Genomic DNA, 72089 nt, shown 5'->3' on the forward strand with positions numbered 1-72089 from the left:
TGGGAGACTCCGAGGTCTGCTACTGAGATACGCAGTTTTCTGGGGTTATCTGGTTATTATCGCAGATTTATTGAGGGCTTCTCTAAGTTGGCATTGCCGTTGACGCAGTTGACTAAGAAGGGTCAAGTGTATGTGTGGGATGCAGCTTGTGAAGCGAGTTTTGTTGAGTTGAAGAGGCGGTTGACCAGTGCTCCAGTGTTGATCTTGCCTAATCCTGGTGAGTCCTTCGTTGTTTATTGTGATGCTTCTTTGATGGGTCTTGGTGGTGTTTTGATGCAGAATGGTAAAGTTGTAGCTTATGCTTCTAGACAGTTGAAAGTTCATGAGAGGAATTATCCTACGCATGATCTAGAACTTGCAGCTGTTGTATTTGTGTTGAAAATGTGGAGGCATTATCTGTATGGTTCCAGATTCGAAGTGTTCAGTGATCACAAGAGTCTGAAGTATCTGTTTGATCAGAAAGAGTTAAATATGAGGCAGAGAAGGTGGTTAGAATTACTGAAGGATTTTGACTTTGAATTGAGTTATCATCCCGGTAAGGCTAATGTAGTTGCAGATGCGCTGAGTAGAAAGTCTCTACATATGTCTATGATGATGGTTCGGGAGCTTGAGTTAATTGAACAGTTCCGTGATATGAGTTTGGGTTGTGAAGTTTCCGCTGATAGTGTAAAGTTGGGTATGCTGAAGTTGACTAGTGGAATTCTGGAAGATATTCGGAATGGTCAGCAAGTTGATGTCGCTCTAGTTGATCATATTACTATGGTTAACCAGGGTAATGGTGGTAATTTTGAGATTGATGAGAATGGCATCCTGCGATTTAAAGGTAGAGTTTGTGTTCCTGAGGTGTCTGAATTGAAAAAGAGTATTCTTGAAGAGGGCCATAGGAGTGGATTGAGTATCCATCCAGGTGCAACTAAAATGTATCAAGATTTGAAGAAGTTGTTTTGGTGGGCTGGTATGAAAAGAGATGTTGCTAAGTTTGTGTATGCCTGTTTGACTTGTCAGAAGTCAAAGATTGAACATCAGAAACCGGCAGGTATGATGCAACCTTTGAAGATTCCTGAATGGAAGTGGGATAGCATTTCCATGGATTTTGTGACGGGATTGCCGAGGACGGTGAAAGGTAATGATTCTATTTGGGTGATTGTGGATCGATTGACTAAGTCGGCGCATTTCTTGCCGATGAAGATTAATCACTCTTTAGAGAAGTTGGCAGAGTTGTATATTGAGGAGATAGTGAGGCTACATGGTATTCCATCCAGTATTGTGTCTGATAGAGATCCCAGATTTACTTCTAGATTTTGGGAAAGTTTGCAGAAAGCGTTGGGGACTAAGTTGAGGTTGAGTTCAGCTTATCATCCTCAGACTGATGGTCAGACTGAAAGAACTATCCAATCCTTGGAGGATTTGTTGAGAGCTTGTGTGTTGGAGCAGAGTGGTTCTTGGGATAGTTATTTGCCGTTGGTGGAGTTTACTTATAATAATAGTTTTCATGCTAGTATCGGTATGGCTCCATATGAAGCATTGTATGGGAGGAGGTGTAGAACTCCATTGTGTTGGTATGAATCAGGTGAGAGTGTTGTACTCGGACCTGAGATTGTGCAGCAGACGACTGAAAGGGTTAGGATGATTCAGGAGAAAATGAAGATTTCTCAGAGTCGTCAGAAGAGTTATCATGATAAGAGGAGAAAGGCACTTGAGTTCCAAGAGGGAGATCATGTGTTCTTGAGAGTTACTCCGACGACAGGTGTGGGTAGAGCTTTAAAGTCTAAAAAGCTTACTCCGAGGTTTGTGGGTCCGTATCAGATTTTGAAGAGGGTTGGGGAAGTGGCGTATCGGATAGCTTTACCGCCGTCGCTTTCTAATCTGCATGATGTGTTTCATATATCTCAGTTGAGAAAATATATTGCGGATCCTTCGCATGTTGTTCAGTTGGATGATATCCAGGTGAGGGATAATTTGACCGTTGAGGTGTTGCCAATTCGGATAGATGACCGAGAAGAGAAGACCCTGAGAGGTAAGAAGATTGCTCTAGTGAAAGTTGTTTGGGGAGGTCCAGCTGGTGAGAGCTTGACTTGGGAGCGTGAAGATCAGATGAAGGAGTCGTATCCGGCTCTATTTGCTTGAGGTATGTTTTCGAGGACGAAAACTTCTAAAGTGGGGGAGAGTTGTAACACCCCGAATATTGTTAGAGTAATTTAAATATTATTTTAATATGATTAGTTGAAGGTAAAAAGAATTATTAAATAATATTGGGAATTATTATTATTATTATAGATGTTATTTATTTTAATAATAATTAAATAAATAAAATAAATGGAATATGAAGAGTGGAAGGGTAAAAGTGGAATTGGATAAAAGAGGCCAAAGTGAGAACTCAGAGTTTTTCACGTGTTTTTGCCTCAGAGTCAGAGAAAGGGAGAAACGCTGAAGAGAAAGAGAAGGAAGAGGAAAAGGCCAAAAATTGCTCAGAACTTCCTTCAATCCAAAGAGGTAAGGGGTCTGAACCTTATTAAACGATAATATGCGAGCAATTTCATGATATATATTGGATTGTTGATGAATTTTGGGGATTTTAGGGAGATTGGGAAAGTTGGGGTTTTGATGGAAATTCTCCGATCTGTGAGTTTTGTTGAGTTATATGCATTGTAATCGAAGTATGTTGTGTATATATGACTGTTAAGTGTTGATATTGGGTTGTTAGCTGTGGGGTATGAGTTATGGCGAGTAGAGAAGCAAAGCTGCGCTGGTTCCGTAGCAGATGGCTTCTGTTCGCGCGCGATTCGCGGCGCGAAGCCCAGTTCGCGGCGCGAACTGGGCAGGATTCAGAGGAGTTCTGTAACGCATCGTTCGCGGCGCGAACCCTGCTGCGCGGCGCGAACTGAAGCGAATTAATTGTTCGCGACGCGATCCTTCGTTCGCGGCGCGTCCTGGAGAAATTGAGGAGTTCGCGGCGCGTCCCTATGTTGGCGGCGCGAACTGTGCTGTGAAGCTAGTGTTGGTGAGTTTTTGAGTACGTTGAGTTGCGAGACTCTTAGTAAGTCGCTGTAATTGTATTATAAACAATTAACAGTGGTTATATGATTGTTGTTGATGATGATGAGATGTTGAATTTACGTGTTTAGTTATAAATGTGTTATGTAACGATGTGACATCGTTGCAATGTTGTTGTTGTTTTGTTGAGTTGTATGTCATGCTATTAATGATGATGATAACATGACTATATGATGCTGTTGTTGCTATGTTGATTATGATGCATGTTTGGTGTGCATGCATTCATGAAAGGCCGATGCCTAGTGATGAACGGACTGAGTTCCAGTGATGTTGTTGACTCCGGGCTTGTTGAGAGGCTTGGTTCCTTGCGGGGAACTCGGATTCTATGGTGATGAATCTGGGAGTGGTGATCCTGTAGTTGGTCACAAAATGGGTATACCGAGTCGTGTTGAGTCATGCATGGGTGTGTGCATTGCATTTGATATGTGGTTTTGTTGATGTTCATAAGTATGTTGATTATGATGATTATGATGAGCTGTGTTGGCATATGTGAAATATATTTATGTTTATATTTCTGTCGTTATATTATTATTTAATAATGTAATTCTCACCCCTTCTGCATGTGTTTATGTTCATCTATGATGAGCAATGTGCAGATAAAGAGGAGTAGCTATTGTTGAGGTTTGAAGAATAAGTGTAGAGTTATTCTACAGAGTCGAGTCAAATGCTCTGGTCATGTGACACCGGGGTTATGGGATTCGATAGATAATTGATTATTATTTACGTTGTTTATGATGACTAATATGTTGAGATGTTTTGTTGAGATAATGTTGAAACATTATTATGAATTGTTATATGATGAATGATAATATTTGTGTCGTTGTCCGCTGCGAAGTTTTAATAAAATAAATAATATGTTTTATGTTGTGATGCGATAAGTGTTATGTTGTAAGAAATGTAAACTCTTCTACATGTGGTACTCTGATAATCTATTTAAATATGTCGTTTGGGTAGAAGGGTGTTACAATGTTTGCCACTGTAAAATACTGGAGCTTTTCGCTGGGCTCTCGCTGGACGCTCGCCTAGCGAGTCCTTCGCCACAGCCCTCGCCTAGCGAGCAAGCTGATGAATGCTTGTTTTATTTGATCCCTTTGCCAAATTTCTTGTGTCTTCATTTTCTATTATTTCATGTCTACTTCCTGCACAATAACACACAAATCAAAGGTACCAAGATCGTTTATCATTGTATTGCACTTCATCTAAAACAAAGGTGGTTTCGAACACTTTAGCAAGGAAATAGAGTGAAAGATACCCATATTTGATAGCTCAAATAAGCACTTTTGGGTATCTAACAACTCTCCCCAACTAGATTCTTGCTTGTCCTCAAGCAAAGTATGCCTCTTGAAGGACAAGAGGATTTGCTTTAAGAAAAAGGTTTCTCCGAAGTTGGATAAAACGGCTCAAACACAAGCGAATCAGCAGATACAAATTTCCAACGGTTAGAATAAAATAATACACAAGAACTAAGACTTAGTAGCAATGCGAAATATGTATCTATCTACAACAATATTATCTTGAATGAATCACCCTATCTCTCCTCTTCGAATAAGGATTGAAGAAATTATGCGTTTGCAACCGCGGGAATAATCTCACTCTCTAACAAACAATGAAGAAATCAATTCGATTCATACAATGTCTAACAATTATAAATGGTAATGTGGAAGCACGAAGATCACTAAGGGCTTTTCGGTTGAAGCTTGGTTAGGTTATCAAACAAGGGTCATTTCTAAGGCCATTGAAAACTAAATTGCCGATGCAAAAGAGACATTCACTGTACATTATTCACACATCTCAACTTCGTTCCATTTATTTCTCATTTGAAACCTTCACAACTCTTATTTCACAACTCAATTTTTTTTTCACTATTTTTCTTCCAAGCAAGCATTCATTTTTATTTTCTCTATTTTTTTCTTTTTTTTTTCACATCATATTTACAAAACAGATGTTTCTCTTTTCTATGTTATATATATATATATATATATATATATATATATATATATATATATATTTGTTTTTTATGCTTGCTCGGTTTTTCAAGAGTTGTGGCACTTACCGATTCTCATTTTCGTTCTCCCCAACTTATTTCTTACTCACCCTAAGTGAATGCTCTTGACTTTTTTACGGCAAAAGAACAATTATCAAAATTTTCCGGGTTTCAAGAAAAAGATTTTTGAAATCTCGCTTTATTTCAAGCTAAGATTCAACTGTTTAAGCTCAAAGGGGTTAACGAATACTCTCTCTGCTCACAGGTAAGTTGTATTTGGAATTGGTTGTGCTCGATAGAAAACAAGTGCCTTGATCATTTCTAATTGCTTCCACATATTCACAATAATAAAAGACAAAGCATGAATCAAATGAATCAACAAAGCTTATTAGAATCCGGCATTTAAGTGTAAAATGGAGGTTTCCTCACAATTTGTGGTTTTAAGTCCTAGATGAAACGTTCATTCAATTATGTTGCAAAAAGACAATACTCAATTACAAAAAAGAGTAAAGTTCTTAGTGCATTCTAAAATTCTAGCCGGAGGTAACCATGTACCTTAGCATTATTCACTTGTTTATTCTTATCATTACCATCCAAGCTCGGATGCACCTTCATTGGATACTTCTTTGAGGAGCAACCAATCTAGAAGGTTTGCCACTCAACCAACCAAAAATTTATTAAAACAAACAAAATTTAAAACATAAATAATAACATTAACTTCAAAATTTAAAATTGTTCATGGGGGACAAAACACCCCAAAAGTACATAGCCAAAATCAAAATACATAATTCTGAAAATACAATAGAAATAAAACATAACATGAAAAATACAATAACTTAGCCCTCCAAGGACTCAGAACCCTCATCACTACCGGCTTCAGAACCGGTAGCCTCATCATCATCATCATCTCCATCAGCAGCACCAGAAGAAGCACCAGCACCCGCCCCCTCTCCAAACACAGGCATGTCCACAGGCCAGTTAGCGTTAAGCAGAAACTGCTCACGCGTCATCAATGAGTGATCACCGGTGGGGTCACGTCCCTGCAGTTGTAACAGCTGCATAGAATCGTGCATATCGAGCATGGCACGCTGAGTTGCCGCCATCCAATCCCAGTTGTAGTTGCAGATCGCCTGCTGCAAAGGATCGGATCCTAGAGTAGAAGTACCAGGACCATCAGAAGCCCCGGTAACCTCAGCAGCTGAACTACCCCATACATTCTTCGCCCTGCAATACTTGGCCACGTAACGGTCATCAATGGGTGGCGGGTGTAGCACCTCAAATTTGCACCTACCATTGTACATACATTTTCATTTTTAGGTCATTAGCATAAAAAAGTCCATTGCATAGCATTGCATAGCCATTTGCCCAAGTGCAAGTCCAGCTGACAAATTAGGTCAAACTGGTCAGGAGATCAGGTCAAACAAGCAAGCATGTGCCATTTCCATTGAGACAAAGCCCTAGGGTTGATTTATCAAGTTCATATGGTCTAAGAATCATTTTGAAGTGATTTGGCCAAAGATTGGATGCTCAGAAGTCATCAGTCAAGCTGAATTTCAGCTGAAACCCCAGAAAGTCAACTGTGGTCAACTGTGCTTGATTTTATGGATTGGAAGGTGGGAGATGGTTTGAAAGGCTTCATTCATGTCCATACAAGTCTCATTTGACATATCAAAGATCAAGGTTGAAGAAAATAAAGTCAGACAAGAAGTTTCCTAAAATGGCAGGTGACCTGTAATTTCAACTGCCCAAAATGGAAAGTTTTGCTCCTCAAAATTACTTCATCATACAAGCTTCAAATGGAATTTTGTCCAACATGAAAGTTGAATATCTTGATCTCACCATTCCAAAAAGTCCAAGAACTTGAAATTCCCATGTGTGGTTGGCAAGATATGGTCCAATCATTTTCAGAAAATGCCTAAATTCAAAGTGCCATAACTTTCACATGGAAAGGCCAAATTGGTTGATTTTTCTTTGAGCAAACCACATTTCATATGAACTTTCATGGTGCATCATTGCATTTCATCAAAAATTATCATAGAAAAATGGCATTTTTTAAGTGAACTATTTAGCATTTTTGGTGTGAAATAGTGATTTTGTGAATTACATGGAATTTGCACATGGGACCCTTTCATACACATCCAAAATGACATTTAGAACTTGCTTGAACTGTTTTTTGACTGATACCTTGGCTGAACATGGAAAGGGTATTTTGGCCAAAATCATGAAAAATGCACATTACACTAATTACTCCAAGTTGCTTAATTGAGATTAAATTTTGGATTAGCAGGAGGTATAAAGGTTCTAATCATAACAGAATGCTTAATCACAATCACTTTTTCAGATCCAATCCAAAATCTCACAAATTCTCTCACTTTTCTCCATTTTCACATAAACTCTTTTTCATCAATTCATCAAGAATTCACCCATTTCGTTGCTAGTGCTTTGTTGAATCATCATTGGCAGGTCTTTTTGGAGTTCTGTTGAAGCAATTGAGGGAGAAAACCGTGCCAATTCTCACTGTGCAACCTTGAGTTCATCAATGGCAGCTGCAAGATTCTTCATGTCCAAGCATCGTTGAGCTGAGAAATCATCACCATACACCTTCTTGAGCACTAAAAGCCATCTGTTTTCGTCAATTGAAGCAAAACAAGCGCGGATTCCTCACTGCATAATCACAAGGTAAATTTTCGAAATCTTCGATTCTTGAAATCAGCATGTGGTTTAGATAGATCTTGCGACATAGAATAGACTGCAATTTGAATCGTGCTGAATCATTGAGTATTAGTGAAGATATCTTGATTTGAACATTTGAATGCAAAACTGTTTTGGCTCGATCTCGTTAGCATGAGTGAAATTAATTGAAATGCTTGCTAGATTCATGATCCTGATCGAATGCCGGTTCTAACCATATGCGGTTTGTGCAATTTCGTGCCAATTTGTTCATCACGATTTCTGGTGATGAAGAACGATGAAGAACACGTGAGAATTCTGGAAAAATACGCGTTTGATCTTGTGTTCCTGCGTTTCCGTTTGAATTGCTGTTTACCGCCGGATCCAGCCAATAGCGTGGCGCCATGCAGTTTATTTAAACGCGGCGTTTTAGTCCCTGATTCAAGTAATTACAAAATTGCCATTCGTGTTAATTAATTCATTTAGAAACTTAAATAATTATTTCATTATTTCATAAAACTTCAAAAAATCCTAATTAATTCATCCCTAATCCAAATTGAGTGGGAGTTTTTTTGATGATCTCCAAATTTTGTCTAGTTTTTTTTAGGCATGATAATGGAAGTTGTGCCTGGTGATTTTTTTTGTTTTGCCTAGTGATCTTTGACACGTATGCTATGTACATATGTTTTGCCATATTGATCATGAAATCTTGATGCATTATCCAAAATGAATGAAATTTTATGGGCATGTTCTTGACTCTTTCCTGGTGATTTTGATGTATAGTTTGATAATTTTGAGTTCCTGGTTAGAGATATATGATGTGTTCAAGTTGAGTGTGACAATGTGTGTCACACTATGTTATGCTGTGTTCATGATTTTTGTGTCCATGCCTGTGCTTTGCCAATTTCTCTCAAATTTTGCATATGATATCTTGTATATGTCTAGTTTTGCCATGATTTTTTGTAGGAATTGTTGAGCCATTTCCTATTTGATTGGGATTTTTGCTTGCTGTTTAGACATTTTAAGGGTTTTCTTGAGTGATCAACTTACATAGCTTGTGAAATTCTCATACCTTACCATATGAAGATGAAATTTGATGGAGTGATTCCTAACATGTTTGAGTTCACTTTGGCTTTGGTCCCATTCATTTCTCATTTGTTGTCACTGTTTTACATTTGCTTGAAGTTGACACATGCTTTGTGACCTAGTTTGGATTGATTTTTGCATGTCCTAACTTGTTGAATTTAATTTCCCTACTTCCTCTGGTCCAAATAGCATGAAATTTGATATGATGCTCATTGAATGTGCTCTGTTTAGACTTGAATTTTTGTGGAATATATTGAGCTGTTTTGGTATTTGTTTGATTGTGATCATGCTGTTTGCTCATATGTGGTTCACACTTGCCTAGTTTGACTTAAATTGTGCATGAAATGAATTTGGTGCATAGTTTAGATGTGAGACCAATTAGATTCTCTACTTAATTGATTTATCTTGGTTTTGATCATTTTTCACTTGCTGTTTTGGGTTTTTCATCTCCTTTTGGCCCTAGTCTTGGACTAGTGGCTTGTGATCTCACTTTTGAGTTGTGTTTCAGGTTAATGGCACAAAGGGCCTTTGCTTGATGGTGTGCTCCCATTGGACTTGATTTGTGACTTGTGTATAGCTAATTTTGACTTTGTTTTGCAGGGATTGATACTTGAGTTTGAGCCTTAATGGCTTGCACCTTGGTGCATTGGCTTGTGTTTGTCTGTATACAGTTAATTGTGAACCATTTGCTGTTTAGTTCTGTGATTGGTATACTGATTGTATTTGATTGATTTCAGGTACATTAGTTGCTAAGATTGCTTTGCTTTGCTTGATAAGCAATTTGCATTGAGGTATAACATTCTTGTCTCCATGTAGTCTGGAAGACCTGGCCTGTTACTTGGCCAGGCACCTGTCCGAAGTCCTCCTTAAGAGGCAATGTTTGTGATTGTTTACTTTTGTCCCCAAGCAGGTAAAGACCTCTATGAGGCAATTGGCGGATAAGAGAGATATGCAATCTATCTCCCGCTCTTCTGTTGAGTCATCCCTCTGCTCACACCAAGGTGTTGATGCATTGGGATACAAACCCAAGATCTTGTACAATGTACAGTTGTGTCAGTGTCTTAAAGTGTAGAAGGGTTCCCACTTTCTGGACCCACACTTCTTTGTCTAAAGCTCTCCCTGGCCAGGGATAAGAGCTGTGAAGTCCTATCTTCACTCACCTTTCATCTGCTTCACCTTAGCCCCTCAATGGCAAGGTTAAGAGCACCATTAACCCTGTACAGTTGGCTTGCTCTTGCAGTCTTACCCTTTGATTGAGCCCCATTTGTGTGCATATAGCGTGTGCTACTTGTGAATGCTTGATTTACTGCTTGTGTTGAATAGGATAGGCTTGCTTCCTGTGCAAGTTAGCTAGAAACCTTGACTTAGGGATGATTTTGCATGATAACATCTAGGCTCGAGTCGTAGTCTCCCTAGTTGTGTCTCCCTCTGTTATCTGGTTAGGCTAGTCCTGTGTCCCTTCGTAGGGGAACTACGTCGCCCTGATCCTCATACCAGATGAGGTACGTAGGCAGGAGATGAGCAGATCTCTCCGGGCGCCTGTGTCTTTGTTTTGTCTTGTTGAATGCTTGGAAGCTGATGTAAGTCCATCGAGTGGCATTCGGGTTCCAGTGTGCGTGTGTTTTGGTTCGGATGCTGATGTAAGTCCAGTGATTGGCATTTGGGCTCCATGTTAAGCCTTTGCCTGTGTTTGTTTGTGTGCGTGTCAGCGGAGCTACGAATGCTCTGATTCTCCTTCGTCCAAGGAGATACGTATGCATAGGATGCGATATCCTAGCGAGCATGTGTCGTTTCCCCAGTCCGAACTACTTAGACTCTGATGTCTATGCTAGATAGACTAAGTAGGCCCAGGATGCGATATCCTGCCGAGTCAGTCTTGTTTGTTTTCTTGTGTCTCTTCCAGCCAGTGTGTGTGTGTTTTAGCAGTGTTTTAGCAACCATTTTCCTTCCTATTGTGCGTGGATCCCGTCGAGTACGACGAATGCGTAGGGGTGCTAATACCTTCCCTTCGCATAACTGACTCCCGATCCCATTCTCTTTGGTCGCGAGACCATGTCTTTTCCAGGTTTACTTCGAGCGTTTCCTTTCCCTCTTTTAGGATAAATAACGCACGGTGGCGACTCTGTTGTTCTTGTTTTCCCGCCGGTTTTTTCGCGTAATGCGACAGCTGGCGACTCCACTGGGGACTAGAGAAGTTGACCTCTTGCTGGTCCATCTTCCCTAAGCGAGTCTCTCCTAGCGCTCTCTAGGTTAGGGCTTCGGTTGCTTTTTGCTGTTATTTATTGCATTCATTTCATTTATTGTTTGCATTTATCGTTTGCATTAATGTTTGCATTCATTCATATTCATCTGCTGGCTGTGTTTCTCTGTTTGGGGGTGGGAGTTCTATGAGGTAAAAGGCCTAATACCCAGGCTATGAGTGCAATCTAGGAAACCTAGGAATAGAGTGATTCATGGGAAGCGGGTGGTGTACGCCACTTAGCGGAACATTGATATCACGAGCAGTTCAGACTCTGATGGGGTATTATCGGTGCATACATCTGGTGTGCACAGGATGATATTCTTGAAAGGGTTGTTTATCATGCGTTTCTCTCGACCTTACCCTGGCCTAGATGACACCCGTGAGTGGGGAGGGAATGATCATTTTAACAGGTACAGATGGTGACTGTTGGTGACTGATGGTGACTTGATGGTGACTCAGGGTTCTGTTGGTGACTCAGTTTCTCAGATTGGGTTCAGATGACAGTTGATCAGTTGACTTTGGGTTTCAGATGATTGTGATCAGAGTTCAAGCCGAAGCTTCGATCCTGTGTTCAGAGATGCACAGTTCGCCAGTCGTGTCTGCATCATGTGCATCATAGCATGTTTATTTTTCAAAAGAAATGCAATAAAAAATTGAAAAAAAAAGAAAAAAACTAATCCCTGCATGCATATCATTTCTCAGGTACATTCCAGAGCTTGATTCACTGATAGAGATGGCAACAGTCCCAGAGCCGAAGCGGAAGACTTGTTCCTACATTTTCCACCGTGAGCCTTCGACATCTCTGATTGAGTTGAGTAGCCTTGTGACCAGGGATCATCAGAAGGGGTTCAGTGACCAGTATGGGGATCTGTTGACTTTGTTGAAGATGGTAGTCGACCCGGTGCCGTTGCAGACTCTCCTACAGTTCTATGACCCGGAGCTTAGATGTTTCACTTTCCAGGACTATCAGTTGGCGCCTACTCTCGAGGAGTACTCCATTCTGTTGTGCGTCCCTATTCAGCATCAGATTCCTTTCTTGGACGTACCAAAGGAAGTTGACTTCAGGGTTATTGCTAAGGCTTTGCATCTGAGTATTAGAGAGATCAGTGGTAGTTGGAAGACCAGTGGGGATACAGTTGGGTTGCCTTTGAAGTTTCTGCTGAGAGTTGCTAGAGGAGAAGCAGAGAAGGGGAATTGGGAAGCTTTTTATGCCCAGCTTGCTGTTATGATCTATGGGATCGTCCTGTTTCCGAGTATGCCCAACTTTGTTGACTATGCTGCAGTCTGCATCTTCATTGGAGGGAATCCGGTTCCTACTCTGTTAGCTGACACTTACTATGCTATCCACAGTAGGCATGGTAAGGGTGGAGCTATCAGATGCTGTCTCCCACTTTTGCTCAGATGGTTCATGTCTCTTCTGCCAGTCAGCGGACCGTTTGTTGATGCTCAGAGCACTTATAGATGGACTCAGAGGGTGATGTCTCTCACTTCGTATGATATTAGATGGCAGTCTTACCGGATGGACGTTCGAGATGTTATTATGAGATGTGGAGAATTCCGGAACGTGCCACTCGTAGGGACTAGGGGTTGCATCAATTACAACCCAGTTCTTTCTCTTCGCCAGTTAGGGTTCGTGATGAGTGGAAGACCACTTGAAGCTGAGATAGCTGAGAGTGTGTATTTTGAGAAGTGTGCTGACCCTGTTAGATTGGAGCGGATTGGGAAAGCTTGGAAGTCTATTGGTGTTAGAGATGGATCTGTCTTAGGGAAGAAGTTTGCCATTGCTATGCCTGATTACACTGATTGGGTAAAGAAGAGAGTGGAAACTTTGTTGTTGCCCTATGATAGGATGAATCCGTTGCAAGTGCAACCACCCTTGATTCTTGCTGATACTGTGCCTTCTGAGCAGTACAAGAAAGCCCTGATGGAGAATCGTCGCCTGAAGGAGAAAGAGCAAGATGCCCAGATGGAATTGTATCAAGCCAAAGCTGACAGGCTAAGTTTGACTCATCAGCTCAGAGATGTCCAGATTGCAGATGTTGGTGGGGTAAGGAGCAAGAAGAGATCTTATGCAGAGATGGAGACCTTGCTAGATGCAGAGCACAGAGAGTGTTTGAGATTGCAGAGAGCTGAAGCCAGTTATCTGAAGAAGATCAGAGACTTGGAGAAGCAACTCAGAGACAAAGATATCCAGTTGAAGAAGGAAGTCAGCCAGAGACTTGCATCAGAGACCCAGCTTGGGTCCGAAGTTGTCGAGCTTAGAAGACAGTTGAAGGAGAAGATTACTCCCTTGCCAGAATGTTCAGAGTGTGAACTGTTGATAGACCAGTGTCACTACTTGAAGACGCTCATTCCTGGAAGTCATTTGTCTTAGCTTGTGCTTTTCTGATGTTTATCATTTGAATCACCCCTAGGCTTGTTGGGTGGGATTCTTTGTTGTACTTTGTTGGATATTTGGATCTTTGTTGTATGATCCAGTTGCTCATTTATAGATGAGATTGTTGTTTCACTATGTACTCACTGCTCTGTCGTATGCTGTTTCTGTATCTCCCTGTTGCTTTGTGTTGTTGCAGGTTGTCATTTCTTGAGAGGGATCAGGCTCTTTGAATGCCTGAGAAATGATCATTATCATTGGCATCATATGCATTAGCATCATACTCATAACATTTGCATAACAGGTGTTCTTGTGCCGACTTCTCACTTTGGTTCCTGTGTCAGACAGGATAGCTGATCAGCGACCGCACCGGTATTCTACCAGACTCAATCAGCGCAGAAGCATGGATCAGGTTCAGAACGAATTGGCTGAGATGAGGGCGAACATGGCCCAATTTATGACGATGATGCAAGGGGTTGCTCAGGGTCAGGAGGAGCTCCGTGCTTTGGTTCAGAGACAAGAAACGATTATTCAGGCGTCTAACCGTGGTTCACCTGTTGCTCCACCTGTTCATGAGACTGTTAATGTTGCTGTTGCTCCCGCTTATGGCTATGCTGTGGGAGATGAGCTCAGGGGTATAAGAGTGGATGGACAGCCTCTTGCTGCAGAGGTCAATGTCAGAGCCACCCAGGTTCCGGTGCGTCATCCAGCTCCTATTGTCGACAGACAAGAGGACATGTTCACAATGCTGAGTGAAGATGATGGTGATGTTGTCAGAAGGGAGGATAGGGATCGTAAGGTTGATGCCCTGACTGAAAAAATAAGAGCGATGGAATGCCATAACTCTCTTGGGTTTGATGTCACAAATCTGGGGTTGGTGGAAGGTCTGAGAATTCCCCATAAATTCAAAGCGCCCACCTTTGACAAGTACAACGGTACTTCTTGCCCTCGCACTCATGTGCAGGCATATTATCGGAAGATCTCGGCATATACAGATGACGAGAAGATGTGGATGTACTTTTTCCAAGATAGTCTATCTGGGGCATCTTTGGATTGGTACATGGAGCTCAAACGAGACTCTATCCGATGTTGGAGGGATCTGGGAGAAGCTTTTCTCAGACAATACAAGCACAACATGGATATGGCACCGAGCCGGACTCAGCTGCAGAGTCTGTGCCAGAAGAACAATGAAAGCTTCAAGGAATACGCCCAGAGGTGGCGTGAGCTTGCTGCAAGAGTTCAACCCCCTATGCTGGAAAGGGAGTTGACTGATATGTTCATCAGCACACTTCAGGGAGTGTTCATGGACCGAATGGGAAGTTGCCCATTCCGAAGCTTTTCTGATGTGGTAATCTGTGGTGAAAGAACCGAGAGTTTGATTAAGGCTGGGAAGATCAATGATGTGGGTTCCTCTTCATCCAAGAAACCTTTCTCTGGGGCACCTCGCCGTAGAGAAGGTGAAACCAACGCTGTTCAGCACCGCCGAGGGCCGAGTAGAAATCAGAATCAGTATAGACAGGTTGCTGCAGTGACCATTCCTGCACCTCAACAACGTCAACCTCCTCAACATCCGAGACAACAGCAACAACAACAACAGCAGCAACGTCCTTATCAGTCGAGGCAGAGGCTGCATCCTGACAGACGGTTTGATCCCTTGCCCATGACCTATGCTGAGCTACTGCCTGAGTTGCTCAGATTAGGTTTTGTGGAATTGAGAATGATGGCTCCACCAACTATTTTGCCACCTGGGTACGATGCTAATGTCCGGTGCGATTTCCATTCTGGAGCACCAGGACATCATATTGAGAAGTGTCGGGCTTTTCAGCACAAAGTCCAGGATTTGATCGATTCCAAGGCGATCAATTTCTCTCCAGTGCCCAATGTTGTGAATAATCCTATGCCCGCGCATGGTGCTCATAGGGTGAACTGTGTTGAAGGGGGTGAATCTGAAGACTTTGTTGCCAATGTTGAAGGGATTCAAACTTCGTTGCTGGTTGTCAAGAACCGTCTATTGAGTGGTGGTGTTCATCCGGGCTGTGGTGAAGACTGTTTGGGCTGTGCAGAGGCTGAGAACGGTTGTGAACTGTTAAAGGCTGGTGTCCAAAGATTGATTGATGAGGGCCGTGTGCAGTTTGGCCGGGCTGACAACAGAGATCGTGGGGCAGTGTCTACTGTCACAATCTTTTTCAAACCGTCTGAGGGACGTACGCCTACAACAAGTGGTAATCCAGTTACCATTTCTGCACCAGTTTCTGGCAACACTCCAACAACAATCGTTGCTCCGGTAAGAAGGGATGTGAACAGTAATGTTGTGCCGTGGAGGTACGACAATGCCTACCGAAGCAACAGAAGGGCTGAAAACAGAGTCAAACCCTCAAATCAAGCGCCCGTGACGATTAATGTGCCTGTCAGTAAAGCTCCTGTGGTTGTGAGTCCAGCTGTGGACAATGTGGGTGGTCCAGGAGGCTTTACTCGCAGTGGTCGGTTGTTTGCGCCTCAATCGTTGAGGGATGCCAATGCTGAGGCATCTGCTAGAGCTAAGGGCAAACAGGCCATAGTGGATGAAGCGCCTGCTCAAACAAATGTGCCTGGTGGCTCATTTGAGAAGGATGTGGAGGAATTCATGCGCATAATTAAGAAGAGTGACTACAAGATTGTAGATCAGCTCAACCAAACTCCCTCCAAAATCTCTATTCTTTCCCTGCTGTTGTGCTCTGAGGCACATAGAGACGCCTTGTTGAAGATGTTAAATATGGCGTATGTACCTCAGGAGATTTCTGTCAATCAGCTTGAGGGTGTAATTGCTAATGTGAGCACCAGACACGGCGTGGGGTTTACAGATCTTGATATGACGCCCGAGGGGCGGAATCATAACAAAGCCTTGCACATCACTATGGAGTGCAAGGGGGCTGTGTTATCTCACGTACTGGTGGACACGGGTTCTTCGTTGAATGTGCTGCCAAAGCAAATCTTGAAGAAGATACCGGTTGAAGGGGTTGTGCTGACGCCTAGTGACCTCGTAGTTCGTGCTTTTGATGGATCCAAACGTTCTGTGTTTGGGGAAGTCACTTTGCCCATAAAGATAGGTCCGGAGGAGTTTGACATCGTCTTCTATGTCATGGACATCCAGCCTGCTTACAGTTGCCTTCTGGGACGTCCATGGATTCATGCAGCAGGGGCAGTCTCGTCGACTCTCCATCAGAAGCTCAAATACGTCTGGAACGGTCAGATTGTGACCGTATGTGGTGAAGAGGATATCTTGGTGAGTCATTTATCCTCGTTCAAATATGTCGAGGTGGATGGCGAGATCCACGAGACTTTATGCCAGGTGTTCGAGACGGTAGCTCTTGAGAAGGTGGCGTATGCTGAACAGAGGAAGCCAGGCGCTTCAATTACTTCTTACAAGCAGGCTAAGGAAGTCGTTGATTCCGGTAAGGCTGAAGGCTGGGGCAAGATGGTGGACTTGCCGGTCAAGGATGACAAGTTTGGCATTGGATATGAGCCTCTCCGAGCAGAGCAGGGTGCAGCAGGTCCTGGTACCTTTACCAGCGCAGGGCTGATGAACCACGGTGACGTCTTCGCAGCTGATGTTGAAGACAGTGACAGGGACATTGATCTCGACTGCTGGGTTCGCCCGAGTGCACCAGGGGAAGTGATCAACAACTGGACTGCGGAGGATATAGTCCAAGTTACTCTTCAGACAGAGTAATTTTCTTTTGTTTTTTCATTCTGCACAAAACCCTGCGTTCTGCCCAAGACGTAGTGGTTCATTGTAGGGCCTCATGTTTTCAATGATTATCATTAATAAAGGACGTTTTGCAAACAATTTTGTGATCCCTGTCTTTCTATTTTTGTTTTTTCATTCTTCAAAAAATAAAAATGGCAATGTTTTTGTTTTTGTGACTTTCTTGAAATCTTTTTCTAAAACAAAGCATTAAACATGCAGAAGTGACCTTATGGCATCCACTATGAACAAATCTGTTATGGCTCAGTATGATTTCGACAATCCCATCTACCAAGCTGAAGAGGAGAGTGATGAAGACAGTGAACTCCCGAAAGAATTGGCTAGATTGTTGAAGCAAGAGGAAAGGGTCATCCAACCTCATCAGGAAGAGTTGGAGATTGTTAATCTTGGTACTGAGGACGCCAGAAGGGATATCAAGATCGGGGATGCTTTGAAACCAGAGATCAAGAGCAGATTGATTGAGATGTTGAGATAGTATGTGGAGATATTCGCCTGGTCCTATCAAGATATGCCTGGGTTGAATACTGATATTGTGGTTCATAGACTACCTCTTAGAGACGATTGTCCTTCGGTCAAGCAGAAGCTTCGTAGAACGAGTCCTGATATGGCAGTGAAAATCAAGGAAGAGGTTCAGAAGCAGTTCGATGCGGGTTTCTTGTCAGTAACAACTTACCCACCGTGGGTAGCCAACATCGTTCCTGTGCCGAAGAAGGATGGCAAAGTCAGAATGTGTGTCGATTACCGGGATCTGAACAGAGCGAGTCCGAAAGATGATTTCCCATTACCTCACATTGATGTATTGGTGGATAATACGGCTCAATCCTCGGTATTCTCTTTCATGGATGGTTTCTCGGGCTATAATCAGATTAAGATGGCGCCAGAGGACATGGAAAAGACGACATTCATTACACCTTGGGGCACGTTCTGCTATAAGGTGATGCCATTTGGGCTGAAGAATGCCGGTGCTACCTATCAGAGGGCAATGACGACTCTCTTTCATGACATGATGCACAAAGAGATTGAAGTGTACGTGGATGACATGATTGCGAAGTCGCAGACGGAAGAGGAGCACTTGGTTAACTTGCAGAAGCTGTTTGACAGATTGGTCAAGTTCAAACTGAGGTTGAATCCAAACAAGTGTACGTTTGGTGTGAGATCAGGGAAGCTGTTAGGCTTCATTGTCAGTGAAAAAGGGATTGAGGTTGATCCAGCGAAAGTCAAAGCTATTCAGGAAATGCCTGAACCGAAAACTGAAAAGCAGGTTCGTGGGTTTTTAGGGAGATTGAACTACATTGCAAGGTTTGTATCCCACCTAACTGCCACGTGTGAACCAATATTCAAATTGCTCAGAAAGAATCAGGCAATCAAGTGGAATGACGATTTTCAGAAAGCTTTTGACAAGATAAAAGAGTATTTGCAGAAACCTCCAATTCTGATCCCTCCAGTTCCAGGGAGACCATTGATAATGTACCTGTCAGTGACCGAGAACTCGATGGGGTGTGTATTGGGACAACATGACGAGTCTGGTCGAAAAGAGCATGCCATATACTACCTTAGCAAAAAAGTTTACCGACTGTGAAATCAAATATTCGCAGCTTGAGAAAACTTGCTGTGCTTTGGCCTGGGCTGCTCGCCGACTGAGGCAGTATATGCTGAACCATACTACACTATTGATTTCTAAGATGGATCCAGTGAAATACATCTTTGAGAAGCCGGCTCTCACTGGACGTGTTGCCCGTTGGCAGATGATTTTAACTGAGTACGATATCCAATACACGTCGCAGAAGGCTATCAAAGGTAGTGTTTTGTCAGACTATCTCGCCGAACAACCGATCGACGATTATCAGCCGATGATGTTTGAATTCCCTGATGAAGACATGATGTATCTGAAGATGAAAGATTGCGAAGAACCTCTTGTCGAGGAAGGACCGGATCCTGATGACAAGTGGACACTGATGTTTGATGGGGCCGTGAATGTGAACGGTAATGGTGTTGGTGCAGTGTTGATCAATCCGAAAGGTGCCCATATACCCTTTTCTGCTAGATTGACGTTTGACGTCACCAACAACGAAGCTGAGTATGAGGCTTGTATCATGGGGATAGAAGAAGCCATTGATTTGAGGATCAAAACGCTTGACATCTTTGGAGATTCCGCTCTAGTGATTAATCAGGTCAATGGAGATTGGAATACGAACCAGCCGCATTTGATTCCGTATAGAGATTACACCAGAAGAATACTGACGTTCTTCAAGAAGGTGAAGTTGTACCATGTCCCGCGGGATGAGAATCAGATGGCTGATGCCTTGGCTACTTTATCTTCCATGATAAAAGTTCATTGGTGGAATCATGTGCCACATGTTGCGGTGAATCGACTCGAGAGGCCTGCGTATGTGTTTGCAGCCGAGTCTGTTGCGATTGACGAGAAGCCGTGGTATTTTGATATCAAGAACTTCCTCAAGACTCAGGAGTATCCTGAAGGTGCGTCGAAGAATGACAAGAAAACCCTGAGAAGGCTAGCTGGAAGCTTTTATTTGAATCAGGATGACGTGTTGTATAAGAGGAACTTCGACATGGTCTTGCTCAGATGCGTGGATAGACACGAAGCGGACATGTTGATGCAGGAAGTGCACGAGGGTTCGTTTGGTACCCATGCTGGTGGTCATGCAATGTCGAAGAAACTGTTGCGAGCCGGTTATTACTGGATGACTATGGAATCTGATTGCTTCAAGTATGCTCGGAAGTGCCATAAGTGTCAAATTTATGCTGATAAGGTGCATGTACCACCAAGCCCGTTGAATGTCATGAACTCGCCCTGGCCGTTTGCCATGTGGGGGATTGACATGATCGGGAAGATTGAGCCTACTGCTTCGAATGGACATCGCTTCATCCTAGTTGCGATTGATTACTTCACCAAGTGGGTGGAAGCAGCTTCCTATGCTAATGTTACCAAACAAGTGGTTGCCCGGTTCATCAAGAAAGAAATCATCTGTCGTTATGGAGTTCCTGAGAGAATCATCACTAACAATGGTTCAAATCTCAATAACAAGATGATGAAAGAGCTTTGCAAAGATTTCAAGATTGAACATCACAATTCTTCTCCTTACAGACCAAAGATGAATGGTGCTGTAGAGGCGGCAAACAAGAATATCAAGAAGATTGTGCAGAAGATGGTCGTGACGTACAAGGATTGGCATGAGATGCTGCCTTTCGCTTTGCATGGGTACCGTACCTCAGTGCGTACGTCGACCGGGGCAACCCCGTACTCCCTTGTGTATGGTATGGAAGCGGTCCTACCAGTTGAAGTGGAGATCCCTTCTCTGAGGGTATTATTGGATGTCAAGCTGGACGAGGCCGAGTGGATTCGAACAAGGTTTAATGAGTTGAGCCTTATCGAAGAGAGACGGCTAGCAGTTGTGTGCCATGGGCAGTTGTATCAGAGAAGGATGAAGCGAGCCTTTGATCAGAAAGTGCGTCCTCGGACATTTCAGACTGGTGATTTAGTTCTGAAGAGGATCCTTCCTCCCGGTACAGACAACAGGGGCAAGTGGACTCCTAATTATGAAGGTCCGTATGTTGTGAAGAAGGTCTTCTCCGGTGGAGCCTTGATGCTTACAACTATGGATGGTGAAGATTTTCCGTCCCCTGTTAACTCAGATGTAGTCAAAAAATACTTCGCGTAAATTGACCCGCTGGACAGAAAGAATAAAATAGTCCAGGCAAAAAGGGGCATCCCGGCGAACCAAAAAAAAAACAGAAAGAAAAGGTTCGGGCAAAAATTAGGGATAAGAATGAAAAGAATTTGTACACCCGGTAAGTCGAAAACCCGCAAGGGCGGCTTAGGCAAAAATGGGTATCCCGGTGGATTGAAAACCCGAAGGGGCGATCCAGCCAAAAGAGGGATTAAAGCGAAGACTACAGTCTGAGTTATCTGTACTTCATCGCGCTTCGTCATATGCCATCTCCAAAGATGTGATGGGTCCAGTCATTCTTCTCAGAAAGCAAGGAGTTGGGAGGAAAACTGATGATCTGTGAGTTATAACAGGATTGGGAAATAGTGGATGCCGTGTTCACATTGCCATTAGGATAGATTTTTTCCTTTTGTGCGCAATTGCCTCTTTCTAGGAATTGCTTCCCAATTGTATTCGCCTTTTCAGGCGCATTTTCAATCAATAAAAATCGTTATTCAGATAAATAGCTCTCTTGTTTTTATTTTACTGTTTTATTTGCAAAAACGTCCGAATTTTTGATAAACATTGCATATAAAAACATGAAGGCTTAACAATAACTTGCAGAAAGATAAAACATTTGAAAATCATTTTGAATGTTGAGGACACTTGAGCGTATCTTGTCCATGTATCCCTGGGGCATGTTGATTGTGGTTGTTTTGTAGGTCATTATCTGTGAGCATTCCCCAGTAGATATTTTCTCTCCAAGCAAGTTCGAGAGCTATCAGAGTCTATTCTCTCCCCAGCAGTCGGGTTTGAAATAGTATTGCCATCCCCAGCATGGTCGTGAGCGTTTGTTTCCCATCAGGGTTGTGAATGTTTCTTCCCAACACAGGGTCTGATGTGTGTTTTTACCCGCCAGAGTTTTGCTTTTCCTTAGCAGAGAAGTGTTTCATCCCCAACAGAGGTTTTCCCCAGCTAGTCCCCGAGTGGAGCGGGTTTCAACGAAATATTTCTCCAGCAGAGTTCATCCTACCAGCGGATTGAACGAGTTTTTGTAGCAGATTGATGTTTGCATCCCCAGCCGAGTCTATTCTACCTGTGGATTGCGTGGGTCGTCCCTAGTGGAGTAGCAATTATTCCCCTAAGCTATCCTAACTGAGGTTTGGTTGAGTCTTCCCCAGTGAAGTCGCTTTATCATTCCCCGGTAAAGTCGTCTTGTTACTCCCCGGCGAGTAGTTTCACCAGAGAGTTGCTTGGTTTGCTTTCCCCAGTGGAACAGTATTGATTAACCCCCGAAGAGTTTCCTGGTTTGTTCCCCAGCGGAGTATTTGTTTGCTTCCCGAGCGGAGTGGGTCCTATGAAGGATGTTCCCCAGCGGAGTCTATCCTTTCCCCGGCAGCAGTTTTGTCTTTCGAGCATGAGTGAGAAGTCGGCACTTCCTCGGCAAAGCATTCCCCGATAAGAGTCTCTCCGCAGAGTATTCTTCAAGCAGAATCTCCCCGCAGAGTTGGAGGCATCTGATCCTTTGGCTCCCCAGCCGGAGTTCATTTTGCATTTTTGCATGTAGTAATCATGGCATCCTCAAAAATGCGTAGCATTTCCATTCAAGATGGAGCATTACGCCATAGAAAAATTCAAACATATGCATTCATGTGTTCGAAACCCCATCAGACTGTATCCCCGGCAGAAGCGGATATTTGTTCAACCTGTACGGCACGTTTGCTACAGTGGCTCCAGTCAACTGTTGATGTTGACAATCCCCACAGAGGTTTATTTCCTCATCCGTTGGTGAAAGGAAGATTGATTCTCCCGAGTGAGACCCCTGCAAGTGTTCAGCCTTGCCCTGTCATCTTGTAAATGTCAGTATCCTGTCAGCACCCGCGTGTGTTGTTTCTTTGGTGTCGGTAAACACCATCTTTCGGTGCTTTCCCAGTTATGCGTAAGTGTCTGGTCTTCTTTGATGTCTGTAAACATCATCTTTCGATGTTCGTAACGTCGTCCTCCTTCCCTAGTGAAGTAGCTATACTCCTCTCCGTTGGTGTCGATAAACGTCGAGTTTTTCCTATGCGTCCGTTGACGTATAGTTGATATCTTTCCCCACAGGGTCGTCCCCAGAAGAATCCTCCTCTCCATTGGTGTCGATAAACGTCGAGTTTTTCCTAGTTATCCGTTGATAACTAGTTGTATCTCCTTCCCAGTTCATCCGTCGTCCATCGATGTCTGGTTACCTCTCCGTTGGTTTCGATAAACGTCGAGTTTTTTCTAGTTATCTGTTGATATCTAGATGATTCCCCTCAGAGTTCCTCCTCTCCGTTGGTGTTGATAAACGTCGAGTTTTTCCTAGTCGTCCGATGGCGTCTAGTTGTACCCTTCCCCATGCGGATTTACCTCTCCGTTGGTTTCGATAAACGTCGAGTTTTTCTCATTCGTCCGTTGACGTCTGATTATATACCCTGTTCCCAGTCATTCATTAATGTCTGGTTGATTCCCAGCCAGAATCCCCAGTAGACGTCCTATTCGGTTTCTGATTGTGATGCCTTTCCCTCGTGAAGTGGCTTTCTCCTTCTCCGTTGGTGTCGATAAACGTCGAGCTTCTCCCTTTCGTCCTATGACGTCTGGTCGAGCCTTCCCATTCATTCATTAATGTTTGGTTACCTCTCCGTTGGTTTTGGTAAACGTTGGGTTTTTCCCACTATGTCCGCTGACATATGGTTGTATCTTTCCCAGTTCATCCGTCGTCCGTTGATGTCTGGTTACCTCTCCGTTGGTCTTGGTAAACGTCGAGTTTTTCCTAGTTGTCCGTTGGCATCTAGTTGTGATTCCTATTCCCATTCGTCGTCTAGTGATGTCTGGAGGTGACTGTATCCACTGAAAAACAAAACAAAAATATACCCACCAATAAGTATCAGATCCCAATAGACGTTTCCGTTGGTGGATCCCTGTATTGTGCAAATTCTACGGTTCTTGGTATTCAATCCCTGTTTACCCTGAAAGTCTGACAGCCGTTGCTCTCATCCATTCGGGTTCCCAGCTGATTGAATAGGGGCAGCTGTAACACCTCAAATTTGCACCTACCATTGTACATACATTTTCATTTTTAGGTCATTAGCATAAAAAAGTCCATTGCATAGCATTGCATAGCCATTTGCCCAAGTGCAAGTCCAGCTGACAAATTAGGTCAAACTGGTCAGGAGATCAGGTCAAACAAGCAAGCATGTGCCATTTCCATTGAGACAAAGCCCTAGGGTTGATTTATCAAGTTCATATGGTCTAAGGATCATTTTGAAGTGATTTGGCCAAAGATTGGATGCTCAGAAGTCATCAGTCAAGCTGAATTTCAGCTGAAACCCTAGAAAGTCAACTATGGTCAACTGTGCTTGATTTTATGGATTGGAAGGTGGGAGATGGTTTGAAAGGCATCATTCATGTCCATAAAAGTCTCATTTGACATATCAAAGATCAAGGTTGAAGAAAATAAAGTCAGACAAGAAGTTTCCTAAAATGGCAGGTGACCTGTAATTTCAACTGCCCAAAATTGAAAGTTTTGCTCCTCAAAATTACTTCATCATACAAGCTTCAAATGGAATTTTGTCTAACATGAAAGTTGAAGATATTGATCTCACCATTCCAAAAAGTCCAAGAACTTGAAATTCCCATGTGTGGTTGGCAAGATATGGTCCAATCATTTTCAGAAAATGCCTAAATTCAAAGTGCCATAACTTTCACATGGAAAGGCCAAATTGGTTGATTTTTCTTTGAGCAAACCACATTTCATATGAACTTTCATGGTGCATCATTGCATTTCATCAAAAATTATCATAGCAAAATGGCATTTTTTAAGTGAACTATTTAACATTTTTGGTGTGAAATAGTGATTTTGTGAATTACATGGAATTTGCACATGGGACCTTTTCATACACATCCAAAATGACATTTAGAACTTGCTTGAACTGTTTTTTGACTGATACCTTGGCTGAACATGGAAAGGGTATTTTGGCCAAAATCATGAAAAATGCACATTACACTAATTACTCCAAGTTGCTTAATTGAGATTAAATTTTGGATTAGCAGGAGGTATAAAGGTTCTAATCATAACAGAATGCTTAATCACAATCACTTTTTCAGATCCAATCCAAAATCTCACAAATTCTCTCACTTTTCTCCATTTTCACATAAACTCTTTTTCATCAATTCATCAAGAATTCACCCATTTCGTTGCTAGTGCTTTGTTGAATCATCATTGGCAGGTCTTTTTGGAGTTCTGTTGAAGCAATTGAGGGAGAAAACCGTGCCAATTCTCATTGTGCAACCTTGAGTTCATCAATGGCAGCTGCAAGATTCTTCATGTCCAAGCATCGTTGAGCTGAGAAATCATCACCATACACCTTCTTGAGCACTAAAGGCCATCTGTTTTCGTCAATTGAAGCAAAACAAGCGCGGATTCCTCACTGCATAATCACAAGGTAAATTTTTGAAATCTTCGATTCTTGAAATCAGCATGTGGTTTAGATAGATCTTGCGACATAGAATAGACTGCAATTTGAATCGTGCTGAATCATTGAGTATTAGTGAAGATATCTTGATTTGAACATTTGAATGCAAAACTGTTTTGGCTCGATCTCGTTAGCATGAGTGAAATTAATTGAAATGCTTGCTAGATTCATGATCCTGATCGAATGCCGGTTCTAACCATATGCGGTTTGTGCAATTTCGTGCCAATTTGTTCATCACGATTTCTGGTGATGAAGAACGATGAAGAACACGTGAGAATTCTGGAAAAATACGCGTTTGATCTTGTGTTCCTGCGTTTCCGTTTGAATTGCTGTTTACCGCCGGATCCAGCCAATAGCGTGGCGCCATGCAGTTTATTTAAACGCGGCGTTTTAGTCCCTGATTCAAGTAATTACAAAATTGCCATTCGTGTTAATTAATTCATTTAGAAACTTAAATAATTATTTCATTATTTCATAAAACTTCAAAAAATCCTAATTAATTCATCCCTAATCCAAATTGAGTGGGAGTTTTTTTGATGATCTCCAAATTTTGTCTAGTTTTTTTTAGGCATGATAATGGAAGTTGTGCCTGGTGATTTTTTTTGTTTTGCCTAGTGATCTTTGACACGTATGCTATGTACATATGTTTTGCCATATTGATCATGAAATCTTGATGCATTATCCAAAATGAATGAAATTTTATGGGCATGTTCTTGACTCTTTCCTGGTGATTTTGATGTATAGTTTGCTAATTTTGAGTTCCTGGTTAGAGAGATATGATGTGTTCAAGTTGAGTGTGACAATGCGTGTCACACTATGTTATGCTGTGTTCATGATTTTTGTGTCCATGCCTGTGCTTTGCCAATTGCTCTCAAATTTTGCATGTGATATCTTGTATATGTCTAGTTTTACCATGATTTTTTGTAGGAATTGTTGAGCCATTTCCTATTTGATTGGGATTTTTGCTTGCTGTTTAGACATTTTAAGGGTTTTCTTGAGTGATCAACTTATATAGCTTGTGAAATTCTCATACCTTACCATATGAAGATGAAATTTGATGGAGTGATTCCTAACATGTTTGAGTTCACTTTGGCTTTGGTCCCATTCATTTCTCATTTGTTGTCACTGTTTTACATTTGCTTGAAGTTGACACATGCTTTGTGACCTAGTTTGGATTGATTTTTGCATGTCCTGACTTGTTGAATTTAATTTCCCTACTTCCTCTTGTCCAAATAGCATGAAATTTGATATGATGCTCATTGAATGTGTTCTGTTTAGACTTGAATTTTTGTGGAATTTATTGAGCTGTTTTGGTATTTGTTTGGTTGTGATCATGCTGTTTGCTCATATGTGGTTCACACTTGCCTAGTTTGACTTAAATTGTGCATGAAATGAATTTGGTGCATAGTTTAGATGTGAGACCAATTAGATTCTCTACTTAATTGATTTATCTTGGTTTTGATCATTTTTCACTTGCTGTTTTGGGTTTTTCATCTCCTTTTGGCCCTAGTCTTGGACTAGTGGCTTGTGATCTCACTTTTGAGTTGTGTTTCAGGTTAATGGCACAAAGGGCCTTTGCTTGATGGTGTGCTCCCATTGGACTTGATTTGTGACTTGTGTATAGCTAATTTTGACTTTGTTTTTCAGGGATTGATACTTGAGTTTGAGCCTTAATGGCTTGCACCTTGGTGCATTGGCTTGTGTTTGTCTGTATACAGTTAATTGTGAACCATTTGCTGTTTAGTTCTGTGATTGGTATACTGATTGTATTTGATTGATTTCAGGTACATTAGTTGCTAAGATTGCTTTGCTTTGCTTGATAAGCAATTTGCATTGAGGTATAACATTCTTGTCTCCATGTAGTCTGGAAGACCTGGCCTGTTACTTGGCCAGGCACCTGTCCGAAGTCCTCCTTAAGAGGCAATGTTTGTGATTGTTTACTTTTGTCCCCAAGCAGGTAAAGACCTCTATGAGGCAATTGGCGGATAAGAGAGATATGCAATCTATCTCCCGCTCTTCTGTTGAGTCATCCCTCTGCTCACACCAAGGTGTTGATGCATTGGGATACAAACCCAAGATCTTGTACAATGTACAGTTGTGTCAGTGTCTTAAAGTGTAGAAGGGTTCCCACTTTCTGGACCCACACTTCTTTGTCTAAAGCTCTCCCTGGCCAGGGATAAGAGCTGTGAAGTCCTATCTTCACTCACCTTTCATCTGCTTCACCTTAGCCCCTCAATGGCAAGGTTAAGAGCACCATTAACCCTGTACAGTTGGCTTGCTCTTGCAGTCTTACCCTTTGATTGAGCCCCATTTGTGTGCATATAGCGTGTGCTACTTGTGAATGCTTGATTTACTGCTTGTGTTGAATAGGATAGGCTTGCTTCCTGTGCAAGTTAGCTAGAAACCTTGACTTAGGGATGATTTTGCATGATAACATCTAGGCTCGAGTCGTAGTCTCCCTAGTTGTGTCTCCCTCTGTTATCTGGTTAGGCTAGTCCTGTGTCCCTTCGTAGGGGAACTACGTCGCCCTGATCCTCATACCAGATGAGGTACGTAGGCAGGAGATGAGCAGATCTCTCCGGGCGCCTGTGTCTTTGTTTTGTCTTGTTGTGTGCTTGGAAGCTGATGTAAGTCCATCGAGTGGCATTCGGGTTCAAGTGTGCGTGTGTTTTGGTTCGGATGCTGATGTAAGTCCAGTGATTGGCATTTGGGCTCCATGTTTGCCTTTTCCTGTGTTTGTTTGTGTGCGTGTCAGCCGAGCTACGAATGCTCTGATTCTCCTTCGTCCAAGGAGATACGTATGCATAGGATGCGATATCCTAGCGAGCATGTGTCGTTTCCCCAATCCGAACTACTTAGACTCTGATGTCTATGCTAGATAGACTAAGTAGGCCCAGGATGCGATATCCTGTCGAGTCAGTCTTGTTTGTTTTCTTGTGTCTCTTCCAGCCAGTGTGTGTGTGTTTGAGCAGTGTTTTAGCAACCATTTTCCTTCCTATTGTGCGTGGATCCCGTCGAGTACGACGGATGCGTAGGGGTGCTAATACCTTCCCTTCGCATAACCGACTCCCGATCCCATTCTCTTTGGTCGCGAGACCATGTATTTTCCAGGTTTACTTCGAGCGTTTCCTTTCCCTCTTTTGGGATAAATAACGCACGGTGGCGGCTCTGTTGTTCTTGTTTTCCCGCCGGTTTTTTCGCGTAATGCGACAGCGGGATCCTTACATGACCCCTAGAGGGTAGCCTCACCCTCGCTTGCATGCACAAACTCATGATTAGGCAAGGGAAAGCCAGAGGACAATTCACTCTTGCCCCCGACTTTAGCCCGCTTTCAATCACGGACTTAAGCTCGTAAGCAATAATCCTCGCCACATCGATCTGGACGTTAGTGAGGATACAGTGTACCAAGTGTGCCATTGGGATCGGCACGGTAGAAGTGTGGGACTTAGGTTTGATGTTTGTAAGAACCAACAACAGGATCAGTTGAGCCAAGGGAGTCATGTCCTCCCTATGGTATCTCATGGGAACCCCAGATGGGTTCAGCTCAACTAATTTCCCTCTCAAAAGCAGGGCAGCAGAAATTGCATCCGTATCCTGGTGAAGCCTTAATTCCTGGTGGTAGGTGTCTCTCTCCTCGGCTCCCAGTTGGAGCGGTTCACCAAGGACACGGTTAATTGCATCTCGATCAAACGCAACAGGACGGCCGGACACTCCAGATGTCCATGTAAATGGCTCGTCATCATCCGGCAGTGCGTTCGCATAGAACTCACGCACCGTTGCGATATCGTAATGCTCCAGGGGGGAAATTAACCGATCCCACTTTTTGGTGTCAATCAACCCGGCGAATGTTCGGTTCGTGCCTTCAGGGTTGATGATGAATCTCTTTTCCGGTAGAATTTTTCGCTTTTCCAAAGCAACGTATCTTAAGGCTTGCTTCGGCCCGACAAATTTGTCGGTGTCGAATTGTATTGGTACGGGACGGGAAGTGTTCCCTCCCTTTCTCTTTTTCGAAGCTCCGGATCTGGATTCCATCTGCAAAACATAAAGAGGAAGCAACACAAACACAAAACAGATTAGACAGCAAAACCAGAATTCAAAGTACTGTCATGCTCGCTGCTGCTTCACCTAGCGAAGTGGCAGCGAATGCTCGCCCCAGGTTCGCCTAGCGAGTTGCTAGCGAAACTTACGGGTTTTTGGGTTCTGCTATGTTTACAGTGAAATTTTCCCAAAACCCACGTTCTCAAGGTGTCAATTTCAGAACAAAACGATATATCAAGAAAAGAATCGTTCTATGCTATATGTAATTAGAAACCCACATGCAAAACCTAAAATTTCCCACATGCAAAACCTAAAATCCCCATTCCCCCAAATTCACCCTAAATGACATGCAAATCAGAAATTCACAAAGTTCAAACATAAAGAAATGGCATTAGGGCAAACCTTAGCAAAATGGGTTGATTGAATTTGAAATGCAGTGATGTTTGCAATGCTTCAGTTTAGCGTTTGAGTGTTTGTGAGAGAAATGAAAAATGAGAGAGTGTGGTGAGTGTTCGTGCGATTGCCTCAGCAGAGTTGTAAAAAAAGAAAATTGTGTTTGGGCCCAAAATGAGTGGCCTGCTGAGAAATTAAATTAGTGCTGTCATGCAGCGCTCGCTGCTGCTTCGCCTAGCGAGCAGCTAGCGAATCTGCTCGCTACTGCTTCGCCTGGGAGCATCAAGCGAGCATGACAACATTTGGCTTTTCAAAAACAGCATTCTTGGTACATTCAGCAAGGTTTTAACAATTGGAATCCCACTACAACAGAACAGAAAAACTGTAAATACTTACAATGTTGGGGTGCCTCCCAACAAGCGCTTGTTTAACGTCGGCTAAGCTCGACGGTATGATGCTCACAGAGGAGCATCCAAAGGAATAGCACAGCTCTCGCGATCCACATGACCGCCAAGATAAACCTTCAAACGTTGGCCATTAACGGTCCAATTGTCCTTCTTTTCCAGGTCCTCAATGACAATAGCTCCGTACTCCTTAACTTCTTTGACCCGAAATGGCCCGGACCATTTTGATTTCAACTTTCCGGGGAATAACTTCAACCTGGAATTGAACAAGAGGACCAACTGTCCGGGCACAAATTCTTTCTTTCGGAGCTTTTTGTCATGGTATTTTTTTACCTTCTCTTTGTACAACCAACATGAGTGATATGCGGCATTGCGCATCTCTTCCAACTCAAGCAGTTGCACCTTCCTTTTCTCACCGGCCAAATCATTTTCAAAATTTAAAAATTTCAGAGCCCACAAGGCTTTGTGCTCCAATTCGACCGGCAAATGGCAAGTTTTACCAAACACCAATTGAAAAGGAGTTAGGCCAATTGGAGCTTTAAAGGCGGTACGGTATGCCCATAACGCTTCATCCAATTTTTGTGACCACTCTTTTTTCGAATTTGACACAGTTTTTTCGAGGATTCTCTTAATCTCACGATTAGAGACCTCAGCTTGCCCATTAGCCTGTGGGTGATACGGAGTTGCCACTCTGTGTGATACACCGTAATGTTTTAAAATGCTTTCCAACGGTGCATTACAAAAGTGTGACCCTCCGTCACTTATCAACACTCGGGGGGTTCCGAAATGGGAAAATATGTTTTTCTTCAAAAAATTTATCACCGTTTTCGCATCCGCCCGAGGTGAGGCAATCGCCTCAACCCACTTAGAAACGTAATCAACTGCGACAAGCATATACTCGTTACCATAAGAGGGTGGGAATGGACCTACAAAATCGATGCCCCAACAATTAAATACTTCGACCTCTTGGATGTTTTGGAGAGGCATCTCGTCTCTCTTACCAATCCCACCGCTTCTCTGGCAACTATCACAATTTTGCGCATGGGTATGTGCGTCTTTGAAAATAGTGGGCCAATAAAATCCTGACTGAAGGATTTTAGTGGCCGTTCTCACCCCATTATAGTGTCCGCCGTAAGGCGAGTTGTGACAATGCCAAAGGATGCTCTGCGCTTCATCGCCAGTAACGCATCTCCTTAAAAGGTTATCACTACCCAACTTAAACAAGTATGGGTCATCCCATACGTAATACTTGGCATCCGAAAGAAACTTCCTTTTTTGGTTCGAAGTTAGGTCGGGAGGCACAAAACCACTAGCCTTGTGGTTCGCAAAGTCTGCAAACCACGGCCTAACTTGAACTTTGAACAGTTTTTCATCAGGAAATTCTTCCCGGATTTCCTTCTTTGACGCGGTAACCTCCACATTCACTAAGCGGGATAAATGATCCGCCACCAAATTTTCCGATCCTTTCTTGTCTTTGATTTCAACATCAAATTCTTGCAACAAGAGGATCCAACGGATGGGCCTTTGCTTCGAATCCGGTTTGGTGAGCAAATATTTAATCGCCGCATGGTCGGTATACACTACGACTTTAGACCCTATAAGATAAGATCTAAACTTTTCAAGCGCATACACTATCGCAAGTAATTCTTTTTCAGTTGTGGCATAGTTAATTTGAGCCTCATTAAGAACTTTACTTGCGTAATGTATCGCATGAAAATTTTTCTCTTTTCTTTGGCCAAGTACCGCTCCAATTGCATAGTCGCTTGCATCACACATTAGCTCAAAATTTAAATTCCAATTTGGAGCGACTATAATTGGAGCGGTAACCAATTTTTCTTTCAAAGTTTCAAAAGCTTGCAAACATTCATCGGTTAAGAGAAATACCTGGTCCTTAGCTAGCAAATTACTCAAAGGCTTAGCCACCTTTGAGAAGTCTTTGATAAAGCGCCGATAGAACCCGGCGTGCCCCAAAAAGCTTCGGATTCCCTTCACATTCACCGGAGGAGGTAACTTTTCAATCACTTCAACCTTAGCTCGATCAACTTCAAGCCCTCTTGAAGAGACTTTATGGCCAAGCACTATCCCCTCGGTCACCATGAAGTGACACTTCTCCCAATTAAGCACAAGATTGGTCTTCACACATCTTTCAAGCACCATTTTCAAGTTTGCCAAGCATAGACTAAAGGAACCACCAAATACCGAGAAGTCATCCATGAAGACTTCCATTGTTTTCTCAATAAGGTCGGCAAAAATGGCTTGCACACATCTTTGGAAAGTCGCCGGTGCATTGCACAACCCAAAGGGCATTTTTCGGTATGCGAAAACTCCAAACGGACATGTGAAAGCCGTCTTTTCATGATCGGCCGGGTTAACCGCAATTTGGTTATACCCGGAATAGCCATCCAAGAAACAATAGTATTTTTGCCCCGAGAGTCTTTCGAGCATTTGATCCATGAACGGGAGTGGAAAATGATCTTTTCGAGTTGCGGTATTCAACCGCCTATAATCAATACACATTCACCACCCCGTTGCAACTTTAGTAGGGATCAACTCATCCTTGTCATTTTGGATCACAGTAATTCCACCTTTCTTCGGAACAACATGCACGGGACTAACCCATGGACTATCCGAAATCGGGTAAATCATTCCCGCATCCAACAACTTTACAACTTCTTTTCTTACAACCTCCTTCATGGTAGGATTTAAGCGGCGTTGTGGTTGAGCTACCGGCTTAAAATCCTCTTCCATCAAGATCTTGTGCATGCAATAGGAAGGGCTAATTCCTTTTAGATCGGAAAGAGTCCAACCCATGGCTTCTTGATTTTTTTTAGCACATTGATCAAGCGGGCTTCTTCATCATTTGACAAAAGGTTGCTTATGATGACCGGCTTTGCTTCGGTCTCATCTAGGAATACATACTTCAAAGTAGAAGGTAATATTTTCAATTCAATAGGCGCTTTTTCGTCATTAACCTCCTTCTTCAAGTCTTCCTCCTCAACTTCCCACGGTTGTAGTTCGTCTAAACCATCAAGTTCCCTTAAGCATTCCTCCAGAGCTTGCTCTTCTTCAGCTGTGAAAACTTCCAATGAGTCGTCAAGAGCTAACTCCATAGGAGATATCTCATGAATATGCTTAGAAACCTCCAAAATTGCCTCTTCGATCACATCGATGCGAAAGCTATCATTTCTATCTTTTGAATGCTTCATTGCTTCGAATAGATCGAATGTAACTTCCTCATTTTGGACTATCACCTTCATCAAACCGTCATCAACGTCTATCATCATTCGCGCGGTTTTCATGAACGGTCGGTCCAAGATGAGCGGAGCATCATCATATTCTTCCATATCAATAACAATAAAATCGATCGGGAAAAAGAATTTGTCGACTTTAACCAAAACATCTTGGGCTACGCCATGAGGATGGGTAGTCGACTTATCTGCCAATTGCAACATCATTCGGATGGACTTAATTTCAATGTTGCCAAGCCTCTTTATAATAGACAAAGGTATAAGATTAATGCTTGACCCCAAGTCAATTAGTCCTTTCCCGACATAGATATCACCAATTTTAACGGGCAAAGTAACTCTTCCCGGATCAACCTCTTTTTTCGGAAGCGTCCTTTGAATAATTGCACTACAGCTCGCATCTAGGACGATGGTCTCCGGTTCCGTATACCTCCGTTTTTTTGTAAGTATGTCCTTCATGAATTTGGCATACTTGGGCATTTGCTCCAAGGCTTCGGCAAACGGAATGTTGATTTGTAGTTGTTTAAAAATATCCATGAACCGGGCGTAATGCCGTTCATTCTCCCTTTTGGATGGAGCATGTGGATAAGGAAGGTTTTGGATCGGAGTAGCGCTCACTACCTCCTTTCCTTTAGCAACTCTAGAACTTCTTGCTCTTTTCTTTTTCACTTCCTCCACCGTCACTTCATCACTTTTATTTTTCTCAATTTCCACACTTTTTTTCTTTTCAACTTCACCATTCTTTTCGTTCTTTTCAACTTCTTCCTCCTCACTCCACTCCCCCACTTCACCATCAATATGGTCCTCCAATATTTCCTCCTCATTTTCTTTCTCATCTCTTTTTTTATTCTCACTGATCAACTCCCTCCCACTTCGCGTCATGATCGCTTTACAATGTTCCTTAGGATTTGTTTGCGTGTTTACCGAAAAGGAAGGACCGGGTTGTTGTTCCGCGAGTTGCTTAGCAAGTTGCCCAACTTGAGTCTCGAGATTTTTTATAGCCGCGTCATTGCTCTTTTGGTTAGCCATTGACATTTGCATGAATTGTGTCAATGTCTCTTCCAACTTAGAAGTTACGACCGGCGGTTGTTGAGGTTGATAAGGATTTTGGGGAGGGTTTTGACGGCTAGAAGAACCACCTCCATAACCTTGGTTATGGTAATAGTTACTCCTAGGTTGGAACCCTTGATTCCCTTGGAAATGTTGTTGTTGATTTTGAGGGTGTGGTTGATAAGGTTGTTATTGTTGTTGTCTCGGTTGGTAGTCCCTTTGGTTTGCCATGTAGTTTACGTCTTCGAACCCCGGAGGTGGACAGAATCCGGTGTCATGCTCACCTTTGCAAAGCTCACAACAAGCTATTTGTTTAGCTTTAGAAGGTTCTCTCAACTCTTTTATTTGCTGCGTTAAGAGTTCCACTTGTTGTGAGATGAGCTTATTTTGGGCAAGGATGGCATCATTCGCCCCAAGTTCAAGCACTCCCGGCTTCTTCAAAGAGTTGCCTCTACGTTGACTCTGAAGATCATTTAGAGCCATTCGATTTATGATATTTGTAGCTTCTTCGGCACTTTTAGACAATAAAGAGCCACCCGAGGTAGCATCCAACAACGTCTTGCAATTTGGTTGAAGTCCATTTTTGAAAATATGGATTTGAGTCAATTCATCAAATCCATGCCCTTTACACTTCCGAAGCATGGATTTGAATCTTTCCCACGCTTCATTTAAGGATTCATTGATTCCTTGTGCAAACACTGAGATGGCCGTCTTGGATTCCATGAACCGGTTATGGGAGAAGAATCTTTCGATGAACTTCTCTTCTAACACGTTCCAGTCTGTCATGACGGATGGTGTTTGATCTAAGTACCAATCTTTTGCTTTGCCGAGTAAAGCGTGGGGAAATAATCTTCTGAACAACGGTAGCTCCTGAGCCTGATCCACTCTGGCCGCCAATGCTATCTCATAAAATTTTGTGAGAAAAGCAAAGGGATCTTCATGGTCCATTCCGGTGAATGGACTTCCATATAATAAATTGAGAGTTCCCGTTTTCATCTCAGCTTGCCTTCCCGTGTGGTTGGCAAACTGAGCAGTGTTTCTTGGACTGTTTATGCATGGAGTGGAAATGGGCGGTGGTGGTGGTTCCATGGTAGGTATGAACGGTGGTGGATGTGTGGTAGAAGAACTTTCTCCTTGTTCTTGACGTTGTATAGCCTGTTGCCTCCTTCGTCTCGTTTTGCTATTAAGCCTCCTTGCGGTTCTCTCGATCTCGGGATCAAAAAGAACTTCGTCCACAGGGATTTGCCCTCGCATAAAACGTAAGCTGCACACTAAACCAAACAAATTACAAGCACAAGTCAAAAATTCGAAAGCTAAAAATTAAGCAACCATTGCGATGCTCGCAATATCAATTCACAATCCCCGGCAACGACGCCATTTTGTTGAGTGTAATTTTAAGTGTCGGGTTTTTGTTATCGTCTCCACAGGGTTTGTGAGATATCACCGCCTTTCGACAGTTGTTTCAATTCTTAGCTTAAGGTAACAATGGGGTTTTGGTGTTTGTCACGGTATCTTGCATAAAAGTGTAATAAAATGCGGTAAAAGTTTTGGTTTGAATATTTGAGAAATATTGCCAAAGTTAGGGTTCGACGATCACTTTGCATGTATATGTTCGATCAACAAAAATTATAAACTCCTTTAGATGATAAACTACTTCACAAAGTCCTCCCAATGTGTTTATCTCTAACACACATTGTGAGTTTTCCCATTTTGATCCATTGTTTATCTCTAACACAATCTATCAAAATGACAACTTTTTGGTTCAACCTTATGGTGAATAAAATCATTCATTACTATCTCTAGTTAACAAACAAGATTGGATGAAAACCTAGGTTAAGAGTTGGTAAACATCTCTCGATCATAAACCAACACAAAGAGTTTTCAATAAGAACAAAGTTTTCACCATATATTCACCATTAAAGAGTTTACAAATGAAGATCCTTACATTTACACACAAAGCTAATGATCATCTACATCTAACCTTGAAAAAATGAAGGACTTAGCTACTCATTTTCATGGTAGCTTGTTCAACAAGTTTCGGAAGAAGGTTGATTAACATCCGAGTCGAATAATCGAGATTGGATGGGAATCCACCTTCTTTTTGTGAAAGATTGTTAAGAGATGAAGATAAATGGTTTTTAGGTCACAAAAGATCCTTAGAGCAATGCTGGGAAAAATCTAAAAACGTACAAAAGTATGGAAGGTAAGGTATGGCTCCAAAAAGTAGCCCTTGCTACTTATAGAGCTGCTACTGAGCTGTCATGCTCGCTAGGCGAGCAGAATGGCTCGCCTAGCGAGCCCCTAAATGAGGCACCTGAGGCACCTGCGCCCAGAGAAACAACCATTGCCAGACTGTCATGTTCGCTGAGCGAACAAAACCTTCGCTAGGCGAAGGTCACGCTTCAACCTTCGCTCCAGCGAGCTTGAGAGGTTTTGCTACTGGAATGCTCGCTGGGAGCTCACTAAAGGCTCGCCTAGCGAGTGAGTGTTGGCTGCGCTTTTCACCAAGTCTGGACGTGTTCGCCACACACCTCGCTGGAAGCTCGCCTAGCGAGTGTGGTGATGTTTGCCACTGTAAAATACTGGAGCTTTTCGCTGGGCTCTCGCTGGACGCTCGCCTAGCGAGTCCTTCGCCACAGCCCTCGCCTAGCGAGCAAGCTGATGAATGCTTGTTTTATTTGATCCCTTTGCCAAATTTCTTGTGTCTTCATTTTCTATTATTTCATGCCTACTTCCTGCACAATAACACACAAATCAAAGGTACCAAGATCGTTTATCTTTGTATTGCATTTCATCTAAAACAAAGGTGGTTTCGAACACTTTAGCAAGGAAATGGAGTGAAAGATACCCATATTTGATAGCTCAAATAAGCACTTTTGGGTGTCTAACAACTGGCATAGGTAAAGACAGCGCTTTTTTTCCTGGTGAAAGCGCTCTCTAAAGTGGCTCTTTAAGCCCTTTAAGGGCCACTTTAGAGGGCGCTTTTTAAAGAAAGCGCCCTATAAAGTGGAAACTTTTAAGGGTTTAGAGGGCGCTTTTACTGGAAAGCACCCTCTAAAGTGGAAACCTTTAAGGGTTTAGAGGGCGCTTTTACTGGAAAGCGCCTTCTAAAGTGGAAATTTAAAGGGTTTAGAGGGCGCTTATTTTGGAAAGCTCCCTCTAAAGTGGGTGGTTATTTAACATTTACATGCATCACATGTCTCTGTGACCATATTCTCATTTCAGGTTATGTTGCAGCCACAAGAGGTAACCAGAAGAAAATGGCATACAACTGCTTGTTATAATTCACAAGAGCAACTAAAGGTTCTTTTTATGCTTTTATAATATTAAAATACAAATACTGATATATGCTTATTGTTTATATGATCCTCTTGCTATTTGAAATGTCATGAACCGAAACCACTGCTACTCTAATTGAAATGTATAATAACCACTCTCTTTCATTTATTTGTTTATAATCAATCAATTACAACAAAAATGCAAGTATGCTGCTAGATTAGAAAATCACATTGTTTTGGTATTTTTCATATTTAACAAGACCAAAGAGCACAAAAATGAATTGAGTTGATTCAGAAAAAATAAATATGAATGTGAATACATGAGTGAACACTAGCTGAAGTGCTACTCGAAAGGAAACTTCATCTGAAAAACTGTTGTATTTCTTCAAGAGTTTTTCCCTTTGTCTCGGGGACCCAAATGGCAACAAATCCTGCTGTGAAAACACACACTGCAGTATATATTGTGAAGGTTCCTGATAAAAACATAGGAAGCTTCTAGTTAGAAACAATAGATATTTATAGAAAATTAACATAAGTAATGCACACAAACCTCCCGAACTCCAATCCAAGAGCAAATTTGCTGTTAATGTAACCAACCAGGAAAAGAACCAATTGGAAAGTGTTGCAAAACTTCCAGCTAGGCCTTTGATGTTAATCGGAAGAATCTATTATGTAAAATATATTCAACACATCAACTATCACATTATATTACAACAAAGATTTGTTCATATAGGGTTATCATGCATATTATTATTGAAGAAAATTGTACCTCAGACATTATAATCCATGGCATTGCTCCTAATCCCAGAGAGAATGCAATAACCATGACCTGAAAGAAATTGAAAGTTTATAATAATGAAGTTAGGGAAACAAACAATAGAAACCATCATTTGTGTAATAAAGTTGTATTTACACACCACAACTCCAGCCACCGATACGAGGCTCAATGTCGCATATAAATCAGAATCTGGTGATATATATTCCTGAGAGCAAATTCAACATAAAATATATTATCCATATAAAAACCAAAAATATAAAGAAGAATTTACTGATATATAATCCTATGAATCTGTGTTACAAATTTCTGAACATTTATGCATGAATGCATGTGTAATATCTAGTTAATGTATTATGTATATATAAAAATAAACAAAAAAAAATGTTCAAAAAATATAACAAACAAAAAAATTATTATTACCTTCAAGTAGAATGATATTGAAACAACCAAAAGACTCAAAGCCATTGCAGATGAAGAAACCTGCAATAGGAGATTTTGATTAATCTCTTATTACCCTCCAAACAAATAGTAATGTGAATGCAAAAATTATCGAAAAAGCTCAGACTCACAATAAGTAAAAGCCGGCGACCAGATTTGTCTGCTAACCACAAAGTTAAAATCGTAGCAAGAACCTAAATGACATGTAAATATTGTTCAGATTATGGTCTGATAAATTTGGAACGTTACAAATTTAGTTTCCTTTCGGTCGAACCTGAACAGCACCGACTCCAAATGTTGCTACATCACTCGAAACATGCGTCTAAATCTCGGAATAACAGGAAAATACCACAAGACTTTTGCCGGAGAGAACTTGTTCTTATATCGCGAGACACCGCATTTAGGACACTCATTTAACGATGCATACTCATTTCGAAACAAAACGCAATCGTTTGGACATGCATGTATCTTATCATAGCTCATGCCAATAGAGCACAACATCTTTTTGGTCTCATATGTTCGATTGGGAAGAACATTATCCTCAGGAAGCATATCTTTCAAAAGGGCTAATAACTCTATGAAACTTTTATCCGACCATCCTTTTTCTACATCGAGAAACAAATGGAACAGTTGGTGAAATTTAACCCATAATGCCTAGTCTCCATTGCTAGCATTGCAACACAATAATTATTGTTGAGAATACTCAATAAATGTATGAACCAAGAAAAATGAAACCAAAAATGAACAATAGCGAACGTCAGAAGAGAAACCAAGTAATATGAAGATTAGAAAAATACCTATGGTGTCAAAATCGAACAGCTAACAACGAATTAATAGAAGGAGGAAATGTCGTAGATCTAACAGAGGTGGAAGGAGAACGCCTTAGAAGTAGCGAAAATCGTAGCAGTGAGAACCCTAACGTGAAATAACAAAACGCGCAGTATGTTATAATTTTAATGTTTACTAAAGGGGACCTTAGAGGGCGCTTGTGGAAAAAAAGCGCCCTCTAAAGGGGGCCTAAGAGGGCGCTTATGAAAGCGCTCTCTAAGGCTTTCCAAAAGCGCTTTATAAACTGGAAATGCACATGGACTTATAGAGCGTTTTTTTAAAAGCGCCCTCTAAGGGTAACCTTAGAGGGCGCTTTCTAAAAAGCGCGCTGTATTGTTGTCCCTCTATCTCCTCCTTATTTTTTCGCTTCACCTTAGAGGGCGCTTTATTACAAAAGCGCCCTCTAAAGTGCGCTGTCTATTCCAGTTGTTCGCTCCTTATTTTTTCGCTTCACTTTAGAGTGCACTTTTGTAATAAAGCGCCCTCTAAGGTGCGCTGTCTATTCCAAATTTTGGCGTAGTGATGCAAGCCAGTTCTGAGATGATGTTTCTGTCATGCAAGACAATGTGAGTTGATGTGTCAAGCATGCTAGCTAGTTCTGAGATGATGTGTCTGTCATGCAAGACAGTATGAGTTGATGTGTCAAGCCTGCTAGCTAGTTCTGAGATGATGTGTCTGTCATGCAAGACAGTGTGAGTTGATGTTTCAAGCATGCTAGCTAGTCATGAGATGACGTGTCTGTCATGCAAGACAGTGTGAGTTGATGTGTCGACCATGCAAGCTATCAACAAGTGACTCTTCAGCATGCAGGAGACAGGATAGCCACGTGTCTGACATGTAAGCTAGCTCTTAGATGATGTGTTAGTCATGCAAGACAGTCTGAGATGATGTGTCAACCATGCAAGCTATCAAGAAGTTAGTCATCAGCATGCAGGAGACAAGACAGACACGTGTCGGACATGTAACATAGTCAGAGATGATGTGTCAATCATGCAAGCCATCCACAAGTGAGTTGTTCAGCATGCAGGAGACAAGAATGCCATGTGTCAGACATGCAGATGGTGTCGCCAAATGGTTTGGCGCCTTCACTTAATGCTTGTACATGGTCGCCAATTCAAGTGGCGACCCCATGCAGTCAGACCTCGAAACCAAGCATTCAGAACTAGCCTTGCATGCATGGCCCTATAGTGTCGCCAATATGAATGGCGACCCCTCTTTAGGATTGTACATGGTCACCAAATGAGGTGGAGACACCATGCAAACACAAATTTTTATGCTCTCTTCCATTTGCCTATAAATACATCCACTCCTTCAACAATTCTTCCACACCAACATTCTCACTACTTCCTCTACAATACTTCTTTTACAATTTCATCTTCAACAACATCTTCCAATTTCATCTACACCAAGTCCCCAACAATATGTCTTTACTCACAGTGGGCGAAGCACACAGAGGAACGATTGCAAACATCGCAACATATGTAAGTTTTTTCTTTTTTTAACTTTTTATCTTTCATCTTCACCAACCCCATTTTATTTTGAAATACCAACTTAGTCAAGTGTTATATTATTTCTATTATAAGATGTATCAAGGTTTCGAACTCAAGTCCACGAATTTGTCCCAATGGACCCGATGATTCAACCTTATGTTGAACTCGCCGGTTTTGGTCATATTAGCAAGATTATGTCTTGGTCTATAGATAACAAGTTCATTCTAGCCTTATGCGAAAGATGGAGGCCAGAGACACACACATTTTGGTTTCCAACCGGTGAGTGTACCGTGACGTTGGAAGACGTCTACATGCTTTTAGGACTACGAATTGAAGGCAAAGTTGTTAATGGTAAGACCAACTATGCAAATTCAATTTGCATGGAGCTTTTAGAAACTGATTTGTTAGATGATAATGCTAGAGGTCAGGGTATACTACTCTCACGCCTGAAGTCATATTATAATAGTTTATATTTAGATGAGCATTCTACCGAAGATGCTCGAATAATAAAAACTAGGTGTTACATTATGCTGTTAATAGGATCTTTTTTATTTCCCGAAGGTAGTGGTTCTAGCATGCATATTATGTACTTACCTCTACTTAGACATGTAGATAGAATAGGTAGTTACAGTTGGGGATCCGCTTGTCTAGCCTATCTCTATAGTTCGTTGTGCAAAAATTCCCACAAAGACACATCTACATTTTCTGGATGTGCAGTGTTGCTACAAGCATGGGGTTGGTCAAGACTACCGTCTCTAGCACCGGTCAATAACAACCCTTTCACTTTTCCATATGCAAAAAAGTAAGTTGTTTAAATTGCTATATCTTTACTTACTTCCTTAAAGTTTATTACCTCAAACTAATTTTGTTTAACTTTTTGGTGTAGATGGTCGGCACGTGGTATGAGTTACAGCAGATGTCTGAGACACTGTATTACTTAGTATCGCAACCTGTTGGATCACCTTCAACCGACAGACGTAAGCAAAATAACTTCATTATTTCGTCATATTATGTTAACTTTTTCTACATTCATTATAATCCTATCTTCTTTAACATTTCAGTTCATTTGGCGTCCATACCTTAATCTGGATCATGAGCATGAGGTCAACGCATAAGACGTAGCCGTATGGACAGCATGCACACCAATAATACGGTTCACAACTGTGGAGATGCACAACACCGATCGTGTGAAGCTGCAGTTTGGTATGGTCCAGAATATCCCAGATCCCCCATCTAGTCTAGGAGAATGGCATATGTGTAAAGTGAACGACCAATGGAACTTCAACCCTTGGCAAACCTTCACAAGATCAGAGTGTCGCAAGTGGAAGCACCGTCATGACCATGTCTTAACTGACGCAGTCATGCCAAATGAGGTAAAACCAAGTCGTACTTATATGGCTTGGTACAGATCGGTTGGTTTTCAATTCATCGCCGATGATATGTACCTCTACGACCCATGCCAGACAAGTTACACACAAGAAGGATCAACATCTAACCCCCAACAACATTCTAAGCCCGATTTCTCACAACCACCTATCCGTCAAAATTTCCGTTCCACAAACACACAAACATACAACCAAAACATGCCATTCACCTAACCCCAATACCAAGAACATACCCCATACCACCACCAACAAATGGACCATCAACCTCAGACCGAACATCGCTTCGCCCCCACACCATCACCCTACCAAAGTCGCATTAGCCAAAACACTAACCGCCCCTCCTCCTACCGTAGCCAAGAAGCCCAAACATCACAAAACCAAAACATCCCACAACCCTATGTCTTCCAAACACCCCAACAACCTTTCCAACCTTTCCTAGACGCATCATTCACACCCATGTCTCCCTTCAACCGTCCCGGTCGCCCATCCATGAGTCAACCACACCCCAACTTCTCTGGCATGGGTCATGAGCTCAGCTACGCCGGTACACCATCATTGAATACTGAAGACTATGCTAAGTTGGCTGAATACCTCAACGGATCTTCTCCTGTAGGAGGTAATGACGCTTCTGGCCCCTCAGATGAACAAACACTGGTGCAGAATCGTCAACGTGGGTTAGGGCCAAGGGTTAGGGTAGCTAGGGGATGTGGGACCGGAGGTCGGTTAGGTGATCCCGGTCATCACCATTAGGATTCTTTGTGTAAACTACAAATTTTATTAATATCAAGTCGTATTATATCAAATTTATCTTTGTGTAAACTCCAAACATTAGGTTTCTTTGTCTAAACTCCATATTGGCAAAATTCACATACATATGTTTTGACTGAAACCCTAATTTTTGGTCAACTACCCAAGAACCTAACTCACTCATTTTTTATGATTTTGAGGTGGACAAAGTGCATTGCAAAGTTTGAGATGTCTACTTAAATTGTTATGTTGGACAACATTTCATAATTCAAAAATAAACACATATGATAATACAAAACATTATAGGCCACATAACAATTGAAATGTCGAAGAGTCCAAGTTCAGGTGCCCATACCTTTCTCAAAAAAAATGCAAATGATGCAAAATTTTAGTCCAAATTCATTGTCTTGAAAAGATATACAACGTTTATGTTGAAGGTTTTGTCATTTGAGGCTTTTATCATTCAAATAGAAGGGCTTGAAGTTGGTCCCTTTTGGCAAAATTCACATAGACATGTTTTGACAGAAACCCTAATTTTGGGTCAAGTTCGCAAGGACCTAACTCACTCATTTTTAATTATTTTGAGGTGGGACCAAGTGAATTGAAAATTTTGAGATGTCTAATTCAAATGTTATGTTGGACAAAATTTCATAATTCTAAAAGAAACACATGCGATAATGCAAAACATTATAGGTCAGATAACAGTTGAAAAACTCAGTAGTCCAACTTCAACTGCCCATAACTTTCTCAAACAAAATCCAAATGATGCAAGATTTATGTCCAAATTCATTGTCTTGAAAATATCTACAACTTTCATGTTGGAGATTTTCTCATTTGAGGCATTTTTAAGGGTGTCACCAATTGGATTGGCGCCTCCCTTTAAGTTTTAAGAGGAGTCGCCAATCCAATTGGCGACACCTTCTAAAAGTGGGGTACTTTGGGATTTTTTTTGAAACGTGGGGTATTTTGGGAATTTTTTCGAAAAACTAGGTTATCTCGGTAAAAAAACCGAATATTTTGATCTATTAGTTTTTCTGTAAAAACAAGGTTACCTTGTCGAATTTTTTACAATATTACCCAACTTTTCCAACAAAAATCTTATTCTATCCCATTTTTTCAACTTAAATTCCAAACTACATCACTTTCAAATAACTAAAAAAAAATTGTACGGAGGCTGCATTGCAACTGTTGCCCTTCTTGATTTTCATAAGGCACGTTAAAGCAATTGGCATGTCATTATTAATTTTTAGTTATATTTTAATTTTCTGCGGATTTTCATGTAAATTTTAACAAAATTGAATTTTCAATTTTAAAAAGTATAGATTTTCATAAAATCTACAAAATACTTCATATGATTAAATTTTTGCAAGAAAATTTGCAAAAAATTATATAAGAATAAATTTCTCCAAGAAATTCAAATATAACTAAAACAACACAATCTATTTTATTAGCGTGTACTACACTTATACTTTTCATGTATTTCATTTGGTGGCTTCAGTGTAATTGAGGTCCCTTCTATACAAAAAAATGTTTTAGTTTTGAGTACATTACAAATTAGTTTAGAAATATACTCCCTCATATCGCACCTCGAAAAAGAATATAACTTCGTGAAGCATATCGCACGCTCATGGAATGGATTGACAAAGTCGTCACCGAACTTTATTCATTCCGAAAAAGGGAAAAAGAAAATATCGATAAAACCCCTAAAAGGACAACATATGATCGTCACATCTAAATCAGGTTGGGGAGTCGATTATGCAAGGAGAGTGTATCAACATCCCTCATGCCCGTTGTACGGAAACCATTTAGTTAGTTACGTGCATTAGTGTTTACTTAGAAACGTTTGGCTTTCTCGAGTTATTAAAATTCTGAAAAGAAAAAGAAAAAGGGTCGAAAAAAAGATTTTTATTAATGTGTTTGAATGGAGTTTTACATATCAACATTCACGGGAAAATGTCATTTATCTCAACTCACACATGTGGGCGAAGCGTTGTTTTGCATCATCTCGAGATGAAATATCTTTCGTTTGAAAAAAAGGGATGTGATAGCGCGGCGACAAGAAAATAGTTTAATGTGTTGGATGTCATTTTGGGTTGGAAGTGGAGTATTTTTGACTTGCAAGCTCTTACAACTTGGGTCTAATACTTGAGACTATGACTGAAACTTACACCCAAGTAGTTTTTCCTTCCATTTTGTTATGAAAAAGTTAAAGTTGTTTAAATTAGTCTTTTTGAATTTGCTTAAAGAGCTTGATGTTGGATCAAGCAATTTTATTTGCGTTACGAATTATGAAAATGGTTTGATGATTTTGAAATGATTTCCAATCGATGGTGAAAATGGTTGAAGGATGAATGGGAGGTGAGTAATTGTAACGTAAATGTGTGAACTGTATCGCGAGGAGTGCGAATTCTAGCTTAGTAACGTGAACTCTAGCGTAAGGCATAATTCAATGCCACGAATAAAATCGAGTCAAACATGTACAAAGCATTCAACAAGATCAAAGGATACAAGAGCATGCAAAATATTTACAACATACATTCATCATAATTGAATCAAAAGAATAAAACAAAATGAAATGTGCACGAATTAAAATCAATGTCGCACACGCGAAGACGTCCAAAGCTACCAAAAGAATTCAAATTTGATTTAAATGTAATGACATTGGATTGATGTATCTCAACATTAATCGAATTGCAAATTGCTAACACACAATACGTTCATCACAAATAAATAAAGTTCAACAAATAATAAAAATCATGAAAAGCATAAGTTGCAAGTCGAAAGCGTGAATTGGTAAGAAGCAAGAGTGCGGATTATCGCTATGTTAAACCATCGGACGTGCATATAAAACTTAATCGAAACGCAACAACAAATAACTAACATGTCGCATGTAAAACAATGAAAACCAACCATTAACTTGCTACGCTCAAAGCAATCATCGCAAAGACGGGACGGACCAGGGGGGAGTTCTTTATTCGCGTTTGGTTTCTTTGGAAAAGTTGAGTTTCATGTTTCAACTTATGTGTGGATATGGAAAGACGGAACGAACTCATGCTTGGAGGTTTGGGCCTAAGGCCCAAACATTAATTCATTTGCTTGTTGTACCCCCAGTTGGTGGGGCTTACACCGTAGGACCGCCCTGAAAGCAAATATTGGGCCTTGCAATAGGGCATGCGCCTCCTTTGCTCAAGCAGCCCCTGATTTGGTTGCTGCATCCCTCTGGATCTTCAGACCTCAAGCCAATTGGGTCTTGCACCCACAATACTATTTGCACCCGATACATTGGGCCTGCACCTCCATATTTCTCTCTTAACTATGCTTTTAACCATTTTTAGGGTGATTTAGAACTTAAGATTAGGATTAGAGGTTAATTAGTAAAATTTAGGTCAATTTAGGATTTAATTAGCATAATTAAGATTTTAGATTTTAATAAATTTCAGAATTAGTCTTGATTAGTTTATTAAGATTTTAGAGTTAATCTTGATTAGTTTAATTATGATAATATGTTTTTAGAATTTTAGTTTAATTAGGCAGAGTAGAAATAAATTAGATTGTTAGTTTTTTTAGAAAATTAGAATTTTAGAGTTAGAAGTTTTAATTGTTTAGGTTTAATTAAGTTTAATTAGACTTTTCATTTGTTAGAAATTAATCCAATATCAATAAATTGTGAATTGACCTTTTTACCCTTAGGGGTTATTTTAGCCATAGAAATGCATATTCCTTTAGGATTAAAATTGACTTAGAATAATTAGTTGGTTTGATCAAGTGGATTTTTCATGAAGTATCTGATTAACATGACTTTAATTGTGGCATGCTCCCTTAGAAATAGTTTGTGAATATCTTAACCCTTAGACTAGGTAACCATAGTTCTCAAATTAATTCAAACCCTCTGATTTAAATTGATCCAAAAATTTTTTTGATTAATTAATTACTTTGTCAAGTGTAATCCCACAATCTATTCAAGTGATCAAAAGTCTCTTGATCACTTGATAAGACTACTTCTAGTGTTGTGGATATCAAAGCTTTAAGTCCAGACTTTCATGCAAGGCATCCCATTTAAATCAAGCAGCGGATTATACAAGATAAGTCAAAGGTCAACACTTGGTAACTACAATTTAAATTGTATGCCATGAGCCTTAAGTAATGAGGAATGATGAGACAGAGTTTCTCCTACACTTGTCTAGAGTGACTTTGCGTACGGGGCATATGCCCTAGCTATTCAAAGCATTCACCTTCATTCATAGACTTTAATACAATGTGAATCAAAAAAATTGCCAAGTCTTCTTCACTAAAGCAACATCAACTCAACGAGTAGCAATGAGGATCCTTCCCCCAACAACTTGTCAGTTATAATAAACATCATATGCCATGAGCCTTAAGTAATGAGGAATGATGAGACGGAGTTTCTCCTACCCTTGTCTAGAGTGACTTTATGTATGGGGCGTATGCCCTAGCTACTCAAAGCATTCACCTTCATTCATAAAATTTAGTGCAATTTGAATCATATAATTGACAACTCTTCTTGAAACATTAATCATTCAACACTTCAACAAGTGAAACACCATTGCACATAAATCATTCTCTCCTCAGTGGATCACTAATCATTCTTTCTTCTTTGGATCATTAATCGTACTCTCTTTGGTATTCAACTATATCCTTTATATCATTTCCCTTGTATTCAAGTCTTGGAATCCTAAATCAACCATATCCAATCATTATTTGCGTTATTAGTCCTCTTGTGCTTTGGAAAACCCTTATTCATTGTGAGCCTTATCAGACCTCTTGTGCTTAGGCACGCTCTATTCAATCATTGTTTGCCTTATCAATACTCTTGTTCTTTGGAAAACCCCTCAATCATTTGTTTGTCTTATGAGACCTCTTGTGCTTAGACAAACCCCTTGAGCTCTATTGCCTTGTAAACCCTCTAGTGTGTTGGCAAATTATCCTCTATTCATTATTCTCCTTCTAAGATCTCTCGTGCTTAGGTGAACCCTTTGAGATCACTTGCCTTATAAATCCTCTCGTGTGTAAGCCAATCATATCTCATTTGTCACTATGGTTGATCACATTATATCTCTTGCCTCATCAGTTTCTTACTGTCAGTCCTAGTAGGCTAAACTATGAAAGCTCTGACTTTCTCATTGCACAATGAGAAACGTAGGTAGGAGAATTCAGATTCTCCGCGAGCTACCCTATTTATTAATCCTATCTTATTCACTTCATCATTCATCAATCAATACCATATTTTGAGATCAAATATCACTTCTCCTTGGACTCCATGTACATCCATTTAGGACGATATAATGGCAGTCCACCTTGTGAATCAAGAGTTGTTTGGCTCGTACCCAAATATTTAATTCCTTCTTTTTGGCTAAGACGCCTATTTACTCTTTGGTTCAGAGTCTATTTCTTCATGGATGCAAGATACCATTCTCCTTTGATTTCAAATTTATTTTTCCCCAACAAGTGATATATTATTCCTTGTACCCAACCTTACTTTATTTTGGGCCCCGTATATACCCTTTTAGGATGATATAACGACGGTCCACCTTGTGAACCAAGAGTTGTTTGGCTCGTACCCAAACACTTAATTCCTTCTTTTTGGATAAGACGCTTGTTTACTCTTCGGTTCAAAGTTCATTCTCCTTTGTGGATTCCCATGTTACCATTCTGTTGGTGCAAGTTATAATTTTCATCAGTATCAATCTCTCTCTTTATTCTCGTGGTTCCACGAACTACAAATGCCATGACTTTCTCATTGCATAGTGAGAATATGTAGGCCCGAGGATGTGAATCCTTGGCGAGCGCATTCCTAATTATTCCTCCTGCCTTAGGGAACCTTTCATATCTTTCACGATCCATGATCTACCTTCAATCATTAAACTGATCACCCCAGTGACACACTATTTCTTTGAGACCGAAATAAATTTTTCTTTGCAATTCCATATATACCCTTTTAGGATGATATAGCGTCAGTCCGTATTTGTACCTAGTGTTGTTTGGATCGTACCCAAACATTTTATTCCTTCTTTTTGGCTAAGACGTTGTTTTCCTCTATGGTACAAATTCCATTTCTCCTATGGATTCCAATATACCCTTAAATTTGTTCTAATTTATACCTTGTAGTCACTCTTACCAAACCCTTCATTTTTGTGACTTTGGTCATTCATTCCATTCATCTCCAGGATGCATTCATGTTCTACCTTCATTCACTTTATGTGATATACTCTCACCTTTGAGCCAAATACACTATCTCTTTGAGCTTCATATTGTGTCAGCTTGTGAACCAAGAGTTGTTTGTCTCGTACGCAAACATTTAATTCTCCTTGTTTTCGGCTATACCATACAGTGGTGAACGCTTCCGGCTAGCCCACATATTGGTCAACGCCAGTTTTACTCTTGGGTTCAGATTTCTTCCCTTTTTGGAGTTCAAATCACATTATCCTTTGGTTCAGATCATACTTTGATCACAATTCTTTTCACCCCCATCACTAGTTTTATGAACTACGGAGCTTTGAATTCCTTATTGCACTATAAGGATACGTAGGCATGAGGGCCCCAATCCTCACCAATCACTATCTATTTCTTTTTTCCCCCTTATTCTTTCGCGAGTAATCCTTAGATGTAACACCCATTTGAGCAAGAACGATCAAAATGGTTCCCATTGAGTACCATGGATGTTAGGGGTGCTAATATCTTCCCCTTGCATAACCGACTTCCTAGCCCAGTTATCTCTTTCCCTGGGTTTTATCAATGTTTTATCTTTCCTTCGGGAATAAGTAAAGTTCGATAGAGACTCTGTTGTATGTTCGAGCGTGCGATGCGTTAAGGTATATTTCCGCTAGCTTCAACAACCCATAATTATCTCAACAAACCATAATTATCTCAACAATATGAGCCATATTCAACAATCTCCACCTTGGGGAATATCAAACCTATATGAATACTTATTGCATAACAATTTATCCTAGAAATTGAGGAGGTACACCTCTTGCTTAACACTGAGAAATATGTAATAAGTCCAAAGAGTGTTTGAACTTATCACTAGTAACTGACTTGATCAACATATCAGTTGCATTCTCTGAAGTGTGAACCTTTTGAAGTAATATCTGTAAGGATGCGAACAAGACCCTGATCTTGTGGAACCTCATATAAGTATTCTTGGTTCTAGCATGATACACCTTATTTTTCGCCAAATAGATAGCACTCTAACTATCACAATGCAACTGAACTCCACGTTGCTCAACACCTAACTCTTTCACTAACTCTGTAAGCCATAATGCTTCCTTGGTAGCTTCATCTACAACCATGTATTTTGCCTCAGTTGTAGACATAGCTACTATAGATTGAACTGACGATTTCCAGCATATAGATCCCCCCGCAAGAGTAAAGACACACCCGTTGTAGACCTCCTATCATCCATATCACATGCATAGTCAGAATCCATATATCCCTACAATTAATGGAACACCCACTCCTTGATAAACATGATACCATGATTTGTTGTACCCTTCAAGTACCTTAGGATCCACTTGACTTCTTCTCATTGCTACTTCCCTGGCTTGGACATGAACTTGCACACTTGACTAACTGCTTGTGCCAAATATGGTATAGTGCAAACCAAAACATACATTAAACAACTAACTACACTCGAATAAGGAATTTTAGACATATCTTCAATCTATGAGTCAGTCTTCGGACATTGTTCCAAATATAACTTAAAATGATTCTCCAATGGAGTACCCACAGGCTTTGCTTTGATCATGTCAAATCTGCTCAAAACACATTTAACATAGCTTTTCAGAGACAACCAAACTTTATTAGCTCATTTGTCCTTGTGAATTTCCATCCCAATAATCTTCTTTGCAGCACCTAGATCCTTCATATCAAACTCCTTACCCAACATGGTATTCAACTCATTTACATCATGCAAATGGTTGGTAAAAAACAACATATCATCAATATAAAGTAATAGGAAAATAAAATAGCCATCATCAAGGCTCCTCACATAAACAAAATAATCATAATCACACCTTCTATAGCCAATCCAGAGCATGTATGAATCAAAGTGCTTGTACCACTGCCTTCGAGACTGCTTCAAGCCATCCAATGACCTCTTTGATTTGCAAACAGTTCTTCCATGTCTAGTATCACTAAATCCCTTTGGATGCTCCATGTATATTTTCTCCTCTAGATTACCATGGAGGAAAGTTGTTTTCACATCCATCTTCTCTAAATGCATATTCATGTTGGCTACCATGGCCAATACGGCTCTGATAGACGTGTGTCTAACGATCGTACTTAAAATCTCATCATAATCAATTCCCTTATGCTGTGAATACCCCTTTGCAACTAGGAGAGCCTTGAACTTTTCCCGTTCTTTTTCTGTTACTGCTGGATTTTTATTATATATCCACTTACAACCAATAACTCTCTTTCCTTGTGACAACTGAACAAGATCCCATGTATCATTCTTTTCCAAGGATTACATCTCCCCCACCATAGCATCATCCACTTATCTTTCTTTTGGCTAGCCATAGACTCTCGAAAGGTAGAAGGGTCTCCAGAGCTGGTAAGAAGAGCAAGTGCTACTAAGTCTTCAAACACATATATGACTGGAGGTGTAATACGACGGGGCTCCCTATAGCGCACAAGTGTATAGCCTTGTACTCCACCTAAATCTTGCACCCTACCTGAACCCGAGTCTAGTTCATCACGTTGTTGGGCTACAACATGTCTTGGACTCACTAGTGGCTCCTCAATGTCCACTTGAATCTTTTCCTAACTGGAACTTTCTACATCAGTATCTGGCATAACTATCACATCTGAGTGTTTCAACTTTGATTTCTTGTCAAATATAACATCTTTGTTGACAACCACCTTCCTCTTAATCGAATCCCTTAACATGTACCCCTTCACACCTTTATTGTAGCCTATAAAGATGCATTGTTTTGACTTGGGATCAAGTTTAGACCAATCCTCACTGGAAATATGCACATGTGTTGGACACCGAAAAATCCTCAAATTACTCAGATCAATGGGGTTACCTGTCCACACCTCCTCTGCAACTTTGCAATCTAATGAAGCTCGTGGTGATATGTTGACTAGATAACATGCCATATTAAGTGTTTCCGTCCAGAATTTTTTTGAAAGACCAACATTCAACCGAAGGCACTTTGCCTTCTCTGTCAGAGTCCTGTTAATCCTCTCTGCAACACCATTCTGATGTGGTGTCTTCCTCATAGAAAAGTATCTCTGGATTCCATTCTCGTCACATAAATGCATGAAATTCTTGTTTGTGTATTCAGTTTCATTTTTCATATCGCAAATACTTTATTTTTCTCCCTGTCTGGTTCTCAACCTCTGCCTTCCATAGTTTGAACTTAGAAAAGACCTTAGATTTATATTTCATGAAATAAACCCAGACCTTAAAAGAAAAATCATCGGTGAATGTCACAAAGTACTTAGAACCTCCAACGGAGGGCTCTTTTGCAGGCCCTTATACATCAGAATGGACATAGTCTAAGATTCCATTAATCTTATGTTGCATGGTCTCGAAACGAACTCTACATTGTTTCCCAAGAATGAAATACTTGAAAAATTCAAATTGCAACTGCGAACACCCTTCAACAAATTCCTCTTATGTAGTTTCATCATTCCACGTTCACTGAGATAACCCAAGTGCATGTGCCAAGTTTGGTTGCATCATTATCAGTTTCAACAGATGTTACATCCCTCATAATTGTGCCCCCTAACAACTTATAAATGTTACTGGAAATCCTCCTCGTTGTCATCACTATCATTGCACCCTTTCTAACCCTCATGATGTCTCTATCTCCATCTGACCGAAATGAATTACCATTTCCTTGAAGAGTACCTAAAGAAATCAAACTCTTCCTCAATTTTAGAACATAACGCACCTCACTCAACCTGCACACGCCACCATCATCCAAAGAAATTTTAATTTTCTCCTTTCTAGTGATAGTACAAGTTTTATCGTCACCCAAATAAACGAAACCAAAATCACCTAATTTAAAAGAGTTGAATCATTCCATGTGCAGCGTCATATGGTAGGAACATCCAGAATCGAAAATCCATGCACCAGTGCACTTTGCAGATAAAACATAAAGCAAATCCTCTTCACTACATAAGCCATCAGATTAAACTACATTTGTTGAACTACTGTTTTCTGACTCGTTTGGACAAACCCGCTTCCAATGACCAATTTGCTTGCAACAATAACATTCTATTGTTTTCTGTCCTTGGACTTGAACCTCTTTTTCTTTCTAGAACACACTGCCTTGCCCTTGCCTCTACCACGATCTTGACCTTCCTTCACAAACAAACCTTCACTTGAGCTTCCTCCACCTTCCTCTACATTTTAGCGACATTGTGTGTGTTATAAAAGATTAGAAGAAATAGAATCCAGTGTGATTGTTTCCTTCCTGTATGTGAGAGTGGTCACCAAGTGATCATAATAGCTTGGTAAATTGCACAACAAAATAATGGTTTTATGCTCATCGTCAACCTTCACACCAAGTCGTGTCAAACCATGCTCTGATGCTAATTGTTAGAACAGAAACACGAATATAGATCAGAGTACAGAGAAACACACAAAAGCTTTGTTCATGCAGTTTGGTCAAATTGCCTACGTCTGCGACTATAGAGTAACTATAGTTCCTTTTATTTATGTCTTCTGAATTCCATATAGATTACAGTGTTACTTGTCATATATATAATATGAGATTTTAGTTTATCTAAAACCTGAATCTCTTGTTTCTCTCAACAAACAATTATCTATACACATAATTATATCAACAATATGAGTTATTCTTTCAATAATCTATAGTTATCTCAACAACTCATAATCATCTCAACAATATGAATTATACTCTCAATAATCCACAATTATCTCAACAACCCATAATCATCTCAACAATATGAGTCATATTCAACATGAAGAATCAAGAAGAGACCAAAGGGAAAAAATGAAGTAAACGAGTTGAGAAAAGAGAATGAGAAAGAGAATGAAAAATTGAAAAAAAAAAATTCTCGAAGAAAAAAAAATGCAGCAGAAAGATTGTTCAAGGTAGATACCATATTTGCTCTAATACCATGTTATGAAACATGACATCCATGGAAGGAAGAAGAGAAAAACTTTAAACTCTTTGTAACGATCAAAATAGAATATTACAAATGAATGAAACATGTCATTCTAATGACATAGTTACAACCAATATTTTAAAAATTGAACCAGAGATAGAACCGGTGAAACTTACGATTTAAAGTTTAATTGGTTCAACCAGTTAAACCTACGGCCGAACCGTTTATTAAATAAACTAATAATATGAAACTAAATTTCATAGATATTTCACACATAATCATAAGTTCACAACTTAATAAAATAGATATTTCAAAAATCTATTACAAAATTAATACAATAATATCGATAATATATAATAACATAGTATACTTCTACACTTCATTCCAACCTTTATTTAAGAATAATTTAACCAAATTAAAAAATTATAATAAAATAAATTAAACTAATTCAAACCAATATTAAAATAATAAAATATAATAACTAAAATAAAGTTCAAATAATTAAGAATTCATATATTAAATAAGATAGAATACTAACAATAAATAATATACTATACTTCATTAAAAAAACGAATTTGAGTTGAATTTCGACAAATAAGTTTTAATTGACAACAACATATAATATTGACTTGAACGACAATCAGTATTATATTGGACATCACTATATTTAATAGAGAGAGCGTGATGATAAAATGTGGTTGAAAGAAAAACTATAATTGAATGATAAAACTTAGAAGTTTTTATGGTTATAAAAAAACATGTTTTTTTTGTGATTGTAGAATGTATGTTAAGTTTTGATATTGACATATTAAAATTTTAAAAAAAAATTAATTTGATGCATTGTTTTTAATCAGCCGGTTTTACAAAACTGGTTCCGCTTTTTTGGTTCGAATGGTTTTGGACGGTTCAATCCGATTTTTTTAATTTTACTCCAATTTTGATCAATTAACGATTTTGAAAGGTTGATCTAACCAGATTCATATCCGATTTCTGATCCAATCGATTGAAAAAATATTAATTACAACTATATATACTACTATGACTAATATGTGCCTAACATATTCTCCAATATCTTAACTTCCCATACCAAAATGATTCAACATAAAAATTAGAAGAATATTTCAAGATTTTTTTTTATCCATACCCAAGAGCATTTGACAGAGAGAGAGAGAGAGTGTTTGGCCGCTATATAATCTAATTTCGATTTCAAAAATATATCTTTTTATGAAGAAAAAAAACTGAATATATAGTTTTCAATTTAATAACCATTAATCATAGAATATATACAATCACTAACAACTGTCAATAACAGTATTAAAATATTGCACTTCCATTATATGCATTTGAGATACCCAAAATAGCACCTCAGTGTCAGGATAAAATCAAGAAACACAGCGCGACAAAAACTGAAGAAAGAGGAGCAAACGATGGCGACAAAAAAGTACGACGCATTGCCAGCATACATTTGATGGAAGATAAGACAAAGATGGTGATTAAAGCTGGTCTTTAAAATTATTAAAATCAAATAAACATTATTAATTCATCCTGTATTCATTTTTTTAAGCAAATGATACTTTAATATTAAACAAAAAATAAGGAGTACCAAAAGGTAATCTTAAAAGAATCCAACTAAACAAACAGACAAGCTAAATAGATAGCCTACTCTAATTCAACATTAAACTGACAATGTGCTTTCTACTTTTAAGGTTACATCATCCTCTATAGACTAAAATGTTTATAAGTATACCTCATAGATTCACATACATCCCCGTTGCTTTAGAAAACTCATTCACCTTTTCCATAACTAGTTCAACTGATTCCGTATCTCCTATAGCAAATAAAAGAAGACTATTTGCAAAACTAAGGTTGATTTTGTCGAGTTTCTCACATTTTGCATGGAAGTTAAAATCAGGGAGTTTTCTTAGCTTATGCAGACTTCTATGCAAATACTTCATAACAATCACAAACATCAAAGGTGAGATAAGATCCCCTTGTCTCAGCCCCCTCTTAGCCTTCATCATCTTAGTATGCTCCCCTCCAATAATGAACTTGTAGGACATTGTTTTTACAACCACCATAATCCACCTGATGAACTTGTTTGGAAAGCGAACCTCTTTTAAAATGTTCTCTAGAGCAAACCAATCCACTGTATCATAAACTTTCTAAATGTCCAATTGCAACATACACCTAGGAGTACCTCATTTCCTACTGTATTTAAAATTAAATTTGGGTAGAGGTTTTTTGTATTCATTTATGAAATAACTTTTATCGAATTAGATTTTTTATTTACATAAAAAAAGTCGAGTGCAAGTTCATATATAATTTTGATACTTATTTAATTTTTTAGCATAAAATATATTTTTAAGTTATATTGAAAAACTATAATATTTTTAGATAAAATTAAGGTTGCATTCTTTTACATTTTAAAAAATTAGTTCTTAAGATTTACTTTTCTCACATCAATTCAATAATATCCACTAGTTATATATCTAGAATAACAACTAATGGTATTAATAATGGTACTAGATACATGAATGCACGTATCTGGAATTGGCTCAGATACTACTAATTATTAATACCATTAGTTGTTATTCTAGATATATAATTAGTGCGTATTGCACTTGGTATCAGAGCAGGTCAGTTCACGACCTAGCCATGGATCATTAGTTTCAAATTGCGAGTAGGATCAGGGAAAATTGACTATGAGATATCTACTAACAATTCATAAGCATTAAGTTTGATCAACTTAAGGTTTATGTGTGGTAAGAGGGATCGTGTAGCCGATAACCAGAAGAGAGTAGTAGGGTCGAGCATAACCAATTAAGTTATAGAACCTTTGAAGAAGAAAACCTTGAGATCAAGTGAGAGCGACAACCACCAAGTAACCCAAGAATGGTTGAAGGCTCGGAGGAATACAATGAGAATAATCTTTAACCGAATGGGATCAGTGGAATGCTTATGGGCCTCGAACCCTAGAGAGTTATGCAATAAAAAGGAAGAAGTGCCATAACAAATTAACTGAGATGTCCCAAAAATGGGAAATATAAGTTGGTGGTATAGATCAGAAGTAAGATGAGGCTAAATAGAAATCCATAAACTAATATTTCCCAAGTGAAGGTTGAACACTATAATCAGGTGGCATGCAACGACCATGAGAAGTACTATATGAATGCGAGGAAAAAAGTTTCAAGACTTTGTTGTTAAATTACCTAAAGTAAATGAGAGTAAGGAATCCAATTGAGTTGTAATGAGTAGAGTGACCAAGTCAACTCATTTATTGCAGTTTAAGTTATCTTTGAAGTATTCCAAACAATTGGAAAGTCTTAGTGAGATTAATGTAATTGTATGAGAAGTCAAAAGCCAATGTGCTAATGAGGGACCATTAAGTTCACCTTATACTTCTATGAGGTGTTACCCAATATTCATGAAGGATCTATGATTCGAGGAAAGCATCAATCTAAAGCAATTCTAAAAATGGATTGGTGGCAATGCAACACTTATTGACAAAGTTTTAAACACATCATAACTTATTTTATATGAGCATGGTATGGATGAGGTAGAAACATTCCTGAAGTGACAATAGCTAGGAGGTATGACTTTATAATATGATCAACAACGAGTTAAGATGCATGTAGAAGATGGTCATGTTGATGACTTCTTGGCAAGTGTACCAATAGTGTCACAGTAATAAAAGATAAAATCTACATGGATTGTGTTCGAACAAGCTAACAATTATGCAATGTAAAGGAAAAATAGTAAATGGGCGGGGGGGGGGGGGGGGGGGGGGGGTTCAGGTTTTTATACGGAAAACAAATTACGAGTTTGAAACAAAAGTAATTAAGACGGTTAGATTGTGTATTAGAATCCCCTTTTCGTCTCTTGTTGATGTATGATGCCTTGTATGAATGGTCTTATCCTTATAATCTCACGGAGAATTAACAAAATTGTTATAGTCGATCCCTCACTAAATAACTCACTAACCACTACTCAGAGCTTTTTATCCTTAGTCCTCCAGTGTAAGAAGGGTTAGGCGATGTACACAACGTTAATTCCCTATGCCTCTACTCCGGGTCTCCTATCCCTATTTAACCAGCGTAAGTAGAACAATTGCCATAGGTCTAACACATAGGCTAAGGGTCAATAATCCATATGTGTCTAAAATCAGATTAACAAAGTATCTCAAATAAAAAGCATTAAACAACTGAATAAAATCATAATTCAAAGGATTCATACAAATTCAAACCAACATATAATGACAACAAGATTGAATAAGGTTCGTCATCACACAACCTAACCTAGAGAAGCTTAGCTACTCATAGTTAAAATTACAATACTAATTGAATAAAGAAGAATAACATATGAATTCCCTTTAAGGATTGGCCTCCAATGCTATCAAAGTCATCCTTTGATGCTGTAAAACCATGCTCCTAGTGCCAAATTTTACAACCCTTGTAAAAGTGAAGAATTTCCCCTGTTAAAGGTGTAAGAATGGACCAGAACATGTTAGAAAAAGGCCTAGAAAAATGACCATCGCACGTTGTAGGAGAATTGCCATCCAAGGCGCAGCGGAATTTAAAAATTTCTCCATTTAGTGATCCTTACGAATGGGCATGATCAGTGATAGAATCGTTACCTTTTGTGGCGATTCAAACCTTTGGTGCAGATCTCTTGTAACGATCAAAACCTTGGTTACAAATCCACGGAGCGATCACGAACGTTGAACGATGACAACGTCTCTACTCAGTCCACACGAACGGATTCCTTCAATCGCAGTGCTAGCTGTTATGAATGAAGGCTTTGAGTGAGAGAAAGAGAGATACGAAATTCCAACTCTTCAGTTGTGTTATATTCCCATACAATGCTTTTGCACAAGAGTTCTATTTATAGAACCACTTGTGTGGGCTTCAAGCCAAAAAGCCCACTTAAGTGCATTTTGCCCATATCTCATAATATGCCAAAATCACTTAAGTATTTGGTACCTTACCATATTTCGTATTCTACTTAAGGGCACCATACATTACGGTATTCCTTAATTACTCTATCTCTCATCAATCTGTCCTTTGTGTGTGACCCTATAGGTTTTCGCGACGTTGGCAATTATATTAAATCACGCATTTAACATAATAAACAGTGAGCGCTATCTAGCAACACATTGTATACATGCGTTTTCGACGCCATGAGATTTGGTATGCAAAATGGGTCTTTCGACAAATGACAACATGGGATAAACGGTTTGGTTGATAAGTGTTGTTCGACACTTCGACAAAATCGAAGCTTCGACATTTCGACAAGATATCTGCAGATGGAAAGGCACCTTTGACAGATGTGGAGGATGTTGTAGTATTTCTATAATTCGACAAAGTCTGGAGAGAGACGTCATTTCGACGTAAAGTGTAAATATTCAAATTCAGAAGAGTTGTAACGTTTGGCAGAAGACGCGTGGAAGTATCTGGCGAAAAGAAGAAAGCCATTTGTCACAGTTTTAGGATTTGGTCGTTAGTAACAGTTATGTTATTTGTATATAAATAGGGTAGTTGTTATCGAAAAAAGAGGTGAAAATTTACTTGTACAAAATTCCTGAAAATACTCAAAGTACCCGTGTGAGAGAAAAGAGTCATATTTGGAACATGTATGTGTAAACAAACATCAATTCCTTCAAAGCTTATTTTATAAAGTTTAAAGTTCTTTACAAATTCCTTTTATGTTTTCCAGTCAATTATCTTTCTGCACTTTCTTTTCGACACTTTATGTTTTCATCAGTTACTTTCTGCCATTTATCTTATCTTGTCAAATTCACATCTGTTTAAACGTTTAATCAACATCTTTCGACATAAAATATTTAGAGAACAAAAATGAAAGATACGAGAGTTATTCTAGATATCTTCAAAGTCATTTAGATCTGCACATGTCCTAGGATTTGTGTGGTTGATCCTGCAAGTAACCCAATTCTACAAGTTTTGGTAAACCAGAGGTTGTTCGCCAAAATTCACAGCGAACAAATTGGCACGCCCAGTGGGACAGTGCAGAAATCTAGAAACTTAGATAATCGTTAGTCAAAGTTTTTTCTTCGTTGTATGAGACTGAGAAGCGGTAAATTATCCGTATCCAACGTAGAAATACCTAAAAGAACAAGAGTAAGGAAAATGGCAAACCAGCCAAATAATCCAAACGAATCCATCCCAGTATCCAACCCTATCCCTTCGACAGGAGGTAATGTAGGATCAGTCCCGGTGTCTGAGGTTGTACCTTCGTCAACAGGGTCAATACCAGCGGTTTCAATATCGCAAAGTATGCCTAGTTCGTCCATTAGGGCACAACAAATTCCCGTTGGGACACCCCCTCCTATGGGAAACACTTCTAGGCCTTTTGTGACAAATTTCACCATGCCTCCGCCTGGTAGGGAACAACCCTTTGGAATGCCAACTTCGGTAATGGAAAATTTACACAATTCCCCATTATTATATTCTGATTCTATGGTCAATATGTCTTCACCATTACAAGGGTCAGGATATGGCGGAAACATGAGTAGACTAAATCAACAACAACTTTACGTGCCGCCAATAACAAATAATTCTGCGCAAGTAATTAGGCAACAAATGGACGAGAGTAATCATGATATGGTCCAAATGTTGACACAACAAATGGGAGCGGTGTTTAACCCCCTAATATAAAACACCACACAAACAAACCAATTGTTGGCAGCGCAAATGACGCGCATTGCTGATTTCTTTGGAGTCCCTCAAACTCGACACAGAGAACAAGTGGTTCATAACCCAGTGGTAGAGGTCCAGGAAGAGCCTACGATAAACCAAATACCGTTGGACAATCCTCAAACAAACGTCAGAAACCCAGAGGATGCATTCGAACAGCCTCGTGTCGAAATCCCTGTTCCACAAGAGCCTAGAAGGATAGTAATCCAGAGAGGCCAAGACGCGGATGTTGTGTTGCAACAACGGATACGGTATAATAATCCGCCTGTCAAAAACAATTTGGCAGCCATGGTCGAAACGATAATGGCACAAAATGGGATGAACATGGGATTACAAGGGCCTAGTTACGCATCCCCACTATCGGAATATATTCTGCAAGAAGAACTGCCACCAAGGTGGAAAGTTCCTAAGTTCACAAAGTTCTCAGGGGACAATAGTGAGTCCACCATAGAACATGTGGCACGTTATCTGATCGAAGCAGGGGAAATAGCCCGTAATGAAAATTTGAAAATAAAATATTTCCCTAGTTCCTTAACGAAAAACGCGTTTACTTGGTTTACATCTCTGCCTGCAAACTCAGTATATACGTGGACCCAATTAGAAAGGTTGTTCCATGAACAATTCTACATGGGACAAATAAAAATAAGTCTGAAAGAATTAGCCAGTGTTAAGAGAAAACACTCAGAACCAATAGATGATTATTTAAATAGGTTCAGATTGCTAAAGGCTAGATGTTTCACCCCGGTGCCAGATGTCGCATTACGCGAAAAACCGGCGGGAAAACAAAACAACAGAGTCGCCATCATGCGTTATTTATCCCAAAAGAGGGAAAGGAAACGCTCAAAGTAAACCTGGAAAAGACATGGTCTCGCGACCAAAGAGAAAGGGATCGGGAGTCGGTTATGCGAAGGGAAGGTATTAGCACCCCCTACGCATCCGTCGTACTCGACGGGATCCACGCACAATAGGAAGGAAAATGGTTGCTAAAACACTGCTCAAACACACACACACTGGCTGAAAGAGACACAAGAAAACAAACGAGACTGACTCGGCAGGATATCGCATCCCGGTCCTACTTAGTCTATCAAGCATAGACATCAGAGTCAAAGTAGTTCGGACCGGGGAAAACACATGCTCGCTAGGATGTCGCATCCTATGCGTACGTATCTTCTTGGACAAAGAAGAATCAGAGCATTCGTAGTTCGGCTAACACGCACACAAACAAACAGACACAGGAAATCGACTGCCAATCGCTGGGCTTACATCAGCTTCCGAACCAAACACACCCACACTGGAAACCAGATGCCACTTGATGGACTTATACCCGACTCCAAGCACACAACAAGAGGATGTGGAATGCCAATCGCTGGTCTTACATCCATCTCCTGACACACACAGCACAAAACAAAACAGGCGCCCAGAGAGATCTGCTCATCTCCTGCCTACGTACCTCATCTGGTATGAGGATCAGGGCGACGTAGTTCCCCTACGGAGGGACACAGGACTAGCCTAACCAGATAACAGAGGGAGACACAACTAGGGAGACTACGACTCGAGCCTAGATGTTATCATGCAAATTCATCCCTAAGTTAAGGTTTCTAGCTAACTTGCACAGGGAGCAAGCCTATCCTAAACATGACTCGCACAGGAAGCAAGCCAAACTAAACCTAACTTGCACAGGAAGCAAGCTAAAAAAACAAACACACAAGCACAAATAGCACACACTATATGCAATCAATGGGCTCAATCAAGGTTGGGTTTTAGTCGAGGGGTCATATCAACCTCAACAAACAAACTACTGTAACGGGGTAATGTTAGCTCTTAACCCTAACATTGAGAGTTAGGGTGAAGCTGATGAAAGGTGAGTGAAGATGAGACTTCACAGCTCTTATCCCTGGCCTGGGAGAGCTTAAGACAAGAATGTGTGGGTTCAGAAAGTGGGAACCCTTCTACACATATGACGTTGACTCAATGTACAATGATCTTGGGTTAATATCTGCAATGCATCAACACAGTGGTGTGAGCAAAGCAGATGACACACAGAATAACAGGGGATGGATTGCACATCCCTTGTATATGCCAATGCCTATTCACTTAGGAGGTCTTTGAGTATGTACAAGGACAAATGTAAACAAACACAAACATTGCCTCTTAAGGAGGACTTCAGACAGGTGCCTGGCCAAGTAACAGGCCAGGTCTTCCAGACTACATGGAGTTAGGATGGTATACCTCAATGAAAATGCTCTTAAGCAAAGCAAAGCAAGTTCTCAATAGAACTAAAGCAACTAATGTACCTAAAATCAATCAAATACAATCAGTACTCAGACAAACCAACATTAAACAACAAAAGGTTAACAGTTAATTATACACAGTCAGACACAAGTCAATGCACAAAGGTGCAAGCTTTAAGGCACAAGACCAAGTTTTAAAACCTACAAAACAAATCAATGATTAGTCATAAACAAACAAGAAAGCAACTCCAAATGAGGCATACCATCAAGCATAAGCATTTGTGCTATTAACCTGAAACACAACTCAAAAGTGAGAGCACAAACCACTAGTCCAAGACTAGGGTCAAAATGAGATCAAATCATCAAAACAGAACATGAAACTTATCCAAAATCAAGATCAAACAATTAAAAATCAAACCCAATTGGTCCCATGTTCATATCATTCATCATTATCATTTCATGATCAAAATAGCACAAAGCATGCAAATAGGAGCTCATAGAAGTCAACAGAATGATTCAACTCAAATCCAATCACAAGCATTTCAAAAAATCCTCAAATAATTCATGGTCAAACATCATCCATAACATGATAATCATACCAAATTTCGGCTCAATTGGATCAAGGGAAGTAGGTCAATGAAAATCAGAAAGTCAAACCAAGTTCAAGCAAACTCATACAAAGCATCAAAACATGCACCAACTTCAATTAATCATAAAACAGAAACAACACATGATAAATGAATGGGACTAAAACCATGACAAACCTTAAGATGTCTACAATTCACATGTCAAATTTCAAGTCCATCCCATTAAGCATTAGAATTTCACAAATCAAATAACATCATGTGTCACAAGAAGTTCACATTTGGTCAAACAGGGGAGAAATTGTCAAACAAATAGGAAATGCATTCAAAAATTCCAGGAAAATTCACAAGCATTCTCAACATTCACAAGTATCTTCATGCAAATATCCAGACCATTTTGAGTTTAATAAGCATGGTAACAAAAATCAGAAAGTTGGACATGAATGGTGTGACACAAATTGTCACACCCCTATTCAAAAAATCATATCTCATCAACCAGCAATGATAAAATTATAAACTCTATACCAAAATCACCATGAACATGTCTAGTTTAAGCACAAAAAAAATTGGGAGGCATTGGATTATGTATCATCATTTCATAAGTAAAATGGCAAGGCATACACAAAATGGACACACATGAACAAACCCTAGCCTAATTAAAAATCCACACGTGCAAAAAATATGGAAAAAACACCATAATAAACTAGAGATCATGAGGAGCATTTCACAAAAAATCTCATATTATTTGGACAAGTATTGAGTGAGTTATGGATTTTCTAAGATCACCATGCCAAATGAAATAAAAATTGAAAATGGAAATTATTTAAATGAAATTATTAAACGCGAATGGCAAATTGGTAATTAACTGGCCACTTAAGTGAAACGCCGCGTTTCACTTAAGGGCGTGCCAAGGTCTGATTGGTGCATGGTCAATGAAACAGGAAAACATGCAGAAGGAACTTCCAAAACACGATTCTGGGTTTAACAAAAAAAATTAGGGTTTATAGACACCTTCATCATGTTCCTTCAAATAATTTCCCAGCACATGAACAAAATTTCGCAAACATGGACAAGTGATATATCAATGCGTTCGCCTAATCATGTACATCATCAAAACAACAATTATTTAACCTAATTCAAACTCATGTGAACAAATCGAGCAAAATAAGATCTAACAAACAATCTTCAAATCACAATATCTCATTCAATACATGATGAAATTCCACGATTCAAAGTTCATTGTACTCAACATGGCAAGCTCTATGATAAACATAGCATGATTTTAACAAAGGCATGGTTCGAACTTCTACCTGATGTGAAGAACAGAGATGGAACCGTGGTTTTCTGGCCGTGATAAGTTGAAACAGAAGTTCCTTCAAGCTCCAGAAAGTGAATGAGTGAAGAATCGTGGCTCAAACTTGCTTGGTAATGTCCAAATCAACAGCTGCCATGTGAGGTATTTGGATGCAACAGTGCTGGTTTTGCTTGAACAGTTGGGAGATTCAGTTTGCAAAGGCTCCAAAAATGATGGTGAGTGATGAATCAATGAACCAAGGCACGAGTTCTTTGGAGATTTTTTCAGAAAAATCAAGATGAAGAAAATGAGAGAGTTTCTTTTTCTAGATCTGGATCTGAGTTTGAGTGAGTGCTAATGTATTTTCTGTTTTGATTATCTATATATACTCTTCTGTTAATGCATTCCACTAATCAACCTTAAGCCAAACCTTGTTAATTAGTGAAAATGAGCATTATGACAAATTGCTAAAACCAACTCAATATGCATGGGGTGCATGCTACAGTGCACGAAAATGGGCCTAAACACATCCCAAATATGGTTTCTGATCATTTGCAATTGGTAGAGTGTGTAGGCAAGGCTTAATTTGAAAGTCAATTTTTCACCTCTCCCTTTTTTAATTCAATGCACTTGAAAAAGGCCATTTTGATTGGATGATTTTTGGTGAAATGTGATGAAGAATTTGGATAGAGCATATCAAATGTGACTTGTAGCAAAAAACCTCACTCAATTTGGCCAAATGGTTTGAAAGTTATCTCACTTTGAAGTTCAACTTTTCTTGAAAATGATTTGATCATAACTTGCCAACCACGAGAAATGAGTGTTCTTGGACTTTTTGGAAATGGGAGAACAAGATCTTCAACTTTCACGTTGGACAAGATTTCATTTGAAGCTTGTATGGTGATGTAAATTTGAGGGGAAAAACTTTCCATTTTTGGCAGTTTCCAATTACAGGTCACCTGCTATTTTTGGCAATTTTTTATCTGACTTTATTTTCTCTAATCTTGATCTTTGAAATGTCAAATGAGACTTGTATGGTCATGAATGAAGCCTTTCAAACCATCTCCCACCTTCAAATCCTTGATTTCAAGCACAGTTGACCACAGTTGACCATGGTTGACTTTCTAGGGTTTCTGGTGGACTGAACAATGACTGATGACTTCTGAGCACCCAATCCTTGACCAAACCACTTCAAAAGGACCCCTAGGTCATGTGAACATGCTGGACCATCCCTAGGGCCTTGCTTCCTTGAGAAATGCATTTGCTTGCTTGTTTGACTGATTCTCCTGATCAGTTGACCTAATTTTGTCAGAGGACTTGCACTTGGGCAAAGGACAATGCAGTGCTATGCAATGGACTATGTTATGTTAATGACCTAATATGAGAATGTATGTACAAAAGGTAGGTGCAAATTTGAGGTGCTACAGCTGCCCCTATTCAATCAGCTGGGAACCTGAACGGATGAGAGCAACGGCTGTCAGACTTTCAAGGTACACAGGGATTGAATACCAAAAAACCGTAGAAATTTGCACTCTGCTGGATATGATACAAGAAAAACCAAGTCATTTACCGATGACGGCTGCACGACAACTTCAGAAAAGCGAAACCATTTACCGATGGCTAAATACTGGAAACTTGATATTTACCGATATCAACTTCAGCGAGACCATTTACCGATGGCTAAATACTGGAAACTTGATATTTACCGATATCAACTTCAGCGAGACCATTTACCGATGGCTGCTGGGAAACAATCTTGATTTTAAAAGGAAGCAAGACCATTTACCGATGGCTGCTCCAACTAGGGACTCGATATTTACCGATATCAACTTGAAGGTTCGATATTTACTGATATCGAAGAAAGTGGAGCCATTTACCGATGGTGTCTCCACCCGGGGAGGAAAAAGATATTTGCAAATGGAAACAGACAAGACGTTTACCGACGACTCTTGGGGATTTTTATTTTATCAACAAGAAGAACACACAATCAGACATTACCGATGACTGGGATGAGACTCGATGTTTACCGACATCGAAAGATGATGTTTACCGATATCAAAAATGACCAGACATTTACCGATGGCTGGGATAAGACTCGATGTTTACCGACATCGAAAGATGATGTTTACTGACATCAAAAATGACCAGACATTTACCGATGGCTGGGATAAGACTCGATGTTTACCGACACCGAAAGATGATGTTTACTGACATCAAAAATGACCAGACATTTACCGATGGCTGGGATAAGACTCGATGTTTACCGACACCGACGGAGAGGTGAACACTTTACTGGGTAAAAACAAATACTTACAACTGGAAACCAGACAGGACGTTTACCGACGACTCTACTGGGGATCTCTAGTTGGGGAAATATCATACATTTACCGATGATTGGGAAAAACTCGATGTTTACCGACATCGAAAGTTGATGTTTACCGACATCAAACAAAGGCGACCAGACATTTACCGATGACTGGGATGAGACCTGATGTTTACCGACATCGAAAGATGATGTTTACCGACATCGAAAGAACGACCAGACATTTACCGATGACTGGGGGAAAAACTCGATGTTTTACTGACGCCGAAGCAATAGTGTTTACCGACACCAAAGAAAGAACACACGCGGGTGCTGACATGACACTTACCGGTATCACAAGAATGACATCTTCAAAACGTCAAGGCAAGGCTGACCACTTGCTAGGGGTCTCACTGGAAGAAACAAGCTTTCCGTTCTCGGACGGGTGAGGAAATAAACCTCTGTGGGGAAAATCAATCCTGAATGCTGTCAGGAGCAACTGTAGCAAACAAGTTGTACAGACATTGAACAAAAGGTCCGCCTCTGCCGGGGATACGGTCTGGTTATATTAACACATGAATGCATATGTTTGAATTTTTCTATGGCATAATGCTCCATATTGAATGGAAATGCTACGCAGTTTGAGGATGCAATGATCACTACATGCAAAATGCAAAGGATGAACAGCTCCGGCTGGGGAGCCAAAACTGATCGGATACTCCAAATCTGCGGGGAGACTCTGCTGAGGAGTACTCTGCGGGGAGAGCACCGACTTCTTACTCATGCTGGAGAAAGATACTGCTGCTGGGGAAAGGATGAACTCCACTGGGGACATCCTTCAAGACCCTATCCACTCGGGGACTCAGCTTGGGGGAACAACCAAAACAACTCGCTGGGGACGAACCAAGGCGACTGCACTGAGGAGTAAACAAAGCAACTCGCTGGGGAGTAACAAGGCGACCCTCTAGGGACAACCTGGTGACTTCACTGGGGAGAGTCAACCAATCCACAAGTAGGAAAAACTCTGCCTTGGGAAATAAATGCTACTCCGCTGGGGACGACCTATCCAATCCACAGATAGGATAAAAGCTGGAGATAAATTTATTGAACCTGCTCCACTCGGGGACTCGCTGAGGAAGATTATCAACACCAATCTCTGCTCGGGAGATTTGCTATGAAAAGCAACTCTGTTGGGGAACAAAGCTCTGATAGCTTCCATACTTGCTTGGGAAAATACCTGCTGGGGAAATATTCACAGATGCCCACCTGCAAAACAGCACAACCAAATGCCCCCAGGGGGTACATGGACAAGATACGCTCAAGTGTCCTCAACATTCAAAATGATTTTCAAATGTTTTATCTTTTTGCACGTTATTGTTTAGCCTTCATGTTCTTATATGCAACGCTTATCAAAAATTCGGACGTTTTTGCAAACAAAACAGTAAAAATAAAAACAAGAGAACTATTTATCTGAATAACGACTTTTATTGATTGAAAATGTGCCTGAAAAGGCAAATACATTGGGAAGCAATTCCTAGAAAGAGGTAATTGCGCACAAAAGGAAAATAAACTATCCTAATGGCAATGTGAACACGGCATCCACTATTTCCCAATTCTGTTATAACCCACAGATCATCAGTTTTTTCCCAACTCCTTGCTTTCTGAGAAGAATGACTGGACCGATCACATCTTTCGAGATGGCAGACGACGAAGCGCGATGAAGTACAGATAACTCAGACTGTAGTCTTCGCTCTAATCCCTCTTTTGGCTGGATCGCCCTTTCGGGTTTTCAATCCACCAGGATACCCATTTATCCCTAATTTTTGCCCGAACCTTTTCTTTCTGTTTTTTGGTTCGCCGGGATGCCCTTTTTTGCCTGGACTCTTTTGTTCTTTTTGTCCAGCGGGTCAATTTATGCGAAGTATTTTTTGACTACATCTGAGTTAACAGGGGACGGAAAATCTTCACCATCCATAGTTGTAAGCATCAAGGCTCCACCGGAGAAGACCTTCTTCACAACATATGGACCTTCATAATTGGGAGTCCATTTGCCCCTGTTATCTGTACCGGGAGGAAGGATCCTCTTCAAAACCAGATCACCAGTTTGATAGCTCTGAGGATGCACTTTCTGATCAAAGGCTCGCTTCATCCTTCTCTGATATAACTGTCCATGGTATACAGCTGCTAAACGTCTCTCTTCGATAAGGCTTAACTCGTTAAACCTTGTTCGAATCCACTCGGCTTCGTCCAGCTTGACATCCAACAATACCCTCAGAGAAGGGATCTCCACTTCAACTGGTAGGACTGCTTCCATACCATACACAAGGGAGTACGGGGTTGCCCCGGTCGACGTACGCACTGAAGTACGGTACCCATGCAAAGCGAAAGGCAACATTTCATACCAATCCTTGTACGTAACGACCATCTTCTGCACAATCTTCTTGATATTCTTGTTTGCCGCCTCTACAGCACCATTCATCTTTGGTCTGTAAGGAGAAGAATTGTGATGTTCAATCTTGAAATCTTTGCAAAGCTCTTTCATCATCTTGTTATTGAGATTCGAACCGTTGTCAATGATGATTCTCTCAGGAACTCCATAACGACAGATGATTTCTTTCTTGATGAACCGGGCAACCACTTGTTTGGTAACATTAGCATAGGAAGCTGCTTCCACCCACTTGGTGAAGTAGTCAATCGCAACCAGGATGAAGCGATGTCCATTCGAAGCAGTAGGCTCAATCTTCCCAATCATATCAATGCCCCACATGGCGAACGGCCAAGGCGAGTTCATGACATTCAACGGGCTTGGTGGTACATGCACCTTATCAGCATAGATATGGCATTTATGGCACTTCCGAGCATACTTGAAACAATCGGATTCCATAGTCATCCAGTAATAACCGGCTCTCAACAGTTTCTTCGACATTGCATGACCACCAGCATGGGTACCAAACGAACCTTCGTGCACTTCTTGCATCAACATGTCTGCTTCGTGTCTATCCACGCATCTGAGCAAGACCATGTCAAAGTTCCTCTTGTACAACACATCATCCTGATTCAAATAAAAGCTTCCAGCTAGCCTTCTCAGGGTTTTCTAGTCATTCTTTGACGCACCTTCAGGATACTCCTGAGTCTTGAGGAAGTTCTTGATATCATAGTACCGCGGCTTCTCATCAATCACAACGGACTCGGCTGCAAACACATACGCAGGCCTCTCGAGTCGATTCACCACAACATGTGGCACATGATTCCACCAATGAACTTTGATCATGAACGATAAAGTAGCCAAAGCATCAGCCATCTGATTCTCATCCCGGGGGACATGATACAACTTCACCTTCTTGAAGAACGTCAGTATTCTTCTGGTGTAATCTCTATACGGAATCAAATGCGGCTGGTTCGTATTCCAATCTCCATTGACCTGATTGATCACTAGGGCGGAATCTCCATAGATGTCAAGAGTCTTGATTCTCAGGTCAATGGCTTCTTCTATCCCCATGATACAAGCCTCATACTCAGCTTCGTTGTTGGTGACGTCAAAAGTCAATCTGGCAGAAAAGGGTATATGAGCACCTTTAGGATTAATGAGCATTGCCCCAACACCGTTACCGTTCATATTCACAGCCCCATCAAACATCAGTGTCCACTTGTCATCCGGATCCGGTCCTTCCTCGACAAGCGGCTCTTCACAATCTTTCATCTTAAGATACATGATGTCCTCATCAGGGAATTCAAACATCATCGGCTGATAATCATCAATCGGTTGCTCGGCAAGGTAGTCTGACAGAATACTACCTTTGATGGCCTTCTGTGACGTATACTGAATGTCATATTCTGTTAAAATCATCTGCCATCGAGCAACGCGCCCGGTGAGAGTCGGCTTCTCAAAGATGTACTTTACTAGATCCATCTTAGAAATCAACAGGGTAGTATGGTTCAACATATACTGTCTCAGTCGGCGAGCAGCCCAGGCCAAAGCACAGCAAGTTTTCTCGAGCAGTGAATATCTTGTTTCACAGTCGGTAAACTTTTTGCTAAGGTAGTATATGGCATGCTCTTTTCGACCAGACTCGTCATGCTGTCCCAATACACACCCCATCGAGTTCTCGGTTACTGACAGGTACATTATCAGTGGTCTCCCTGGAACTGGAGGAATCAGGATTGGAGGTTTCTGTAAATACTCTTTTATCTTGTCAAAAGCCTTCTGACAGTCATCATTCCACCTGATTGCTTGATTCTTTCTGAGCAATTTGAAAATTGGTTCGCACGTGGCAGTTAGGTGAGATATGAACCTTGCAATGTAGTTCAACCTCCCTAAAAACCCACGGACTTGCTTTTCAGTTTTCGGTTCAGGCATCTCTTGAATAGCTTTGACTTTTGCTGGATCAACCTCAATCCCTTTTTCACTGACAATGAAGCCCAACAGCTTCCCTGATCTCACACCAAACGTACACTTGTTCGGATTCAGCCTCAGT

The 72089-nt window shown here is 40.4% G+C and overlaps 1 protein-coding gene across 1 annotated transcript; it reads right to left on the reverse strand.

Moving 5' to 3' along the window:
• Positions 1-37804: 37804 nt before the first annotated feature.
• On the reverse strand, positions 37805-50937 carry LOC127078966 (sugar transporter ERD6-like 6). Its single transcript, XM_051019385.1, has 10 exons — positions 50911-50937; positions 50604-50802; positions 39215-39240; positions 39072-39134; positions 38923-38982; positions 38642-38707; positions 38494-38553; positions 38275-38389; positions 38098-38197; positions 37805-37883 (listed from the first exon to the last, which is right to left on the reverse strand). The coding sequence occupies exons 1-10, from the start codon at positions 50935-50937 to the stop codon at positions 37805-37807; spliced, it is 795 nt and encodes a 264-aa protein (XP_050875342.1).
• Between the last annotated feature and the right edge of the window lie 21152 nt (positions 50938-72089).

The sequence above is a fragment of the Lathyrus oleraceus genome, chromosome 5 (assembly GCF_024323335.1).
Source record: "Lathyrus oleraceus cultivar Zhongwan6 chromosome 5, CAAS_Psat_ZW6_1.0, whole genome shotgun sequence".
Classification (NCBI taxonomy): domain Eukaryota; kingdom Viridiplantae; phylum Streptophyta; class Magnoliopsida; order Fabales; family Fabaceae; genus Lathyrus; species Lathyrus oleraceus.

Excerpts from the sequence above, each read along its gene's own strand:
- LOC127078966 (XM_051019385.1), bottom strand. The coding sequence starts at position 50,937 with ATGAGAAGAAGTCAAGTGGATCCTAAG. Across the intron at positions 39,241-50,603 it reads AGTTCAGTTGCATTGTGATA|CAACATTTGGAGTCGGTGCT; the intron begins GTTAGAGTGCTA and ends CGAGTGATGTAG. Across the intron at positions 38,983-39,071 it reads GTCGCCGGCTTTTACTTATT|GTTTCTTCATCTGCAATGGC; the intron begins GTGAGTCTGAGC and ends CTCCTATTGCAG.